This window comes from Tachyglossus aculeatus, unplaced genomic scaffold (genome assembly GCF_015852505.1).
Source record: "Tachyglossus aculeatus isolate mTacAcu1 unplaced genomic scaffold, mTacAcu1.pri scaffold_78_arrow_ctg1, whole genome shotgun sequence".
Taxonomy (NCBI): domain Eukaryota; kingdom Metazoa; phylum Chordata; class Mammalia; order Monotremata; family Tachyglossidae; genus Tachyglossus; species Tachyglossus aculeatus.
The window spans coordinates 1,799,704-1,861,930 of NW_024045093.1; the positions used below are offsets into that span (position 1 = coordinate 1,799,704).

Genomic DNA, 62,227 nt, shown 5'->3' on the forward strand with positions numbered 1-62,227 from the left:
CATCACCTCGACTTGCTCTCTTTGCTCTTCCTCCCCAATCCCTGCTCCAAAGCACTTAAACAGATATGTAGATATGTATATATCTATAATTCTATTTATTTATGTTGATGCCTGTTTACTGGTTTTGATGCCTGTCTCCCCCCTTCTAGACCGTAAGCCCGTTGTTGGCAGGGATTGGCTCTCTTTACTGCTTAATTGTTCTTTCCAAGTGCTTAGTACAGTGCGTAGCATGACACGTCTTCTGAGTGACTTTGGGCAAACCATTTAATTTCTCTGTGCCTCAGTTACCTCATCTGTAAAATGGGGATTAGGACTGGGAGCCCCACATGGGAAAACCCGATTACCTTATATTTACCCCGGCGCTTAGAACAGTGCTTGGTCCTAGTAAGTGCTTAATACCATAATTATCATTATTATTATAGTAAGCACTTAATAAATACAATTGAACGAATGAATAAATTAATCATCTTGCTATTTAGAAGAGGATTTCCTAGAGGGAAGGAAGTTGGTTCCTTCCTTGGAGATATCTCAGATTCCCAATCCAAGCACTGCCATAACAATGGCAAGTGACATGGTAATGGCAGCCCTAGAGGGAGATGAGCTCAACCACTTTGTCCTTTTTGGAGGTCAAGTCTGCATAGTGATCCAAGGTCCACACTGATTTTGTATTTCAAATCCCCCCAAAATGCTCCGGTCGTTCATTCCCAGTCTATGTTGCAGGCTCCTCCTCCCCCTCCCATCCTCTTACTGTGGGAGTTCCCCAAGATTCAGTGCTTGGTCCCCTTCTGTTCTCTATCTACACGCACTCCCTTAGTGACCTCATTCGTTCCCATGGCTTCAACTATCATCTCTACGCTGATGACACCCAGATCTACATCTCTGCCCCTGCTCTCTCCCCCTCTCTCCAGGATCGCATCTCCTCCTGCCTTCAGGACATCTCCATCTGGATGTCTGCCCACCACATGAAGCTCAACATGTCGAAGACTGAACTCCTTGTCTTCCCTCCCAAACCTTGCCCTCTCCCTGACTTTCCCATCTCTGTTGACGGCACTACCATCCTTCCCGTCTCACAAGCCCGCAACCTTGGTGTCATCCTCAACTCCGCTCTCTCATTCACCCCTCACATCCAAGCCGTCACCAAAACCTGCCGGTCTAAGCTCCGCAACATTGCCAAGATCCGCCCTTTCCTCTCCATCCATACCGCTACCCTGATCATTCAAGCTCTCATCCTATCCCGTCTGGACTACTGCATCAGCCTTCTCTCTGATCTCCCATCCTCGTGTCTCTCTCCACTTCAATCCATACTTCATGCTGCTGCCCGGATTATCTTTGTCCAGAAATGCTCTGGGCATGTTACTCCCCTCCTCAAAAATCTCCAGTGGCTACCAATCAATCTGCGCATCAGGCAGAAACTCCTAACCTTGGGCTTCAAGGCTCTCCATCACCTCACCCCCTCCTACCTCACTTCCCTTCTCTCCTTCTACAGCCCACCCCGCACCCTCCACTCCTCCGCCGCTAATCTCCTCAACGTACCTCGTTCTCGCCTGTCCCACCATCGACCCCCGGCCCACGTCATCCCCCTGGCCTGGAATGCCCTCCCTCTGCCCATCCGCCAAGCTAGCTCTCTTCCTCCCTTCAAGGCCCTACTGAGAGCTCACCTCCTCCAGGGGGCCTTCCCAGACTGAGCCCCTTCCTTCCTCTCCCCCTCGTCCCCCTCTCCATCCCCCCCATCTTACCTCCTTCCCTTCCCCACAGCACCTGTATATATGTATATATGTTTGTACATATTTATTACTCTATTTATTTATTTATTTTACTTGTACATATCTATTCTATTTATTTTATTTTGTTAATATGTTTGGTTTTGCTCTCTGTTTCCCCCTTTTAGACTGTGAACACACTGTTGGGTAGGGGCTGTCTCTATATGTTGCCAATTTGTACTTCCCAAGCGCTTAGTACAGTGCTCTGCACACAGTAAGCGCTCAATAATTATGATTGATGATGATGATGATGATGATAATTGCTGCTCTGACTGGGTCCCACCAGAACAGAAAGGCCAAGTCTTTTTCTGTACAGCATCGCATGTTGGATGAATAAACATGCTTAGGTGAGTGTGTCATTAAGTGTCAGGTTCTGTGCAGCATGGAAAGGAGAGGGAGAATAAGAGGGTGAGTGCAGCCTGGAAGCAGGGATAAGGGGGGCCTGGGGCAGCGATGATGTATCAGGAGGTTCTTCAGTGTAGTATGCGAGTCACCACGCTCTCTCCATCTCTCCGTTACCTGCTCTCTTCCAGGGGTTGGCTTAATTAGTGGTGACTTCCTAGGGGTCGGAATTTCAGATAAAGGATATTTGAGTCCAAATCCTTCCACTGTAACCTAATTTCTGACCCAGTGTACCAGGCATTAAAAATGAATATTCTCTCTCTTACCTATGCTCCAGGTCCTCAGGGAACGTGTCTACCAAGTACTTAGTAAAATGTTCTGCTTAAAGTAGATGTTAAGTAAATACCATTAATTGATTGAAAGATTAATCTCTACTCGGCATTCCCTCAACACTTTTCCCACAGTCTATGCTGCGAGCAGTGTACATTAACTGTCATGGGGAAGTGGAGATATGCTGAGGAGGAAGTGAGAAGAAATTTAAGGAAAATTGTAGTACCATTTTAGAGTTCCCGAGAGCTATGCTATACTTTCTGGGGAAGAGGAGAGTCCAGAAATTTACTAGGTCAGACACACCAGTGTTCCCTACTCTGGCAATCAGAACTCTCCCCTCCTTTCTCACATTTTCCCATCTCCTCCCCTCTTCCCCGACCAGCCCCCTTCCCCCAATATGGCCTAAACCCTTCTTCCTGAAACGATTTTCAGTGATTCTCATTCCCAGAAAATAAGATTTATTAATTTCTACCCTCTAATGCTACCCATAGGCCCCACTTAAAACTTAGAGATCTACCCAGAGATCTTCTACATGTTCCTGCCGCCGTTTTGGCAATTAAAATTCCAAATCCTGGGTTTCCTACTTGTATAGAAACTTCCTCATTCAATACTTTCACTTAAACGTCACGTTTTAGTCAATAATACCAGCATCATCCTGTCCCTTTAGCCCTCAGTAATGGTGTTGCCATTAACTTATGACTGCCTCTTTCTATTCTCCCACCTCCTAACCCTTGCTCACACCCTTCTTCCTTTCTATAATACCCTTCCCCTTCAAATATCCAAGCTTTTACCTCTTCTCATTTTCAAAACCCTCCTGAAATTCCACCTCCTCCAAAAGGCATTTCCTAATTGATTTCTTCCTTCCCATATTGCTTCATTCCACTGTCACCTTAAAACATTTACATTTACATGACTTAGCACTTTCAGTATCACCTGCATCTGTGACCTTTGGATATTTGATATTCCCCCTATCCTCAACCCCTAGCACCTATACAGCTTCTTTAAATTATGTATTATTAATTATTCATTTATGCTTATTTCTCTTTTCCCATTTATAATGTAAGGTTATTGTGGGCAGGGAACGTGACATGCCAACTCTGTTGTATGGCATTATCTGAGCCCTTAGTACAATGATCTGCACATAGTAAGAGTTCAATAAATTCCATCTATTGATTGATTAATGGATGGATAGGGAAAAAATGTAGTAGAAAACCTATGGAGAAACCCTTACCTGTACTCTGATGCAAATTTTTTCCACACATTTCAGAGGGTGGAGGGATGTTTGTCTTTTCCTTTTCTATCCACACTGCCTACTATTCAGGCTTAGGGGACACTTGCATATTATATACTCTAGCATGTCCATTCCAAGGAGTCTATTGCTATGCAATACTCATATTTGACACTGCATGTCTGAATGGTATAGTAAGAGCAAAAGTTCACCTAACTGGTGGTCAGTTCCAACTACAGCCAAGCTAGGTGGCAACTCAATTTCCTATTAGTGCCAGTAAGCCTCTTTCAGTATTGTCTGGAGGTCTCAATAGTATTTTGCACTCAATCCTGCCATTTTCCTGGGGAACTAGTTCCCCTACAAATGGGAACCTTTCCGAACATGAGCAGTTCAACCCTTTCCTTTATGAGCAATTAGATTCTTCTTTTAATTTTTCTCTCAAGACAATAATGCCTTCTTTGACCAAGAAAATTGAAATCTAATATCTCTTAAATTTAGGTTTTTAGCTCGTCTATAGCTGTTTTATGCTATAAAATATGTATATTTTCACCATTTTCACTAGCTTACTCTGATAAATTGCATACTCGTGTAATTAATCCTCTAATTCCGCACTAATCTCTTTAGCAACAATACACTGGGCAATTTGCTCTTAGATTTATATTACCCTGTGGTATTAGCAGTAATGAATGAATGAAAGACCTCCTCCAGGAGGCCTTCCCAGACTGAGCCCCCTCCTTCATCTCCCCCTCCCCACCCCCCTGCCTTACTTCCTTCCCCTCACCACAGCACCTGTATATATGCATATATGTCTGTACGCATTTATTACTCTATTTATTTTACTTGTACATATTTATTGTATTTATTTTATTTGGCTTATATGTTCTGTTTTGTTGTCTGTCTCCCCCTTCTAGACTGTGAGCCCGCTGTTGGGTAGGGACTGTCTCTAGATGTTGCCGACTTGGACTTCCCAAACGCTTAGTACAGTGCTCTGCACACAGTAAGCACTCAATAAATATGATTGAATGAATGAATGAGTGAATGTACATATTTATTACTCTACTTATTTGTTTTACTTGTACATATTTACTATTCTATTTATTTTATTTTGTTAATATGTTTACTTTGTTGTCTATCTCCCCCTTCTAGACTGTGGGCCCACTGTTGGGTAGGGACCATCTCTATATGTTGCTAGCTTGTACTTCCCAAGCGCTTAGTACAGTGCTCTGCACACAGTAAACGTTCAATAAGTACGATTGAATGAAAGAATGAAAGAATGAATGAATGAAAGAAAGACCTCCTCCAGGAGGCCTTCGCAGCCTGAGCACCCTCTTTCCTCTCCCCCTCCCCGCCTTGCCTCCCTCCCCTCCCCACAGCACCTGCATGTATGTATATATGTCTGTACGTGTTTATTACTCTATTTATTTTATTTGTACATGTTTATTCTGTTTATTTTATTTTGTTAATATGTTTTGTTTTGTTGTCTGTCTCCCTCTTCTAGACTGTGAGACTGCTGTTGGGTAGGGACCGTCACTCGATGTTGCCAACTTGTACTTCCCAAGCGCTTAGTCCAGTGCTCTGCACACAGTAAGCACTCAATAAATATGATTGAATGAATGAATGAATACCCGCAACTGGAATATTCTTTTTGGTTTTTGAAATAGGTACAAGATTTGTATATGTATAAAATTTTAACTTCACTTTAAAGAGGTTCTAAATGAATCTGGTAAAACTGATTGGCACCTAATGTCAAAACAGACCATGGGAAGCAGTGTAGCCAACTGGATAAAGCATGAGCCTGAGAACCAGAAGACGTGATTTCAAATCCTGGCTCTGTCACTCGTGTGCTGTGTGACCTAGGTCGAGTCACTTAGCTTCTCTGTGTTTTAGTTTCCTCAACTGCAAAATGGAGATTCAATATCTGTTCTCCCTCCTACTTATACTGTGACCTCATAAGGAAAGCGACTGTGTAAAGCTGATTAACTTATGTCTTCCCCGGAGTTTAGAACAGTGCTTGACATATAGTAAGCACTCAAAAAATACTATAAAAAAGAACTTTGTTCAGCTCCATTCAGGATTATCTTTATTCTCCAGTCTGGTCTGTTTTCATTAAATCTTATGTCTTTTTACCACAGGGAGGTGGTGTGATTCGGGCCAAAGGTCATAGTTTGGGAGACAGAGGACCTGGGTTCTAATCCCAGCTCTGCCACTTACCTGTCATGTGACCTTCAGCAAGTCACTTAACTTGTCTGGCTCTCAGTTCCTCATCTTTAAAATGATGGTTCAATACCTATTCTCCTTCCTCCTTAGACTGTGAACCCAGTGAAGAATAGGCATGTGTCTGACCTGATTATCTTATACCTACTCCAGTACTTAGTACAGTCCTTGGAATATAATAAGTACTTAAAAAATACCCTTATTATTGTCAGAGGAGAGGCAGTATGCTCTGGTGAAAAGAGCAAGAAGTTTGGAGTCAGGAGATCTAGCTTCTAGTCCGAGCTCTGTCTCTGGCCTGCTTTGTGACCTTGGGCAAGTTGTTTGCCTTCCCTAAATCTCGGTTTCTTCAACGGTAAAATGGAGATGGTAATAATATCTGTCTCTTCCTACTCTCCAGGAATATTGTGAGGATAAAATGAGATTGTTGATCTAAAAATATTTTGGAAAAAATAAAACCGCTATACAAAAGCAAGGTTCCATCACAACAACGATAGAAATCCACAGTTGTTTTCTTCCTTGTGCATTTTACTACGTTTGAATGTGATGCTATCATTTTTAATTGATATTACCACTTCCTATTTTTAGTTCTTGGTATTCTATTTCATAAGGAAATATTTCAAATTCTCACTCCATCACTTAGGGTCTTGACTGATCTAAATAAATCTTTTTCTGATAACGATTGGCCACATAACCTATTATAGTTCTTTTGCATCAACTAAAATTAAGTTGATATTTTAATAGTTTCTTTAATTCTATCAATCAATCGTATTTACTGAGCACTTACTTTGTGTAGAGCACAGTACTAAGAACTTGGGAGAGTTTAATGTAACAGACTTGGTAGATACTTTCCTTGCCTGCAAAGAGCTTACAGTCTAGAGAGGAGGGAGACATTAATGAATAAATGAATGAATTGTGGATTTGTACTGTAAGTAAACCCCTTCTAGTCTGTAAGATTGTTGTGGGCAGGGAATGTGTCTGTTAATATTGTTATGTTGTACTCTCCCAAATGCTTAGTACAATGCCCTACAGGAAGTGTTCAGTAAATATGATTCATTCATTCATTCAATCGTATTTATTGAGTGCTTACTGTGTACAGAGCACTGTACTAAGCATTTTGTAAGTACAAGTTGGCAACAGTGATATTTGATTTACATAGTTGCTGTGGGACTGAGGGAGGGGTGAATAAACGGTGCAAATCCAAGTACAAGGGCAACACAGATGGCAGAAGGAGAAGAGGAATCTGGGAAGGCCTCCTGGAGGAGGTGAGCTCTCAGCAGGGCCTTGAAGGGAGGAAGAGAGCTAGCTTGGCGGATGGGCAGAGGGAGGGCATTCCAGGCCCGGGGGATGACGTGGGCCGGGGGTCGATGGCGGGACAGGCGAGAGCGAGGTACAGTGAGGAGATTAGTGGTGGAGGAGCGGAGGGTGCGGGCTGGGCAGTAGAAGGAGAGAAGGGAGGTGAGGTAGGAGGGGGCGAGGTGATGGAGAGCCTTGAAGCCCAGGGTGAGGAGTTTCTGCCTGATGCGCAGATTGATCGGTAGCCATTGGAGGTTTTTGAGGAGGGGAGTGATATGTCCAGAGCGTTTCTGGACAAAGATAATCCGGGCAGCAGCATGAAGTATGGATTGAAGTGGAGAGAGACACGAGGATGGGAGATCAGAGAGAAGGCTAGTGCAGTAGTCCAGACGGGATAGGATGAGAGCTTGAATTAGCAGGGTAGCGGTTTGGATGGAGAGGAAAGGGCGGATCTTGGCAATGTTGCGGAGCTGAGACCGGCAGGTTTTGGTGACGGCTTGGATGTGAGGGGTGAATGAGAGAGCGGAGTCGAGGATGACACCAAGGTTGCGGGCTTGTGAGACGGGAAGGATGGTAGTGCCGTCAACAGAGATGGGAAAGTCAGGGAGAGGACAAGGTTTGGGAGGGAAGACAAGGAGCTCAGTCTTCGACATGTTGAGCTTTAGGTGGCGGGCGGACATCCAGATGGAGATGTCCTGAAGGCAGGAGGAGATGCGAGCCTGGAGGGAGGGGGAGAGAGCAGGGGCAGAGATGTAGATCTGGGTGTCATCAGCGTAGAGGTGATAGTTGAAGCCGTGGGAGCGAATGAGGTCACCAAGGGAGTGAGTGTAGATTGAGAACAGAAGGGGACCAAGCACTGAACCTTGGGGAACTCCCACAGTAAGAGGATGGGAGGGGGAGGAGGAGCCTGCAAAAGAGACTGAGAAAGAACGACCGGAGAGATAAGAGGAGAACCAGGAGAGGACGGAGTCTGTGAAGCCAAGGTCAGATAACGTGTTGAGGAGAAGGGGGTGGTCCACAGTGTCAAAGGCAGCTGAGAGGTCGAGGAGGATTAGGACAGAGTATGAGCCGTTGGATTTGGCAAGCAGGAGGTCATTGGTGACCTTTGAGAGCGCAGTTTCCGTGGAATGAAGGGGACGGAAGCCAGACTGGAGGGGGTCGAGGAGAGAGTTGTTGTTGAGGAATTCTAGGCAGCGCGTGTAGACAACTCGTTCAAGGAGTTTGGAAAGGAATGGTAGGAGGGATATGGGACGATAACTAGAAGGTGAGGTGGGGTCAAGAGAGGGTTTTTTTAGGATGGGAGAGACATGGGCATGTTTGAAGGCAGAGGGGAAGGAACCAGTGGAGAGTGAGCGGTTGAAGATGGAAGTTAAGGAGGGGAGAAGGGATGGAGCGAGAGATTTCATAAGATGAGAGGGAATGGGGTCAGAAGCACAGGTGGCCGGAGTAGCACTTGAGAGGAGGGAGGAGAGTTCCTCTGAGGATACCACTGGGAAGGATGGGAGAGTAGCAGAGAATGTTGAGAGCCGGGGGGTTGGAGAAAGGGGGGAAGAGACTTTGGGGAGGTCGGACCTGATGGATTTAATTTTGTTAATGAAGTAGGAGGCCAGATCGTTGGGGGTGAGGGAAGGAGGAGGGGGAGGAACCGGGGGCCTGAGAAGGGAGTTGAATGTATGGAAGAGCTGGCGGGGGTGATGGGCATGGGTGTCAATAAGGGAGGAGAAATAGTTTTGTCTGGCAGAAGAGAGGGCTGAGTTAAGGCAGGAAAGGATAAACTTGAAGTGAACGAGGTTGGCATGGTGTTTAGACTTTCGCCAGCAGCGTTCGGCAGCTCGAGCATAAGAGCGAAGGAGGCGGACAGTGGCAGTGATCCAGGGCTGTGGGTTAGTGGTGCGAGAGCGGCGAAGGGAAAGGGGAGCGAGCGAGTCTAGCTGAGTAGAAAGGGATGAGGGCAGAGTCATAGAAGACCTCTTGAAGAAGGTGTGGAGAGTGATTGCCTGTTAGATATGAAGTGGGAGGGTATTAATTACATTCATCTGCATCTAGTGGTTATCATCATGCATCCATAATTTTTGTTTCAGATGCTATTTTATTTCTGAGAGAATTTTTGTATATTTCAAAATGTCACTTTTCAATTTGATTTTTGAAGGGCTATGTTGTTAAGTAGGTTGGAAAAGTTGTATAAAGGATCTGAAGAATCACTTTCCTGGTAAGTCATAGAAGAATTTAAAATGTCTTATGTTAAAAATAATCATCTAAAAATCATAATAAATGCCAAACCATTTACCATCAATGGCACTATGCTAAATCCATTTGGGTCAACAGGATCCTTGGATGAACTGTTTGCTATTGTTTTCTTTGACATTTGTACTATTTTATAAAGATGCACAATTTGATATTCTTAGTGTTCCCTTCTAACATCCTAACTTTCCCTCTACTAGCTCATTTTGGAAGTCTTATCCTCTCCTTTATTTACTCAAAAGTCTAAACCCATTGCTACTCTAGGTTGTACAAAAAAAAAGTATGTCCTAGTGGAAAAAGCACAGGCCATGGAGTCAGAGGACCTGGGTTCTAATCCCAGATCCACAGAGCCTTCTGTAAGATCTTGGACAAGTCACGTAACTTCTACATGCTTGTTTCCTCAGTTATAAAATGGAGATTCAATACCTCTTCTCCCTCCTACTTAAACTGTAGGACCCATGTGGGAATGGGACTATTTCAGATCAGATAGCCTGGTACCTACCCCAGTGATTGGCCAAATTCAAAACTTAACAAATGTCATAATTATTATTATTATCTGTTTAGAGAAATGAGTCTTTTTGGTTTTGGAATATCGCTTTTCCTTCTCTTACTATGCCTCACTGCTCACACTGTTTCCCCAAATTGAAACTCCCTTCCCCACATATCCAAAAGACCACAGCTCTCTCCTATGTTTTAATCTGTCCTTAAATCTCACCTCCTCCAGTAAATCTTGGAAAATCAGTCTTGTGCCTCTATAGGATTTTTCCAAGTCTTTCCAAGGTCCTTCTGTACACTGACAGCTCTTTCTGTGCAGAGAACATGTCTGTCAATTCTATTCACTTATTCAATCGTATTTGAGTGATTACTGTGTGCAGAGCACTGTACTAAGCGCTTGGAAAGTACAAATTGGGAGCATATAGTGACAATGCCTACCCAACAACGGGCTCACAGGCTAGAAGGGGGAGACAAACAAAACAAAACAGAACAAGTCGACAGGTATCAATACCATCAGAATTAATAGAATTATAGCTATATACACATCATTAATAAACTAAATACAGTAATAAGTGTGTATAAATATACACAAGTGCTTTGGGGAGGGGAAGAGGTAGGGCAGAGGGAGGGGGGTGATGGGGAGCGGAGGAGCAGAGGAAAAAGGGGGCTTAGTTTGGGAAGGCCTCCTGGAGGAGGTGAGCTCTCAGTAGGGCTTTGAAGGGAGGAAGAGAGCTAGCTTTGTGGGTGTGTGGGGGGAGGACATTCCAGGTGAGGGGAAGGACGTGGGCTGGGGGTTGACGGCGGGACAGGCAAGAAGGAGACACAGTGAGGAGGCTAGCAGCAGAGGAGTGGAGGGTGTGAGCTGGGCTGTAGAAAAGGAGAGAAGGGAGTTGAGGTAGGAGGGGGCGAGGTGATGGAGAGCCTTGAAGCCGAGCGTGCAGAGTTTTTGCATGATGCATAGGTTGACTGGCAGCCACTGGAGATTTTTGAGGAGGGGAGTAACATACCCGTTCTATTGTATTGTAGGTCAACTTTTTTTATTGTATTCTTCAAGGGCTTAGTCGCATGTTTTGCACATAGTAGGTGCTCAATTAATGCCATTATTTGATTGATTTGTTGCATCCAGTGGGTACTCAATAAATACTATTGCCAAATATGAATACCACCACCACTACAACCACATCCAAACATCATTAAGGTTCATTTTTCTATTTGTGTGCAATTAGATGAACAATTAGATGCTTCCTTAAATAGAGATCAGAAATTCTCCAGCATCATGGGATTTTATAATGGCAAACTCTGCCTTTAGATTTATTGCCCAACCTCTTCCTGATGATTGTGCTCAGAGTTTAGAATAGTGCTTGGCACACAGTAAACACTTAACAAATACCATTGCTATTATTATTATTATCATTATTATTATTATTATTAGTCCCAATATTTATTTTGGACTCTTTGACTTCCACAGCCAATGAAGACTTAGCAATCTCAATAACAAGCTGTGATGCGGGAACTCGGGGCCAACCATTCCTTAGTTATAGCTTGGATTATTTTTCCATAGATACATTCCTTAGCATTTGTCCATACTGAAGATCATTTAATTTTTACTCCATTTTCCGGACCAACATGAATATGTGCACATAAAAATGGCATTCACCAAGTGTAAAAGTTCAGTGTCACTTACAAACTTGGTGAATGCCTTGCACACTGTCTCTCCCAGAACACTCATGGAAATTTTAAACAATACCTCCCATGGTCTCTTTGGCTTCCAGATAGTTTAAGAGCAAACGCAAGTTTTATTTTTGTTTGGAAAGGTTGAATTCACCTTTCTGCCCCTCCCCATTTGGACATCATCCACCTCTGGAAGTTGTTATCCTAGAACATTACTTCGGACTGGAATAGATAATTTAGTCATCATGATGAACAGAACATTTCAGATCATCCTAATTGAGTGTTTCCAATTCTATCTAGCACAGATGAGCCATTTTGGGTTTCTCTTTAAGGTATTCCGAATTTTGCAATTCTGAAGAAGTCAAGAAAATGCTTTTGAGTGACCTGATTTTCACAATTCTCTTCATCGCTCAGACTGCGGTTGGGCTTCTGGGGAATTCAATTCTGCTCATGCTGTATGTCACTATCTTCATTTCCCATCACCGACAGAAGATCACTGACCTGATCCTAACTCACCTGATTGTGGCAAACACAGTGACTCTTCTCACCCAGACTACTACAGGGATGGTTATTGCCTTCAGAAGGGAGAATTCTCTGGATATTATTGGGTGCCAGGTCAACTCATACATCAGGAGAGTGGCCAGGGGCCTTTGTATCTGTACCAACTGTCTACGGAACGGTTTCCAGGCTGCCACCATCAGCCCCAGCAACTCTGGCTGGGCCCATGTTAAACACCATGTCCCCAAGTTGATTTTGCCTGCATTTATCATATTCTGGATCTTCAATCTTTTAGTGGAAATGAATGTTCCAAAACCAATTGTCAACAGCAAAAATGTCACCATCCCAATCAGTGGCGATAATAGGAAGAGATGGGTGACATGACACTTTATGATCCTTTATCATTTCTGGGTTCATGCTATGCTTTTCTTTGCCCCTGGGTACTGATCAGCAGTGATCCCCGTATTTCCAGACTCAAATCATTCTTTTAAGGAGCTGAGATACCATTCTCTGTCTACGCACTTTGAAAAAAGAAATACAGGTAGCTATTGTTTTCATTCATGGCCTAAAGAAAGTCTGAAAAGTCTCTAGTCAATCTAGTCAATCTAGTCAATCGAGTCAGGAGATCTAGCTTTTAGGCCGATCTCTGTCTCTGGCCTTCTTTGTGACCTTGGGCAAGTTGTTTGCCTACCCCAAAATCTCGGTTTCTTCAACTGTAAAATAGAGATGATAATAATATCTGTTTCTTCATACCTTCCAGGGATATTTTGAGGATTAAATGAGATTGTCGATCTAAAAATATTTTGGGAAAAAAATTGCTATACAAAAACAAGGTTTCATCGTAACACTGATGGAAATCCACAGTTGCTTTCTTCCTTGTGCATTTTACTACGTTTGGCTAACAATAATGATGGCATTTATTAAGTGCTTACTATTTGCAAAGCACTGTTCTTAGCGCTTGCGAGGTTACAAGGTGATCAGGTTGTCCCACAGGGGGCTCACAGTCTTAATCCCCATTTTACAGATGAGGTATCTGAGGGCCAGAGTAATAAAGTGAGTGACCCAAAGTCACACAACTGACAATTGGTGGAGCCGGGATTTGAACCCATGACCCCTGACTCCAAAGCCCATGCTCTTTCCACTGAGCCATGCTACTTCTCTGAATGTGATGCTATCATTTTTAATTTATATTACCACTTTCTATTTTTGGTTCTTGGTATTCTACTTCATAAGGAAATATTTCAAATTCTCACTCCTTCACTTAGGGTCTTGACTGATCTAATTCAATATATTTAAGATAATGTTTGGCCACATAACCTATTATGGTTCTTTTGCATGAACTATAATTAAGTTCGAAGACTTGATATCTTAATGGTTTCTTTAAGTCAATCAATAAATCAATCATATTTATTGAGCAGTTATTGTGCATAGTGCACAGTACTAAGGACTTGGGAGTGTTAAATGTAACGGAGTTGATAGATATGTTCCTTGTCTGTCTAGAGAGGGAGAGAGACATTAATGTATAAATGAATAAATTGTCGATTTGTATTGTAGCCCCTTCTAGACTATAAAATTGTTGTGGTGTGGGAATGTGTCTATTAATATTGTTATGTTATACTCTCCCAAATGCTTAATACAGTGCCCAGCAGGAAGTGTTCAATAAATATAATTGGATTGATTGATTAACATAGTTGCTGTTGGGAAGGGTGAATAAAGAGTGCAAATCCAGTACAAGGGCAACACAGATGACAGTAGGAGAAGAGGAAATGAGGACTGAGTCAGGGAAGGCTCAGGTGAAGGTGCAGAAAGCGATTGTCTGTCAGATATGAACAGGTAGGGCATTAATTCCAATTCATTCACTTCTAGTGATTATCATGTGCCCATTATTCTTGTTGCAGATGTTATTTTATTTCTAATGAGAGAAGTTTTGAATATTTCAAAATATCATTTTAAATTTTATTTTTGAAGAGCTATTATACTGTTGGAAAAGTTGTGTAAAGGATCGGGAAAAATCACTTTCTTGTTAAGTCATAGAAGAGTTTAAAATGGATTATGTAAAAATCAGTCACCTAAAAATCACAATAAATGTTTAACAATTTTCCATCAGTGGCACTATCCCAAATTCATCCACAACTCCCTGACTGACCATACATCCATTTCGTTCCTGGGCTCTGCTACCCAGGTTTTCCGTTGGTTCTGTTTACTGGTTCAAAGGTGTTCCTCCTCACGGTGATGTTCTACGACTGCTTCACCACCATCTGCCTCCCCCTGGGCTACAAGATCCTGTTGGACCAAAGGGCTGCGGGAAGATGGCCACTACCTCATGTCTCAGCGGGGGGCTGTTTGCAATGATGTCATCCTCAGGAACATTCTCCCTATCCTGCTGCGGGTCGTTCCTGATCGGACAGTTCTGTGATATCTGTTTCCCGACTCTCCTGCTCTGAAGTGCATGTACGAGACAATGATGGAGACAAAGCAGAAGATGCCCAAGAGGGCGCCAGTGATTATGATCACATTGATGATGAGGTGCGTTTTACTTCATCCTCAATGTGATCGTAGTCACTGGCGCCCTCTTGGGCGTCTTCTGCTTTGTCTCCATCGTTGTCTCGTACGTGCACATCTTCTGGGACATGCTGAGGATGCCAGCTGCCGGGGCCCTGGCCAAAACCTTCTATACCTGCCTGCCCCACCTCGTCGTTGCCACCATTTTTTCTCCACAATCGCCATTGCCCACTTAAAACCGAATTCCAGATCCTCCTTCCAGCTGGACCTGCTGGTGTCCGTGTTGTACACTGTGGTACCTTCCGCCCTGAACCCCCTCACCTACAGCCTGTGGAACCACGACATGAGGGACGCCATGGGCAGGATCCTAAAAGGGTCACTCACCCAGGCTCAACTCTGGGACAAAATGAGTCCTTCCTTAAACAAATAATCCCACACTACCACTTAACCAAGGAATTGCTCTTGGACCTAGGCTGTCCTACAAGATTCACAGAAAACCCTGGACGTTGATGAATTGTCAAAGTCTGGGACGGAGGCAGCTAAGACTGAAGTATGACTGACAATCCAATTTTGGGGAGGCATCATGGCCTAAAGGAAGGGGAGTCCCTGTGAACTGTATGCTCATTGTGAGGAGGGAATGTGTTTAACAACTCTGTTAAACTGAACTCTCCCAAGTGCTTAGTACAGTAAATTCATTTTGGGGGCAGTTCTAATACCTGCTTTCCCACTTGTCTTCTGTCTGACCTTGGGTGAGCCCCTTAAATTGTCTGTAACTCAGTTACCTCATCTGTAAAATGGGGATTAAGACAGTGAACCCCACGTGGGACAACCCGATTACCTTGTATCAACCCCAGTTTAGAATGGTGTTTGCACATTCATTCATTCATTCATTCAATTGTATTCATTGAGTGCTTACTGTATGCAGCACACTGTACTAAGAGCTTGGGAAGTACACGTCGGCAACATATAGAGACAGTCCCTACCCAACAACGGGCTCACAATCTAGAAGGCACATAGCAAGTGCTTAACAAATACCATATTTCTTTTTATTTTATCATGGCCTAAAGGAATGTGAATCACTCTAGACTGCAAGCTCATTGTGGGCAGGGAATATGTCTAACAACTCTGTTATATTGAATTTTCCCAAGTGTTTAATACAGTGCTGGGCCCAAAGTAAGTGCTCAATAAATAGGATTGATTGATTGATTGATTGAGACATGAGTTCTGATGCCAGCTCTGCTACTGGCTTGCTTTGTGACCTAGGGGCAGTGACTTAACATCCCTAGGAATTCTCTTCCTCTTACACTCTGAACACCTTTGGGACAGGAATTGTGTCTGAACTGATTCTTTTGTTTGTACTCCAGCAAGTGGAACGTTTTAGGCACCCAACCTTTTAATAAATACAATAATGATATCATTATTAGTAATGACTTTGAAAATATAATGATATGCTCCTTAGCAAAACTCTGGGGGTGGGAATTAAATTTAGAATATGGGAAGAGGTATGGGAGAAGGGAAGAAAGGATGACTGCAGCTCCATCTGTCTTGTCCAATCCATTATCTCTCGTCAATTCATCTTTCCTTCCTTCCATCCACCCATGTTTCCATCCATCCATCCATCCAGAGCACGGGCTTGGGAGTGAGTGGTTGTGGGTTCTAATCCCGGTTCCACAACCTGTCTGAAATGAGACCTTGGGCAAGTCACTTCACTTCTGCGTGCCTCAGTTACCTCATCTATAAAATGGGCATTGTGACTGTGAACCCCAAGTACGACGGGGACTATGTCCAGCCTGATTACCTTGCATCTACTCCAGGACGTAGAAGAGTGCTTGGCACACAGTAAATGCTTAACAAAGACCATAATTATTACTATTATTATTATCATTAGTATTTATTGACCACATCCTAGGTGCAAAGCACTGTACTAATCTCTCAGGAGAGTTGAAAACAGATGTGAATGCATCGTTCCTGCTTTCCAGGAGATTATGATCAAATGGGGAAGATAGACATAGAATAAATTACATATAGGAGGAAGGAGAGAAGGGAAAGATGAGAAAGTGGACGAACATTTGATTCAAGAGTACAGTTTACATAGTCAGTATGAACATAGCTTCAACGGATTTGTGATCAGGACAAGTCAGAAGAAGCAGCATAGCCTAGTGGGTAGAGCGTGGGCCTGGAATTCAAGTGGACATGGGTTCTTATCTCGGTTCCACCATATGTTTGCTGTGTGCCCTTGGGCTGCTTCTCTTAACTTCTCTGTGCCTCAGTCCCCTCATCTGTAAAACGGGGATTGGGATGTGAACCCCACGGTGGACGGGGACTCTGTCCAATCTGATTAGCTTGTATCTACTCCAGCACTTAGTAGAGTTCCCGATATATAGTAAGTGCTTCACAAAAATCATAAGAAAACGTTCCAATTGGCTCTTTGATGGACATCTTGAGTGTATTAGGCTGTGAATTAGGCAAAGATGAAACAATTCACAGGGGCTACAGACTGTTGTATTAAACAGGAACCATTGGGAAGCTGGGATGCAGATGCTGCTGTTTTCAAGGGAGCCCCAGGGTCCAGCACCATCGCTGATGCCGCAGGAACTGGGCATCCCAGGAGCCTCAGGAAGCAGGTGAATAGAGGATGCTTAGCTTGTCTAAGCCACGAAGTCCCTCGGCAGGGCCCCGAACCATCCTCCAGGGATCCCCCTTGGATCGGCTTTATCTACAGGGGCGGTGCCCCATCTGGATAGCTTCTCAGAATCTCAGGGAGAGCAGAGAGGGATGGAGGGCTCCTCTATGTTCCTTCCTGGCTGACCGAACCCAGGAGTCTGAGGGGAAAGAGGGGAACAGAACAGCCCTACAGAGGTCAGCGACCCACAGCCTCATGCTGCCCCTGTGCGAGTGACTGGGGGTGAGTGGGATAGAGGGGCGGGAAGGGATAAGGAGGAGTATGGACGAGATGGAGCCAGTCTAGGGCCTAAGTTGGGGTTCGGACCAGGGTTATGGCCCCGAGTGTGGCAGGGGTCTTAGCAGAAGGGGAGGTGTTTTCCAGTTCAGTAACCCCCAGCCTTCCCACACCACTCGTTATTCCTCCTCAAACCTTGCTACCATGCCGGGCTATGGTGCTCCAGCACAGTGTCAGCACTACGGACAGTCACTTCGGCCTTCAATGGGTCCCAGAATTCCTTGCAGAGACTAAATGACAGGTAGGGAGGAGAAAGCTTTGGACAGCCACTGGCACTCTCAGAAATTTCTCCTTGTAAGAGTTATTTCCAAATGCTGGGAGAAGATATATAGTGGGATAGGTTGTAATCCCTGCCCTCAAGAACTTTCTAGTCTACTGGGTTGGTTGTCACAGTATAATTTACAATTTGTCAGTCAACCTCGTATAATATTTATTGAGCACTTACTGTGTGCACTAAGCCCTTGGGAGTGTAAGTGCTCAGTAAATACCGTTGATGATGATAAAGTTCTGGGTTTAATGAAAAAGTTATAACGCCTGTAAGCTTGTTATGGGCAGAGAAACTGATGGCTCATTCTGTTGTATTGTACTCTCCCAACCACTGTGTTCAGGGCCCTGCACAAAGTAAGCCCTCAGTAGACACCATTGATTTGTTTGATTAATATTTAAATTTTCTAGATGCTTCCTCTAAACAGCAAGTAGTGATCGTTGCTCCAGAAAGGCAGGTTATCCATTTTTTAATCTGATAGCAAAGGAAGGTCTTTTCTTTACAAAGGAAGAAGATGATGTGGCACAGAAAAAGGAGAATTCTCTTTCTCCAGAGAGCAGACACACTTCCAACAAATGGCATCTGGAGGTAGTTCAGGGAAAGCATAGAGGAAAGGAAAAGATGTTTTTTATGGACAGAACTGGAGGGGAGGTAAGGCCTGGCACTACTCATCATAGCCAGGGACCTAGAGAACTGCCCTCTGCCCCAGTCATAGGTGTTCTAGCATTCTGGACAGTGGGAGAGCCACGGGCGACTGGCATGAGAATGGGCCGACAAGTGGTTAGCTCCTGGCACTGTCACCCCTCGCTCTCTCCAGTGGTATCTCTTAGGCAGTTTCAGCAATCAGCAGTGGACAAACTGAGGCAGAGGTGGGAGGTTTGGCGAAGGGGGAAACTGCAGAGAATGGCAGTCAAAAGTCTGGCCTAAGTGATGGGGGAGTGCCTGGAAGACAGGAGACCTGAGTTCTAAGCCTGACTCCGTCACGTGCCTGCCCTGTGAGCGTGGGCAAGGCACTTAGGGTCTCAGTTTCCTTGTCTGTAAAATGGGGATTAAAGACCTCTCTCCTCCCCCACCCACCAATTCCCATCCCATAGAAGCTGCGTGGTGTAGTGGATAGAACAAGGGCCTGGGAGTCACAAGGTCATGGGTTCTAATCCCGGCTCCACCTCCTGTCTGCTGTGTGACCTTGGGTAAGCCACTTCACTTCTCTGGGCCTCCTTCTCTGGGCCTCAGTTACCTCATCTGGAAAATGGGGATTGAGACTGTGAGCCCCATGTGGGACAGGGACAGCGTCCAGCCTGATCTGCTTGTATCCACTCCAGCACTTAGTGCAATGCCTGGCATATAGTTAAGCTCTTAAAAAATGCCATAATTATTATAATTATTATTATTACCATTGGTAAGGTGGGATAGAGATTGACCCATGTGGTTATCTTGCATCTGCCTCAGCATTTAGGGCAGCAGTTGGCACATGGTAAGTATTTTTTAAATAGTATTTCTTAAGCATTTACTATGTGCCAGGCCTGTACTAAGCGCTGCAGAAGATGCAAGCTAATCAGGTTCGACACAGTCCATTTTACAGATGAGCTAACAGGCCCAGAGCGGTGAAATAACTTGCCCTGGGTCACACAGTGGATGGGCAGCAGAATGAGGACAAGAATCCATGTCTCCCTGATTCCCAGGCCCATGCTCTATCCTCGGGCCCAAGCTGCTTCTCCAAAGCTGTTCTTTTCTCGATCGAGACTGATTAGTCCTCTAGATTGTAAGCTCGTTGTGGGCAGCAATCATGTCTGTTGTACTCTCCAAAAAGTTTAGTACAGTGTCCTGCACCCACCAAGTGCTCAGCAAATGCAATAGATTCATTACATTGAGTTGGGCTGATAGATCTGCTGCAGCTGTCTTCCAGCTTTCCACGTGATGCACTTTTCCTGTGCTCTGCTGCATGGGAGTCAGAAGGACCCGATTTCTAATCCCGGCCCTGGCACTTGTCTGCTGTGCGAGCTTGGTCAATTCATTTCATTTCATTTCATTTAAGCACTTAGTACAGCGTTCTGCACACAGTAAGCACTCAATAAATATGATTGAATGAATGAATTAATTTCTCTGGGCCTCAGTTCCCTCATCTGTGAAATGAGGAGTAAGACTGTGGGACAGTGGGACAGGGGCTGGGTGAGAGTTTACCCAGCTCTTAAGACCGTGCTTGACACATAGTAAGAGCTTAACAAATACCATCATTATTACCATTATTGTTGTTATTATTGTTATTAGTTACCCCATCACAGCTCACTTTTAACCAGCTAAGTTTGAAGCTTGTTGCAGGCAGGGAACATATCTACAACTCTGTTTTACTGGATTCTCCTAAACAATTGGTACAGTGTTCTAACACGCATCAAGCCCTCAATAGAAGGATGCCCCCCTTCTAGACTGTGAGCCCACTGTTGGGTAGGGACCGTCTCTATATATTGCCAACTTGTACTTCCCAAGCGCTTAGTACAGTGCTCTGCACATAGTAAGCGCTCGATACATACGATTGAATGAATGAATGAATGAATGAATGAATAGAAGTGCTTGAGAGAGCAGGGGCCTGGGAGTCAGAAGGACCTGGTTTCTAACCACAGCATGCCACATGTTGCCCTAGACCGTGAACTCGTTGTGGACTGGGATGTATCCCTTTATTGTTATAGTCTGCTCGCCCAAGAGTTTAATACAGTGCTCTGCACACAGTAAGCGCTCAATAAATGTGACTGGCATGATGATCGATTGACTATCCAATGGCCCTCCTTTCTCCCTACGTATCCCATTCAGGAAAGTTGTTTTTAGGTAAGCAGACTTTCAGAGCTTTTAGAATGACAGCATTCTAAGAATTCCTGTTTTGTGATCCAGTCTTGCCACTTGATGTCGAAGGGGTAATTGAAAGACAAGAGACTTTATAGAAGCTCGATGACTGTTCCAGTAAAAAAAAGTGTAATGGTTGAGTCCAGGTAACACGGGTGCTGAATAGCAAAAGCAATGTTGTCTGTCTCCCCCTCCTAGACTGTGAGCCCGTTGTTGGGTAGGGACTGTCTCTATTTGTTGCTGAATTGAACTTTCCAAATGCTTAGTACAGTGTTCTGCACACAGTAAGCACTCAGTAAATATGATTGAATGAATGAGTAATAAAAAAATAGTAGCAGTTAAGCTGTTACTATGTCCCAAGCATTTTCCTAAGCACTGGGAGAGATGCAAGTTAAGCAGGTTGGATACAGTTCTTGTTTCACATGGGGCTCACAGTCTTAACCCCCATTTTACAGATGAGGTAACAGAGTCTCAGAGAAGTTAAATGACGTGCCCATGGTCACACAGTAGACATGAGGCAGAGTTGGGACTAGAACCCATGTCCTTCTGACTCGTGACTCCCAAGCCTCTGCTCCATCCACTTTATAACACCGTGACAGACGGTGCCCTGCCCCATTATAAGACAAAAAGAATTCATTCATTCATTCAATCGTATTTATCGAGCACTTACTGTGTGCAGAACACTGTACTAAGCGCTTGGGAAGTACAAGTTGGCAACATATAGAGACGGTCCCTACCGAACAGCGGGCTCACAGTCTAGAAGGGGGAGACAGATAACAAAACAAAACATATTAACAAAATAAAATAAATAGAATAGTAGGTATGTACAAGTAAACTAAATAGAGTAATAAATATATACAAACATATATACAGGTGCTGTGGGGAGGAGGTAAGGCGGGAGGATGGGGAGGGGGCGGAGAGGAAGAGGAAGGAGGGGGCTCAATCTGGGAAGCTCTCCTGGAGGAGGTGAGCTCTCAATAGGGCTTTGAAGGGAAGAAGAGAGCTAGCTTGGCGGATGTGTGGAGGGAGGGGCTTCCAGGCCAGGGGGAGGACGTGGGCTGGGGGTCTACGGTGGACAGGCGAGAGCGACGCACAGTGAGGAGGTTAGCGGCAGAGGAGCAGAGGAGCCGGGATGTAGAAGGAAAGAAGGGAGGTGTGGTAGGAGGGGGCGAGGTGATGGAGAGCCTGAAAGCCGACAGAGAGGAGTTTTTGCCTGATGCGTAGGTTGATTGGTAGCCACTGGAGATTTTTGAGGAGCGGAGTAACATGCCCAGAGCGTTTATGCACAAAGATTATCCGGACAGCAGCGTGAAGTATAGACTAAAATGGAGAGAGACAGGAGGATGGGAGATCAGAGAGGATGTTGATGCAGTAATCCAGTAGGGATAGGATGAGAGATTGAGCCAGCAAGGTAGTGGTTTGGATGGAGAGGAAAGGGCGGATATTGGCGATGTTGTGGAGGTGAGACCTTCAGGTTTTGGTGACGGATTGGATGGGTGGGGTGAACGAGAGAGCAGAGTCGATGATAACACCAAGGTTGCGGGTTTTTGAGACGGGAAGGATGGTAGTGTCGTCAACAGTGATGGGAAATTCAGGGCGAGGGCAGGGTTTGGGAGGGAAGATAAGGAGTTCAGTCTCGAACATATTGAGTTTTAGATGGCGGGCAGACAACCAGATGGAGATGTCCTGAAGGTTGGAGGAGACACGAGCCTGAAGGGAGGGAGAGAGAGCAGGGGCAGAGATGTAGATTTGGGTGTCATCAGCGTAGAGATGATAGTCGAAGCCGTGGGAATGAATGAGTTCACCAAGGGAGTGAATGTAGGTAGAGAACAGAAGGGGACCAAGAACTGACCCTTGAGGAAATGTAAAGATGAATATGCAATTATTGCGTGTCATTTTACAGATGACGAAACTGAGGCCCAGAGAAGTGAAACGAGTTGCCTAATGTCCTACAGCTGCCAAGAGACAGAGGCATGATTAGGACCCGAGTCCTCTGACTCCCACTAAGCTATGCTTGGAAGAGTACAATATAACAGAGCTGGGAGATATGAATGCTGCCCTCAAGGAGCTCACAGTCAAGAAGAGATCTTGACTAAATGAGGACAGAAATGAGTTGATTCCGGCTTGAGTTAGGTGAAGTGATTTTATAAGCCTGAGAAATGAATCTGGAATCTGTTTGGAGGAGAGGGGGATTTTAGCAATGTTCAGAATTGGAAAAGAACTCTGCTCTCTCTGATTTTGAGTGGGTAAGAGGGGGAGTTACAGACTAGGATGGAAAAGGGAGAGTTGATCGACAGTAACAACTAGAAAGTTGCTTTGAGAGCTGAAAAGACGAATTCAACGATGGAAAGGGGGTGAAGTGCCATCATAGGCTGGAGAGCTTTCAATCTGATTATGAGATCTTCTAGACTGTATGCTCATTGTGGGCAGGGATCCTGTGTGTCAATTTTGTTTTATTGTACTTTCTCAAACAGTACAGTGCTCTACATACTACTGAATGATACCATTCTGAAAATGCAACTGAGAGTACCCACTGCTAGAGAAATTCCTGAGCTCCAAGGATAACGACAGGGTAGGAACAAGATTATAACCTTGTCCCCTTTGCAGCTCCCTGCCTCTGGTCTACCAATACCGGAGGAAAGAGGATGGACAGGGATAGAATAGGGGAGGGCAGCTGCGGACAAGCCCTGTTGTCAGATGTTACTTATTTTTTATAATATTTATTAATGCCTTACCGTGTGTAAAGCACTGTTTTTTACAGTGTTCTTTACGTTCACCCCTCACATCCAATCTGTCACCAAAACCTGCCGGTCTCACCTCTGCAACATTACCAAGATCTTCCCTTTCCTCTCCAATTAAACCGCTACCCTGCTCGTTCAAGCTCTCATCCTATACCGACTGGATTATTGCATCAGCCTCCTCTCCGATCTCCCATCCTCCTGTCTCTCCGCACTTAAATCCATACTTCATGCCGCTGCCCAGATCGTCTTTGTGCAGAAACGCTCTGGGCATGTTACTCCCCTCCTCAAAAATCTCCAATGGCTACCAATCAACCTACGCATCAGACAAAAACTCCTCACCCTGGGCTTCAAGGCTCTCCATCACCTCACCTCTCTTCTCTCCTTCTACAGCCCAGTCTGCACCCTCCGCTCCTCTACCACTAATCTACTCACTGTGCCTCGTTCTCGCCTGTCTCGCCGTCGGCCCCCGGACCACGTCATCCCCCTGGCCTGGAATGCCCTCCCTCTGCACATCAGCCAAGCTAGCTCTCTTCCTCCTTTCAAAGCCTTACTGAGAGCTCACCTCCTCCAGGAGGCCTTTCCAGACTGAGCCTCCTCCTTCCCCTCCCTATCCCCCCCGCCTTACCACCTTCCCCTCCCCACAGCACCTATATATGTGTGTATATGTCTGTACGTATTCATTACTCTATTTATTTAGTTATTTTATTTGTACATATTTATTCTATTTCTTTTTATTTTATTTTGTTAATATGTTTTGTTTTGTTGTCTGTCTCACCCTTCTAGACTGTGAGCCCGCTGTTGGGAAGGGACTGTCTCTATATGTTGCCAACTTGTACTTCCCAAGCGCTTAGTACAATCCTCTGCACACAGTAAGCACTCAATAAACACGATTGAATGAATGAATGAATGTGCTAAGTGCTGGGGTAGATAGAAGTTAATGAGGGTCAGATACAGTTCTTCTCCCACATAGGACTCATAGGACTAAATGGAAGGAGGAGGATTCAATCCCCACTTCAGAGATGAGGAAAGTGAGGCACAGACAAATAAAGTCATTTGCCCAAGGTTACACAGCAAACGAGTAGTGGAGCCAGGATTAGAACACAGGTCCTCTGACTCCCAGCCTCGGGCCTTTTCCACAGCCATGCTGCTTCTCTCCCCATTTCTTGCCCACAGCCTGCCCCCACCCATCCTGTCCCTATCTTCTGTCTGTCTTGCCTGTGCTACCTGAGCCCTGATGACTGGGGTCATCTTGACCCTACCCTGCCTCTAGCCATGGCAGCCCCCTCCTACTCCTGGCCATGACTCCCAGGGATAGACTCTCTTCTAGCCAGTGAGAAGGGAGACCCTAGTGTTGCTGGATCTGGCTGAAGGTCAGTGATGCTGCCTGAGTGTGTGGATGGAGGGGAAGGATTGGACATCCATGAGGAAGAACCCATAGCCCGAAAGCTGCTCCACTATTGATCCTTCAGGACAAGAGCCTGGTACCCCCTCTTCATGAGAAGATATTATTGGTTCCTGTGTGCAGAGCACTGTACTAAGCGCTTGGAAAGTACAAGTTAGCAACATATAGAGACGGTCCCTACCCAATAACGGGATCACAGTCTAGAAGGAGGAGACAGACAACAAAACAAAACAAGACTAAATAAATAAATAAATAAATAAATAAATAAATAAATAAATAAGTAAATAAATAAATAAATAAATAAATAAATTACAGATAGATGCAGATACATACATATGTGCTGTGAGGAAAGGAGAGCAGATGAATGAAGAAGCAAGTATGAGTGGTGCAGAAGAGAGGGGAAGAAGAGGAGAGGAGGGCTCAGTCAGGGTAACTTCCTGGAGGAGATGTGCCTTCAGTAAGGCTTTGAAGTGGGGGAGAAAAATTATTTGCCTTTAACGAGGAGGGAAGGTGTTACAAACCAGAGGTTAGATGTGGGCAAGAGGTCGGTGGCAAGATAGGTGTAATTCCATGTGGGACTACAACTGTTTTTGAACTCATTATGTTGTATTTTACCCAATGCTTAACACAGTACCTGACATATAGTAAGCGCTTAGCAAATACCGCTATCACTCAATCATTCAATCATATTGTCATCGTAGAAAATAACAATGTAACCAACACATTCCCTGTCCACAACGAGCTTATAGTTTATTCCATTCATTCAATCAGTAGTATTTATTGAGCGCTTACTGTGTGCAGAGCACTGTACTAAGCGCTTGGGAAGTACAAGTTGGCAACATATAGAGACGGTTCCTACCCAAAAGTGGGTTCGCAATCTAGAAGTCTAAACTAAATCCTAGTTTAGAGGATTGAATAACAAAAAGCATATTTATGGAAATGTTTTAAACCATGTTACTTACACCATCATCTGGACTGTTTCATGGAGTTTTAGTAAGAACATAGTAGAACTGGAGGAAACAAAGCAGAGGGAAGCGGCAGCTACTTTAAAGGAAAGATCAGGACAGTCAGCTTGAAAAGACAGTAATAATAATAACAATAATAATAATAATACCATTTATTAAGCACTTACTATGTGCAGAGCACTCTTCTAAGTGCTGGGGAGGTTACAAGGTGATCAGGGTGTCCCACAGGCGGCTCACAGTCATAATCCCCATTTTAAAGATGAAGAAACTGAGGCACAGAGAAGTTAAGTGACTTGCCCAAAGTCACACAGCTGGCAATGGGCGGAGTCAGGATTTGAACCCATGACCTCTGAATCCAAAGCCCGGGCTCTTTCCACTAAGCCACGCTGCAGCCTGAGGCCTAAGAAATCAAGGAGGGTGTAAACTGGGCATATATAAAATGTTTTGAATAATCAAAACCCACATCACTCAGCGGAGGGGACAACCAGTGAATTCTGGACAATGAAAAAACAAAGGGTGCACAAGGATTCACTTTTCTATATGGTAGAAGTGGGCAAATGGTAAATGCTTGCCTCTGCAGGTTTCGCACTGGATACATATTAATTGATATACTTAAAAAGGGGTGAGCTCAATTTGGACCACAAAGAACATGGATGGTCAACTGAGGTTAATCATCTCTCTGATAGTGGTGACAGGATGTTCAGAGACGGATGTTGGTGGTTGCCATTTTTAATATCCATGCTAACCATTCTGAGGGAATTTCTACCATCCTGAAGTTTCCTTTCTATATTCCAAGATTATTCCTCTAATAAACCTTTGTGAACTCACCTTCTACTTTCTTCTCTGGCAGAGCAGGAATGGAAAGAAGAGACTCCCCAGGAGTGCTGGAGTTTAGCTGAGGGACTGGATTGTGTCCAATCAATCCATCAATCAGTGGTATTTACTGAGTGCTTACCATGTGCACAGCACTGTACTAAACACTTGGTAGAATATTAAACAACAACGTACAACAGAGTTGGTAGACGTAATCCTTAGCCATTAAGAGTTCATGGTTAACAGTGATGTGACTGAGCCTCTTGGGTTCTATCTCAAAGCAGACTTAGTCAACAAGAATGTCTGTTAAGCATTAGGGCCTGAAGGAAGGAAGGACCTTTTGTTGCGTAGGTTTTCTAATCTCTCTTCCCAGGTCGCTCTTGAAGAAAGCCCCTGGGGTCCTGGTGGAGCAAAAAAATAGAGACTGGATCTTGGTTATAAATAGTAATAATAATAATAATGGCATTTTTTAAGTGCTTACTATGTGCCAGATACTCTTCCAAGCGCTGGAGTAGATACAAGGTAATCAGCTTGTCCCACATGGGGTTCGCAGTATTAATCCCCATTTTACGGATGAGGTAACAGGCACAAGAAGTCAGGTGACTTGTCCAAGGCCACACAGCAGACAAGTGGTGGAGCGGGGATTAGAACTCACAACCTCTGACTCCCAAACCTGTGCTCTTACCACTAAGCCACACTGCTTCTCACCAAAGGAGGAATTTCAGAGTTCAGTGGATTTTTTAGTTCAAATTAGCTCAAATTGAGTTCAAATTTAGTCACAGTTGTGACTAAATCATCATTTGGAAGAGTGGAATTCTGTGAGACTTCAACAATTTTTTTCTTAAAGAACCAAGCACTATGTGTCAGGTTCTGTACCTAAGCACCATAGTAGGCTAAAGCTAATTGTGCTGAAAAGTCCATGTCCCACATGGGGCTCACAGTATTGATCTCCATTTTACAGATGAGGTACCTGAGGCATAGAGAAGTTAAGGGAATTGCCCAAGGCCATACAGCAGCCAAGTGGCAGAGTTGTGATTAGAATACAGATCCTCTGACTCCCAGGTCCATGTTCTCTCTACTAGGCCACATGGCTTCGCAAAAGAGTAAGTGTTCTCAAAAGTGTAAGTGTTCTCAGAAAAATAAGGCTATAATTATCTGTGCTTGCAGGAAACAGAACTGACTGTACCCTCTGAAAAAGTCTCCTTATGGGGGTTGTCTTACTGAACATGGAAATAAGAATTCAAAGGAATAGTCAATTACCTGGGGCTTCGACTGCAGAGTGGATACATCCCCTCCTCTTACCCTGGATGTTGGCCATGAACTCTCAATTACTCACAGCCTGTCCACTGAAAATATGTGGAGTTTAGGAACCAGTAATATCCTCCCCTAGACCTGGCTGTAATGCCATTTCCCTACATGCACTGTCCATCCTGCTCTCAGTCACTGAGTATGTGAACACAGAGAGAGGGGCTGAAACCCATTTAAGTCATTCAAAGGTCCAAAGCTATGGAAAATTGAGGATGGAATCATTCTAATGCTGGATTTGCTTAAATTTTAGAAATAAAAAAATACACAAATAAGGGTGAGTTTATTAGCAAATATATTAAGGATTGAGATGGGTCTTTAAAGGACATGGAATATCCCAGAAAGTTAGATGAAGCTGGGGACTCAAAGGGGTTTCAAGAGGGAACCAGCATAACCTAGTGGTAGAGCACGGGCCTAGGAGCCAGAAAGACCTGGGTTCTAATTCCAGCTCCACCACCTTTCTGCTGGGTGACCTTGGGCAAGTCTTTAAACTTATTTGTGCCTCAGTTACCACACCTGTAAAATGGGGATTACGACTGTGAGCCTTATGTGGGACAGGGACTGAATAATAATGATAATAATAATAATAATGACATTTATTAAGCACTTACTATGTTCTAAGCACTGGGGAGGTTACAAGGAGATCAGGGTGTCCCACGGGAGGCTCACAGCAGACAATTGGAAGAGCTGGGATTCGAACCCATGACCTCTGACTCCAAAGCCCGTGCTCTTTCCACTGAGACAGGCTGCTTCTCTTGTGTCTACCCAGCACTGAGTATAATTCCTGGTACAGAGTGAGTGCTTAACAAATACCATTAAAAAGGAAAAAAGGAAGTTCAAGGGGGTCGCAGGGTTTCCAATGGGTCACACCTCCACACTGGATAGAGGAGGTGGTCACGTTAAGTATTAAAGCACATTAGGGTAAAAACAAGGGGAGTTATATTACAGGCACTGCTGAAGTGGGTGAGGGAACCCTTTGGAGGAAAAGGAGATCCTGGCTCATTATACCAATATCCAACAGGTGATCACTAATCAGTCATTTCGTGATGGTCGTAGATCTAATTACTTTGCAGGTACAGGAAAAGATGGGGGCGATTCGGAGTTTCAATCAACAACTATGGGGAGCAGAGGAAAAAGTTAGGGATTCCAGGGGAACTCATTCTCAGCAAGGGGGAAGGCCCTCCAAGACCCAACCGTCAGTGAAGTTAGAGAAACAAGGGGTGGAGGTGAGGTCTAGATCTCAGTTGCTCTGAGCCTGGCACCACTCCCGTCCTGGGAGTGCCAAATGATTGCCTTCACCGAGCAGGGTAGGATAAAGGCTGACTCCCACCCTCCATGAACCAGCCAGAGAGTGTCTTGTGACTTTTCAGACATAGGCATATGGTTTGTGAACAATCCCTGAGCCCCTGGATTCAGGTCCCGGAGGCATGGGCCTGCAGCAGAGTCTCCTGGACAGGGGCCTAGCATCGTGACCAGAGAAACAATCACATTCCGCTTTCTGACCTGAGGAGTGATGTGAGCTCAGGGACAGGCTCAGCTCCTAGCCCTGGCATCTGGGAGGTCAATCCAGGAAAAGTTGGTAAAGAAGTCGCTGGGAGCTTGGGGACCAAACCAGTTGGTCCAGAAATAATCAAACTCGGGGAGGGACAAGGTTTGCTTAAGATGACTGGGGCCCCTTCTCTGTCTCTATGGGAGTTGCTTTGCAAGAGTCCAGCAAGAGGAAGAGAAATAATTCCTCAGATGAGGAGGAAAAGCTGTAGGATAGAATCCTGGGGACTGCTAGGAGTTCTGGTGCATTGGGAGTTCAGGATTTAGAAATTGGCTACTTCTCCAAGATAGACCACCACAGGAACTATAACCTGCATTGAAATAGGCATTTACCAAGGGTGTTAAATTGCAGTCCCCAAAAGCAGCTGTTCATGACAGGTCAGCCAGTTTCAGCCAGGTGAGACCTGTGGAACCCATGCTCCATCATGGGGAAACTTCCCTTCATCCTTGACCTGTTCCTGACTCAGCCATTCCTGCTTCTCGCTATCACTGAAACCTGGCTCTCCCCAGATGACACAGTCTCCCTTGCTGCTCTCTCCAGAGGGGATCTCATCTTCTCCCACTCACCCAGATTCACTGGGAAAGGAGAAGGTGTTGGCTTCCTTCTTATGCCTCAATGCCACTTTCGCACCACCCCACCTCCCCCATCACTTTCTTTCCCTTCCTTTGAAGTCCATATCATCTGCTTCTATCACCCACTACAGATTCTAGTAACTGGTATCTACCAGCCCGATCCCACCTCCAACTTCTTTTACCACTTTTATAATAATAATAATAATAATAATAATGACATTTATTAAGTGCTTACTATATGCGAAGCACTGTTCTAAGCGCTGGGGAGGTTACAAGGTGATATGGTTGCCCCACGGGTGGCTTACAGTCTTAATCCCCATTTTACAGGTGAGGTAACTGAGTCACAGAGAAATGAAGTGATTTGCCCAAAGTCACAGAGCTGACAATTGCCGGCCCCGGGATTTGAACCCATGACCTCTGATTCCAAAGCCTGTGCTCTTTCCACTAAGCCACGCATGATCCCTTTTTCATTTTCCTTTTCTCATTCTCCATGGCCCCACTGATCCTTGGGGCCTTCAATATCCACATAACTGTTCCTGATGACTCTTCTGCTGACTGCCTTTTAACACTCTGCAACTCCACTACGCTGACCACTAGCCCCACCCCACCTTGCCCACTCACCAACTTGGATACAACTCTATTTCATCACCTCTAACCACTGCACAGTCCTTACCCTCACTAACTTTGAAATCCCTCTTTGACCACAACCTTCTCACTTGCCTTCTCTTCCACACACACCCTCTCCATGAATGTCTTATTCCCTCCACAGAGACCTCCGATCCCTGAACCCCATCCAATTTTCTCAACTCATTGTGACCCGCTTAGCCTCTATACCCAATCTATCTCGCCTTGATAACCAAATAGACACTCTCAATACCACCCTCCCTACTGAACGCAACTCATTTGCTCCCCTATCGCTTTGACAATCTCGTACCATTAACCCACAGCCCTGGATCACCTGCACAGTTAACCTCCTTCATTCTTGTGCTTGAGCCGTAGGTCACTGCTGGTGGAAATCTATATATCTGGCTGACTTTATCCACTTCCATTCTTACAGCTTAGGAATGCAAATGGGGGAGGGATATAATTATAGTTATTATTAATAATAACTAATAATAATACTAAATCCCTAAGCAGCCTTGCTGCTCCCGGAAGGATCCTCTCCTCAGAGGGCTGCCATAGACGCCCGGACTCCGTTCCCGAGAGGCCCGCCCGCCATCACACCGCGCGGCCTTCCTGCTCCCGGGAGGATCCTCTCCTCTGAGCGCCGCCAGAGACGCCCGGGACTCCGTTCCCGAGAGGCCCGCCCGCTATCACACCGGGTGGCCCCCGCTGCTCCCCTCCCAAACCCTGCCCTCTCCCTGACTTTCCCATCTCTGTTGACGGCACTACCATCCTTCCCGTCTCACAAGCCCGCAACATTGGTGTCATCCTCGACTCCGCTCTCTCATTCACCCCTCACATCCAAGCCGTCACCAAAACTTGCCGGTCTCAGCTCCACAACATTGCCAAGATCCGCCCTTTCCTCTCCAACCATGCCGCTACCCTGCTCGTTCAAGCTCTCATCCTATCCTGTCTGGACTACTGCATCGGCCTTCTCTCTGTTCTCCCAACCTCGTGTCTCTCCCCACTTCCATCCATACTTCATGCTGCTGCCCGTATTGTCTTTGTCCAGAAACGCTCTGGGCATGTTACTCCCCTCCTCAAAAATCTCCAGTGGCTACCAATCAATCTGCACATCAGGCAGAAACTCCTCATCCTGGGCTTCAAGGCTCTCCATCACCTCGTCCCCTCCTACCTCCCCTCCCTTCTCTCCTTCTACAGCCCACCCCACACCCTCCACTCCTCTGCCACTAATCTCCTCACCGTACCTCGTTTTCGCTTGTCCCTCCATCGACCCCCGGCCCACGTCATCCCCCGGGCCTGGAATGCCCTCCCTCTGCCCATCCGCCAAGCTAGCTCTCTTCCTCCCTTCAAGGCCCTACTGAGAGCTCACCTCCTCCAGGAGGCCCTCCCAGACTGAGCCCCTTCCTTCCTCTCCCCCTCCTCGCCCTCTCCATCCCCCCTACTTAACCTCCTTCCCTTCCCCACAGCACCTGTATATATGTATATATGTTTGTACATATTTATTATTCTATTTATTTTACTTGTACATATTTATTCTATTTATTTGATTCTGTTAATATGTTTTGTTTTGTTCTCTGTCTCCGCCTTCTAGACTGTGAGCCCACTTTTGGGTAGGGACCGTCTCTATATGTTGCCGAATTGTACTTCCCAAGCGCTTAGTACAGTGTTCTGCACACAGTAAACGCTCAATAAATACGATTGAATGAATGAATGCTCCCGGAAGGCTCCCCTCCTCAGAGAGCCCCCATAAGCGCCCTCTGCTTCCACCCCCCCACACACACTTAAGCGACCTTCCTTAAATGTCCCCCAGTCCCCCCCTTCCCGGTCCGGTCCTGACTGACTCTCCCCCCACCCCCACCCCGGGAAAAAGGCCCTTTTTAACCTCATGCTGTACTGTCACTCGCCCTGCTGACCTCACCATGAACTTTCAATTCCCTTGCTCCCAACTGCCATTCCCATTCCTCACCTTCCCTTTCCCCTCTCCCACCCAGCTTTTTCCCTCCCTCTCCCCCACCAAGACGACTCCCCCTCAACCCCTACCAAGGATCCCTCTGTACCAGAGCCAGTCCTCCATTCCTCCCTCCCAGCCCCCTCACTCCCCTGCTCCCCCCCCCACCCCATCCCAGTTCTCCTTTCCCATTGCCACCCCTCTTCCCACTCTCCCCGCCTAGGCCCCCGCCAACTCATCCCAATCCAAACCCTCCCCACCCCTCGCACCCTTCCCCCTGCCTCCCCTCCCTCGACAGATGCTGTCAAGTGTGGCCTCTGGAACCCCCGCTTCGTTTTAAATAAGATCCCTTTCATCCTGGACCTATTCCTTTCCAGCTCTCTACTCCTCCTCGCCCTAACTGAAACATGGTTGTCTCCGGACGACACGGTCTCTTCTGCTGCTCTTTCCAGTGGAGGCCTCTTCTTCTCCCACTCCCCCAGACTCACCGGAAAAGGAAGAGGTGTCGGTTTCCTTCTTGCCCCCCAATATCGCTTTCGCACTATCCCTCCACCCCCTTCCCTTTCCTTCCCTTCCTTTGAAGCCCATATTATTCGCCTCTACCACCCCCTCCAGATTCTTAAAGCCGTCATCTACCGCCCTCCCGGCCCCACCTCCAACTTCTTTAACGATTCTGACACCTTCCTCACCTTCCTTCTCTCCTTTTCCATGCCCACTCTGATCCTCGGAGACTTCAACATCCACATGGATATCCCTGATGACTCCTCTGCCTCCCGCCTTCCATCTCTCTTCGACGCTGCCAACCTCTTGCTCCACCCCACCTCACCCACTCATCAACTTGGTCATACCCTCGACTTTATCATCTCCTACCGCTGCACTGTGTCCACCCTCACCAACTCTGAAATCCCTCTCTTTGATCATAATCTTCTCACCTGCCTCCTCACTCACACTCCTTTCCCCTATAAATCCATATTACTCCCTCACAGAGATCTCCACTCTCTTGACCCCATCCATCTTTCTGAGCGCCTCACACCCCATTACGCCCCCCTCTCCTTTCTACCCAGTCTTGATGATCAGATTACTGCTCTCAACTCTACCCTTTCAACTCAGCTAGACTCACTCACTCCCCTTTCCCTTCGCCGCTCTCGTACCAATAACCCACAGCCCTGGATCACTGCCACTGTCCGCCTCCTTCGCTCCTATGTTCGAGCTGCTGAACGCTGCTGGTGAAAGTCTAAACACCATGCCAACCTCGTTCACTTCCTGCCTTAACTCAGCCCTCTCCTTTGCCAGACAAAACTATTTCTCCTCCCTTATTGACACCCATGCCCATCACCCCCGCCAGCTCTTCCGTACATTCAACTCCCTTCTCAGGCCCGGGGTTCCTCCCCCTCCTCCTTCCATCACGCCCAACGATCTGGCCTCCTACTTAATTAACAAAATTAAATCCATCAGGTCCGACCTCCCCACAGTCACTCCCCCCGCTTCTCCAACCCCCCGACTCTCAACACTCTCTGCTAGTCTCCCATCCTTCCCAGCAGTATCCTCAGAGGAGCTCTCCTCCCTCCTCTCAAGTGCTACTCTGGCCACCTGTGCTTCTGACCCCATTCACTCTCATCTCATGAAATCTCTCCCTCCATCCATTCTCTCCTCCTTAACTTCCATCTTCAACCTATCACTCTCCACTGGTTCCTTCCCCTCTGCCTTCAAACATGCCCATGTGTCTCCCATCCTAAAAAAAACCCTCTCTTGACACCACCTCACCTTCTAGTTATTGCCCCATATCCCTCCTACCATTCCTTTCCAAACTCCTTGAAAGAGTTGTATACACGCGCTGCCTCGAATTCCTCAATGTCAACTCTCTCCTCGACCCCCTCCAGTCTGGCTTCCGTCTCCTACATTCCACGGAAACTGCCCTCTCAAAGGTCACCAACGACCTCCTGCTTGCCAAATCCAACGGCTCATAATCTATCCTAATCCTCCTCGACCTCTCAGCTGCCTTCGACACTGTGGACCACCCCCTTCTCCTCAACATGCTATCTGACCTTGGCTTCACAGACTCCATCCTCTCCTGGTTCTCCTCATCTCTCCGGTCGTTCATTCTCAGTCTCTTTTGCAGGCTCCACCTCCCCCTCCCATCCCCTTACTGTGGGCGTTCCCCAAGGTTCAGTGCTTGGTCCCCTTCTGTTCTCGACCTACACTCACTCCCTTGGTGACCTCATTCGCTCCCACGGCTTTAACTATCATCTCTACGCTGATGACACCCGGATTTACATCTCTGCCGCTGCTCTCTCCCCCTCTCTCCAGGCTCATATATCCTCCTGCCTTCAGGACATCTCCATCTGGATGTCTTCCAGCCACCTAAAACTCAACATGTCTAAGACTGAACTCCTTGTCTTCCCTCCCATACCCTGCCCTCTCCCTGACTTTCCCATCTCTGTTGACAGCACTACCATTAGAGAAGCAGCGTGGCTCACTGGAAAGAGCCCGGGCTTTGGAGTCAGAGGTCATGGGTTCAAATCCCGGCTCCACCAATTGTCAGCTGTGCAACTTTGGGCAAGTCACTTCACTTCTCTGGGCCTAAGTTACCTCATCTGGAAAATGGGGATTAAGTGTGTGAGCCCCACGTGGGACAACTTGATTACCTTGTATCAACCCCAGTGCTTAGAACAGTGCTTGGCACAAAGTAAGCGCTTAATAAATGCCATCATTATTATTATTACCATCCTTCCCGTCTCGCAAGCCCGCAACCTTGGTGTCATCCTCGACTCCGCTCTCTCATTCACCCCTCACATCCAAGTTGTCACCAAAACCTGCCGGTCTCAGCTCCGCAACATTGCCAAGATCCGCCCTTTCCTCTCCATCCAAACCGCTACCCTGCTTGTTCAAGCTCTCATCCTATCCCAACTGGACTACTGCATCAGCCTTCTCTCTGATCTCCCATCCTCGTGTCTCTCCCCACTTCAATCTATACTTCATGCTGCTGCCCGGATTATCTTTGTCCAGAAACGCCCTGGGCATGTTACTCCCCTCCTTAAAAATCTCCAGTGGCTACCACTCAATCTGCGCATTAGGCAGAAACTCCTCATCCTGGGCTTCAAGGCTCTCCATCACCTCGCCCCCTCCTACCTCACCTCCCTTCTCTCCTTCTACAGCCCACCCCTCACCCTCCTCTCCTCTGCCGCTAATCTCCTCACGGTGCCTCGTTCTCGCCTGTCCCGCCATCGACCCCCGGCCCACATCATCCCCCGGGCCTGGAATGCCCTCTCTCTGCCCATCCGCCAAGCTAACTCTCTTCCTCCCTTCAAGGCCCTACTGTGAGCTCACTTCCTCCAGAAGGCCTTCCCAGACTGAGCCCCTTCCTTCATCTCGCCCTCGTACCCCTCTCCGTCCCCCCATCTTACCTCCTTCCCTTCCCCACAGCACCTGTATATATGTATATATGTGTGTACATATTTACTACTCTATTTATTTATTTATTTATTTTAGTTGTACATCTCTATTCTAGTTATTTTATTTTGTTAGTATGTTTGGTTTTGTTCTCTGTCTCCCCCTTTTATACTGTAGGGACTGTCTCTATATGTTGCCATCTTGTACTTCCCAAGCGCTTAGTACGGTGCTCTGCACACAATAAGTGCTCAATGAATACGATTGATTGATTGATTAAATCCTAATATTTGTTAAGCAATTACTGTGCACCAAATTTTTTACTAAGCACTGCGGTGGATACAAGACGATCAGGTTCTAAACGAGACTCACACTTTATAAGTAGGAGGGAGAACAAGTATTGAATTCTCCCCCTTGTAGACTGTGAGCCCATTGTTGGGTAGGGACTGTCTCCATATGTTGCCAACTTGTACTTCCCAAGCGCTTAGTACAGTGCTCTGCACACAGCAAGCTCTCAATAAATGCGATTGATTGATTGATTGAATGAATTCCCATTATGCAAATCAGGGAACTTAGGCACAGAGAAGTGACATGTCACAGAGCAAGTAAATGGCAGAGCAGGGATTGGAACTCAGTTCATCTAACTCCCAAGCCCATATATCAATCAATCAATCGTATTTATTGAGCGCTTACTATGTGCGGAGCACTGTACTAAGCGCTTGGGAAGTACAAGTTGGCAACGTATAGAGACAGTCACTACCCAACAGTGGGCTCACAGTCTAAAAGGGGGAGACAGAGAACAAAACCAAACATACTAACAAAATAAAATAAATAGAATAGATATGTACAAGTAAAATAAATAAATAAATAGAGTAATAAATATGTACAAACATGTATACATATATACAGGTGCTGTGGGGAAGGGAAGGAGGTAAGATGGGGGGATGGAGAGGGGGACGAGGGGGAGAGGAAGGAAGGGGCTCAGTCTGGGAAGGCCTCCTGGAGGAGGTGAGCTCTCATATATAGTGATGGGAAAGTCAAGGTGAGTACAAGTTTTGGGTGCGAAGATAAGGAATTGTGTATTGGACATGCTCAGTTTGAGGTGATGGGAGGACATCTAAGAAAGATGTCCAGAAGGCAAGAAGAAATGTGAGGCTGCAGAAAGTTAGAGAGATCAGGGGAGGAGGTGTAGATTTTGATATCATCTGAGTAAAGGTGGTAGTTGAAGTCATGGGAGTGAATGGGTTCTCCAAGGGAGTGAGTGTAGATGAAAAATCTCTATACTCTGAAGAATCTGATCTCCCATCCTCCTGTCTCTCCCCACTTCAGTCTATACTTCATGCTGCTGCCTGGATCATCTCTGTGCAGAAATGCTCTGGGCATGTTACTAACCTCCTCAAACATCTCCATTGGCTGCCTGTCAACCTATGCATCAAGCAAAATCTTCTCACTCTAGGCTTCAAGGCTCTCCATCACCTATCCCCCTCCTACCTCACCTCCCTTCTCTCCTTCTACAGCCCAGCCTACACCCTCCGCTCCTCTGCCGCTAACCTCCTCACTGTACCTCGTTCTTGCCTGTCCCACCATCGACCCCCAGCCCACGTCTTCCCCCTGGCCTGGCATGCCCTCCCTCCACACATCCGCCAAGCTAGCTCTCTTCCTCCCTTCAAAGCCCTACTGAGAGTTCACCACCTCCAGGAGGCCTTCCCAAACTGAACCCCATTTTTCCTCTTCTCCTCCCTACCTCCTTCCCCTCCCCACAGCACCTGTATATATGTTTGTGCAGATTTATTACTCTATTTATTTTACTTGTACATATTTACTATTCTATTTATTTTGTTAATGATGTGCATTTAGTTTTAATTCCATTTATTCTGACGACTTGAAACCTGTCCACATGTTTTGTTTTTTTGTCTGTCTCCCCTTCTAGACCGTTAGCCCTTTTTTTGGTAGGGACCGTCTCTATATTTCACTAACTTGTACTTCCCAAGCGCTTAGTACAGTGCTCTGCACACAGTAAACGCTCAATAAATACGATTGAATGAATGAATGAATGAGTCTAAGGGGACCCAGAACTGAACGTTGAAGTACCCCCATAGTTGGGAGGTGGGAGGCAGAGGGGAAGCCTGCCAAAGAGACTGAGAATGAGTGGCCTGAGAGATAGGAGGTGAACCAGGGGTGGACAGTGTCAGTAAAGCTGAGGTTGGATAATATTACCAGGAGAAGGGGGTGGTAGACCGTATCGAAGGCAGCTGAGAGATTGAGGAGGATAAAGATGGAGTAGAGGCCATTAGATTTGGCAAGAAGGAGATCATTGGTGACCTTTGAGAGGGCAGTTTTTGTGGAGTGAAAGGGACAGAAGCCAGACTAGAAGGGATCAAGAAGCAATTGGAGGAGAGGAACGTGAGACAGCGGATGTAAACAGCTTGTTCTAGGAGTTTGGAGAGGATTGGTAGGAGGGAGGAGGGGCAATAAGAGGAGGGAGCCATAAGGTGAAGGGAGGTTTTTTTTTTTTTTAGGATAGAGGAGATATGGACATATTTGAAAGCAGTGGGGAAAAAGCCACTGGAGACAGAACAATTGAAGACAGCAGTTAGGAAGGGAAGAAGGGATGAGGCAAGTGTTTAGAAAGATGAAAAGTAATGGGGTCGGAAACGCAGGTGGTGGGTGTGGATTTTGAGAGAAGGCAGGAGATGTCCCATAGAGATACTGCTGGAAAAGTTGGGAGAGTTAAATAAGGGTCAGAAATGTGGAGGGACTGGACAGGGGCAGGGGAGATTTTAGTGATATCGCAACTGATATTGTCAATTTACTTAATGCCAGGTCACTGGAGGTAAGAGATAGGGGAGTTGGAGGAGAGGGGTTTGAGGAGGGAGTAATATGTCTGGATCAACTGGCGAGGGTTACAGGAAGGATTCATTCATTCATTCATTCACTCGTATTTATTGGGTGCTTACTGTGTGTAGAGCACTGTACTAAGTGCTTGGGAAGTACAAGTAGGCAACATATAGAGATGGTCCCTACCCAACAGCGGGCTCACAGTGTAGAAGGGGGAGACAGAGAACAAAACAAAACATATTAACAAAACAAAATAAACAGAATAAATATGTACAAATAAAATAAATAAATAAGGATGTTAATAAGGATGGAGAAATCATTTTGCTGGGCAGAAGAGAAGGCTGAGTTAAAGCACTCAAGGATAAACTTGAAGTGGACAAGGTCAGCCTGATATCTGGATTTTTGCTAGCAATGATCTTGTGGCTCATACACAAGAGCAAAGGAAGTGGGCTGCGAAGGTGCTCCAGGGCTGTAGGTCCGTGGTACAAGATCAATAAAGCGATAGGAGAGTGAGTGAGTTAAGTTCAGTAGAGAAGGTGGTGTTGAGAGTGTCAATTCGATCAACAAGGGAAGGAATTTTGGGTATGGAGAGGAAATGGGAAGGATGAGTTGATAAAAGTGGTTGGGATCAAAAGATCAGACATCTCTGTGAGGGAACAGCACATATTTGTGAGGAGGAGGTGTGTGCGAAAGAAGTCAGGTCATTAGGTTGCGATCAGTTAGAGGGATTTCAGAGTTGGTGAGGGTAGAGATGTGCACTGGCTAGAGATGATGAGATCGAGTATTTGTCCAAATTAGCAAGTGGGTTAGGTGGGGTGGAACAGGAAGTCAGTGGAGTTGAGGAGTGATATAATGCATGCAACGAAAATGTCATCAGGAACATCTATGTGAATATTGAAGTCCCCATGTATCAATGCGGACATGGAGAAAGGGTGAAGGAATGTGAGAAAGGGATCAAAATCTTTCTTATCAAATCCAATGGCCGTTACACCATCCTAATCTTCCTTAACCTCTTGGCTGCCTTTGACATGGTCGACCACCTCCTTTTCCTGGAAACATTATCCAACATCAGCTTCACTGATACTTTCCTCTCCTGTCTCTTCTCCTGTTTCTCCTCTCTCTCATTCTGAGTCTCTTTCATAGACTCCTCCTCTGCCTCCCACACCAAGGTTTAGTTCTGGATCCCCTTCTAGTGTCCATCTACACCCACTCCATTGGAGGAATCACTCACTCACATGGATTCAACTACCACCTCTATGCAGAAGATTCCCAAATTTACATCTCCAATCATAATCTCTCTCCCTCTCTCCAGTCTCACATTCCCTCCTGTCTTCAAGACAGCTCTACTTGGATGTCCCGTCATCACCTCAAATTTCACATGCCAAAAACAGAACTCCTTATCTTCCCACCCAAACCCTGCCCTTCCCCTGATTTTCCCATCACTGTAGATTGCACCACCTTCCTTCCTGTCTCACAAACCCATAACCCTGACATTTTCCTTAGACTCCTCCTTATCATTCAATCCACATATTCAATCCATCTCTAAACCCTACCCGTTTGACCTTCACAACATTACTAAAATCCACCATTTCCTCATTCCTCCTCCAAGCCCCACAGCATTTTTGTACATGTCTGTAATTTTATTTATTTATAATAAAATCTGTCTTCTCTTCTAGACTGTAAGCTCACGGTGAGCAGGGAATGTGTCAGTTATATTGCCATATTGCAGTCTTCCAAGCATTTAGTATAGTGCTCTGAACACAGTAACCATTCAGCAAATACGATTGACTGACTGTGAGGGTGAGAGTTCTCTGAGGCAGGAGTGTAAATAGAGCAGAACTAATGCTTGAGGGACCCCCAGAGTTAGAGGTAGGCAGAGGAAGTGATAGAGAATGAGAAGAAGAATCAAGAATGATAAGAGGATAGCCCAGAGAAAACAATGTCACTGAAACCAGAGTTAGTAATTCCAGGAAATGGGAGCAATGAAAGCAGAGATTGTGGAGGATTAGTATGGAGTAGAGGCCATTGTATGTGGAAAGAAGGAGGTCTTTGGTGACCTTAGAAAAGGAAGTTTCCATGGGGTGGAGCAGAATCCAGGCTGGAGGAATTGAAGGAGAAAATTGGAGGAGAGGAAGTGGAGGTAGTGGGTGCAAACAACTCACTTGAGGAATTCAGGAAGGATGAGGTAATAACTGGAGGGTGATGTGAAGGCAGTGGAGGGTATTTTAGAATAGGGGATTCATGAACTTGGTTGAAGGCATTGGCTTGTTAAAGATGCCATCATAATGCATAGCAAGTGAGTGCTCTGAGTGTACCACTGTGATTGGCTGGCGGGGAAATGTCATCACGATACCCAGGTAGAAGAGGGTGGGGCAGGGAGATTCTGTGGAATGGTGTCTCTCCGGTCTGCAGTCTGAGGCTGCAGTGTGGGAGGGAAATTGTCCCTGAGACTCCATACTCCCTCCAACTCCCGCTTCCATCCCAATCACAAGCTCATCTTCCTTCCATCCTCAGAACTCCCATCTAGGTTCAGTTTCAGCCCCATTCCAGCTCCACCACATATGTTTTATTGTACACATAAAATAATGATGATGATAATAATTATAATAATAATAATGGTATTTGTTTAGCATGTACCACATCTCAAGCACTGTTCTAAGCGCTGGAATAATAACGATGGTATTCGTTAAGTGCTTACTATGTGTCAAGCACTGTTCTAAGCTCTGGGGTAGTTACAAGGTAATCAGGCTGTTCCACGTGGGGCTCACCATCTTAATCCCCATTTTACAGATTAACTGAGGCACAATAAATTAAGTGACTTGACCAAAGGTACACAGCGAATACTGCTCCCATTGCCAAACAGTCTGACCAGTGTCTGAGTTCCAGTTCTCAGTCCTGGCACCTAGTTTGGGAATGATCTGTTATCCGTCAGTTGTTGCCTCTCTTCCTTGAGCCTATACCTGGCCTCAAGAGAAATCTGGGCTCCTTCAGTGCCCAGGATGATGCAAGCTCTCACTGCTAACTCATGCCCATATCCCTTTCCCTTCTACCTTCTGTTCATAATTTATAGTACCCCCCTAGATTTGGGGTCTTTGGATTGCAAGTCACTGTGGGAAGTAGGTGCATTATGCATTTCCGTTGTTATCTGAGATACCTGGCCAAAACAGTAAAATGAGTCTTGTCAGTTATGGTCTGATCTGAAAAGAAATCTGATTGCATTGGGTAAAAATCAAACACGGACCTCCACCTGGTCCAGGCATGAATTCTACCACTGAACCTCCGCTCCTCCTAGCTGCAAATCGTTATGTTCACCTCCAATTACCCTGTGTGAAACACAGGTTCTAGGAATGACAGAGAGGGATGAATTGCATTTTAATTCTCTCCACTTGGCAGCCAATTGAAACAGAGGAATGATCTTGGTCATGCTCTGGGGAACTTGTCCACAGTTGGAGTGATGGCAAAGGGTGGAAGCAGCACCTATACGTAGCCCCAAGCAACCTCACCATCTTTACTGATGGTCCCTGCAAAAGCCAGAGTGACCTGAAACCTTCTTGCCAAGGATGAAAACTTAGTTTCTCTTTAATCAAAGGTAGGCTGAAGGGTAGAGCTGTGCAAATTGAAACTCCTACCTCCAGGGGAATGCCCAGAAAGTTTGTAAGGTGTCTGTCATGGCAGTCATCGTAGTGGAGGAGGAAGAGGATCCTGGGGAAGGAGCGCTGTAAAGAGCCAGGCAATTCTCTCTCACAGAAGCTTAATAAAAGCCCTGGGCACAGTAGGTACTCAATACGTACCTTTAACTGATTGAATCACAAGGTGAAGGCAGCAATCAGTCTTACTAAGCTAGCTGAGAGGAGGTAGAGATCTCTGTACATCAGAAGGACTCACCGTACACCAGACAGCAAGACTGGAAGTCCCTGGGTGGCCAGTGGCAAGGGGTCACTTGTGGGACACAGGTCTACATTAGCTGGGGCTCATTTAAGAGTCTCAAAGATGGAATTTTCTCCTCCTAACATGGGGCTTTTGGTCTACAAGCTCATGAAGGGAAAGAGGTGGTGAAGAAGAAATTATGGACTGTGGACACTAAGTCCCTATGGAGCAGGCTTCCAAACATTTCCTACAGAAGAGAAGCCTTATCCAGCTGGCCCCGACCTCCCCCTGCCCACTACACAGCAGAGACTGAGGATAAACCTGACAGGAATGAGGCTTCTTACTAGTATCGAGGTCCACCCAGAACTGGACTGGGCCACTGAAACACTTCCTCCCTTGGGCCAGGGAACAGGTTGGCCAGGGGCTCTGGGCTCGAGCTAAAAAGACCTGAACTCCAAGTCTGTTCTTTTCAAAACAGAGAGACAGGGAGCAGGGCTGTGGATGAGGAAAGAGAGGGCCAGCTGTGTGGAGAAAGAAAAGTCTTTAGAGAATGTCCTCTGGGTCAGACACTTATAAAGATACTGAGACACAGACTGAAGCAATATACTCTCCCAAGAGCTTAGTATAGTGCTTGATCGATTAATTAATTAATTTATGTCTTATTGGCTAGATTCTAAAATTTGGGTGGGTAGAGATCATGTTAACTAATCCTGTTGTATTCTACCAAGCACCTAGAATAATGTTCTGTGTGCATAAGAGGTTCTTAAACAAGGGAGTCAGAGGACCTGCGTTCCAATTCCAACTTCACCACTTGCGCACACTGTGGCCAAGCCACTTAATTTCTCTGTAACACAGTTTTCTCAACTGCAAAATAGGGATTCAATGTATATTCACCCTCCCACTTGGACTATGAGACCTATGTGGTACAGGGGCTGTAACCAACCGGAATAACTTGTATATACCCGAAGCAGTTTGAACCGTGTACCTCAGTTTCCTCATCTGTAAAATGGGGATTAAGACTCTAATCTGAACGTGGGACAACCTGATTACCTTGTATCCCCTTACGCCCTGTGCTTAGAACAGTGCTTGGCACATAGTAAGCACTTAACAAATCACCATCATCATTATCAAATATCATAAGAAAATGAACAAACAAATAATATGATGGATTCATTGATTTATTGCATTCTGCTCAGCTCAGGGCTATGTGATGAAGACATTTCCTGCTTACCGAATATCTTGTCTGCCTCCCCTCTCTAGTCCTCAGAGTTCCAAACCCTCCTATGACTGCGATACAAATAGTTCTGCCAGCATTGCATTGGTGTTCATTCAGTAGGAGAATTTTCATCTGTCATGCGTGAGTGCCTGTTCGGTGCTTCCACCCAATTATCCCACTAGTCCAAGTCCTGTTGGAATACAGATTTTGCTCCTTTTTTGGTGATGCCGAGTACACAATCCTGAGGAGCCCCATTGCTAGTGTCTAGTCTGGCAGTGTCCCTGTTGGTAGTAGAGATCACACAGCAAAAAAATGGTGAGACAGGGATTAGAACCCAGGTCCTTCCCGTTCCCTGGCCCGTGTTCTTTCTAGCAAGCTACACTGCTTATCTCCTCCTGACCTCCATAGCAAACACTCAGAATATGAGGTGCTGGTGGTGGTTGTTGAAATACCTGCAATGGGAAGGACAGGAGACAGCGCAGATCACTAACTAAGAGCAACAGTGGCACAGGAGCAGAGAGGAGAAAGCCCCCAGTGACTGTTGAGGAAGTGAAAAATGAGGAAAAGTCTTCTCTGCATCTCTGGCAAGAAACTGCAGAGACCAGAACTGACTTAGGTCCTCATGGGAGATGTTGCATTCCCAGTATTGGCATTCCAAAAGAGAGATATGGTCAGAGGATAAAAGTAGGGAGAATTTACAAAACTAAGCACTATTCTATTCTTTTGTCTGGAACCACTATCCATGAATGAAGCTTTAACTGGTAATGGTAAGAAATCACTGACCCATGTAAAAATACCAGAAAAGTTTAGATCAAGATTATGGGATTTACCCCCCCATTTTTTGAGCAATGCCCCAAATCAGAGGAGAGAGGTTAAATAGGGAGAAAATGTTGAGGGAGAGTGAGAAGAAGAGATAGAGAATTAGACAGAGACACAGAGAGACAGAGACACAGAAAGTCTTATTGTTTTGGCTGATCCAGACCAGGTCAGAAAAGTCTTCCAATATATTACTGTCAAGGTGAAGTTTTATCTACAAAATCCAGTAATTCATAATTACACTGCATTTACGTTTTGCATGCTTTATGTTTTACTGGAGGAGAAATATATGAGATACTTTATCCCATGATTTGTATTAGACATCTCCTATTACCACCAATAAATGTTTTCCATTAATTCTTCTTAGCCATAGTGGACAGAAGACAGAAGACCTGGGTTCTAACCCCAGCCCCGATATTTACCTGCCACTTGATTTCTCTATCCCTCAGTTTCATCATCTTTAAAATGGGGATTAAATGCCTGTTCTCCCTTCCTCTTAGAATATGAACCCCAGGTGGACAGGGACTGTGTGTGATATGATTGTATTGTCTAGCCCAGCACTTAGCACTACATGCATAGTAAGCACTTAAAAATACCACAAGTGCTCTTATTGTCATTTTTACTATTTTGTTTTCCCATTTTTATCATATCAATCTCCAGAATTAATGCCATATTGTAATTACTGTACGTTCTGCCTCCTACAATTGTTACAAGAATCGATCCACCACATGAATTGTGCAATTTCTGCCTATCCTTGAGAAATTTTTCTTCTGCCACTGAAGCTTTCCATATTCAGATCTTGGTGTAAGGGCATATTTTGATTTGTAAATGAGAAGATGGGAACTCCGGTTTAACGCCAATTTTGCTAGCATTTGGCATGGCCTACTGGAACTAACATGGGCCTAGGAGTTAGGAGACCATGGTCCTAGCTCCATCTTCACCACTCAGTTTCCTCATCTGCAAAATGAGGAGAATATGAAGATTATGAGACCCTGTGTGAGGCAGATACTGTCTCTGACCTGTTAACTTTGTATCTACTCCAATGCTTAGTACATAGTAAGCATTTAATAAATATCCCAATTATTATATGAGCTGACACTTGGCATAAGAAAGCACAAAATAGTATCCCTAAGAGGCTTGCCTGCTTGTTCCACTCCCATAGCCACAAACCTAGCTAGGCAAAAGCTTATTCACTTTTCCCCCAGTGCTTAGGCCCATGCTTCACATAGCTTAAGTGCATAATAAGTACCATTATCATAACTGCTACTACTACTACTATTACTACTACTATTACTACTACTACTACTACTACCACTACTATTACTACTACTACTACTACTTCTACTCTAGCTTCTCCTGACCTCTCGAAATGGTGGCTCAGTTCCCATTCCCTGGGACCCATTTCTATGGCAACCCTACATGCCATAAAGATTCCCTTCTCTGTACCCCACTGGGGAGACCAGACTCCAACCTAAATTTCCTGACGTTTTCATTTTTCAATGAGACTGAAGGAAAGATTCACCTGTAAAGTCCAGACCTTATAAAACTCCAAACTTCAAATGTGCTCCATTTCTACTCTTACAAAATGGAGCACCATGACTGGGAGCAGTGAAGGAGGGGAAGGTTGGGCATGTAGTGGACGGGGATCACTTGAAATAGGATGCTGCGAGGGTTGGTGGTGGGGTTAGGGCAATAGTGCCTTTTTACTGAGAGACGTTTATGCCTTCCATCACCCAGCCTAAGTACTCAGTGGCCTGAGTAGCCCCATTTGGCAGTCTCTAACCTCAGTCACCTTATCCTGATTCCTTCCACCTTCTGTTTCCCCTGTCTTACCATTTCCCAAATTTCACAATATCGACAAAGAGTCACCAATTGAAACTCAATTGGGGTAGGTATATATAGATAAAGCAAAATGAATCGAGAATAAATTGTAAAATTATGGAATTCATTCCAAATGAAAACTGGATAGGCATGAAATATTACCAGGTTCTGGAAGGAACTGGATAGTTCCAGAGCAGAGTGAGCGATCCAGATTAGATCACTCGTGGGAAGAGTTATAATAATGATAGCATTTATTAAGTGCTCACTATGTGCAAAGCACTGTTCTAAGTGCTGATTTAGTATGGCCCCTCTTTATCTATAGTTCCCAGTCCACCTGGCCCTGGTACCTTTACTGGAAACTGAGGCTTAGGCTGGGGAACATTGATTCTGTTGCAATTTCTTTTTCACCTTTCCCCAGATAATTTTTTTTTATAGTATTTGTTGAGCACTTAATCTATGCCAGGCCCTGGGATTCTCTTGACAACTGTGATGGGCAAGGTAGCTGGAAATAAAGAATTGGGAGGGAAGATGAGAAATTTGGTTTCAGACATTTGGAGCTTGAGATGTGGAAGGGAAATCCATGCAGACGTATCCTGATGCCAAGAGGAAATCTATGATTGCAGTGAAGGTAGTGAAGATATGAGCAGTAAGGCAGATTTAGGAGTCATTTAGATGGAAGTGGTGGTAAAAGCAACGTGTGACTGAGCCTCACCAAGGAAGTGAGTATAAAGTACAAAGTGAGTGGGGATACAGGATGGAGCCCTGAAGGGCCCCTACAGTTAGGGAGTGAAAAAGGAAGGAAGAAGAGGTAAATGGGGCTGGGAAGGAGTAGTCAGAGAGGTAATAGAATATACATAGGATAGGTAAGGTTTCCAGGAGCAGAGAATGGTCCATAGAATCAAAGGCAGCCACAAGGTCAAAGAGTCCAAGAGTCCATTAGACTGACAAGGAAAAAGCAAGGTCAAGGTCATTTGTTGCTTTGGATAAAGTGGTTTCAGAGGAGTGGAAAGGGTGGAAACTAGATTTTAGAGGGTCAAAAATGGAATTGGAAGAGAGGAAGTGTCCAATGCATACATCTTCTTTGAGGAGTTTGGAGAGGAAACATAATGATCAAGTGGGATGGTAGGTGGGAAGTAGAGTGAGATTCAAAATTTTGAGTATTTTTTTTTTTTGTAAAGGGCAGAGCAGGAGAGAATGAATCTCTTGTGAGACAGCTGGGAAGAATGAGAGAGTAGGTGACAGAGTAGAAGGAGAAGGATTTATGAAGGTCATGATTGATGATTTCAACTTTGTCTCATAGTATTTGGCAAGGTCAAGGGTGAACGTGGTGGGGAGATGATAGGGAAACCGGGGTTTTCAGTTGTGAATTTGAGGTCTGGAGTAATTCTTGAGCTGAAGGGTATATACCTAGACTTCTACAGCTGGGCGGAGTCTCCGGGCTGCCATGGCTGTACTCCCACAACCCACCCCTTCTCCTCCCCCGCCCAAACAGCAGGCTGGGTTGAGCTATGCGATGTAGGGAGGGAGATTCAAACCAAGGTGTAGCCAAGGGGGCTCCGACTTGCTGATGACATCTTCCCCCTCACCCCACCTTTTAGCTGTCTCCACTAGACGGCAGGGCACTTTCCTCACTCCAGTTCATACTTCACTCTGCTGCCTTGATCATTCTTCTATAAAAAAAGTTTAGTCCATGTTTCCACCATCCCTCAAGAGCCTCTAGTGGTTGCCCATCTACTTCATGATCAAACAAAGACTTCTCACCATTGGATTTAAGGTAGTCGATCACCTTGCCCCCTACTACCTTAACCTGACTACTCTCCTACTACAACCCAGCCCGCACACCTTTCTCCTCTATTGCCAACCTGTACCTTGATCTCATCTATCTCATTGTCAACTCTCACTCATGCCCTTCCACTAGCCCAGAGCACCCTCTCTTCTTGACATCCAGCAGATGATCACTCTCCCCACCTTCAAAACCTTATTAAAAGCATACCTCCTCCAAGAGGACGTCCTCGACTAAGCCTTCATTTCATTTTCTTCTTGTTTCTTCTTTGTCACCCCTACAACTTGGATTTGTACCCTCCATCAGCCACACAGCATTTATGTACTTATTCATAATTTATTTATTTATATTAATGTATTTCTTCCCATCCAGACTTGTAAGCTTATTGTGGACAGAGAATGTAACTATAAATTCTTTCACATTTTACTCCATGTACGTTATACATGAGGTAGTGGATAGAAACATCCCTGTGAGTCAAAAGGTTAAGGGGTCTAATCCTGGCTCTGCCACTAGTCAACTGTGTGATCTTGGACAAGTCACTTTACTTCTCTGTACCTCAGTTACCTCATCTGTAAAATGTGGATTGAGACGGAGAGGCCCCTTTGGGACAGGGACTGTATCCAAACTGATTTGCTTGTATCCACCCCAAAGCTTAGTACAGTGCCTGATACATAGTAAGCACTTAAAAAATACCGCAAATATTATTATTATAATTACTCTCTCAATTTTTAGTGCAGTACTCTGCACACACTAAATGCTCAATAGTTAGAATTTGATCGACTGATTGATATTGTTATTGTATTTGCAAAGTGCTTCCATGTGTCAAGCACTGTTCTAGATTCTGTAATAGATACAAGTTACTCTGGTCAGACACAGTCTCTATACCACATGGGACTCACAGTCTAAGTAGGAGGAAGAACAGACAATAAATCCTCATTTTACAGAGGGAGAAATTTAGGCACATGGAAGTTAAGTGACTTGCCCAAGGTCACACAACAGGTAAGTGGCAGTGGTGAGATTAAAACTGACTACTTTCTCCTGCTCCTTCCATTAAGTCATGCTGCTCAGATCCTGACCAGGAAGAGTCTCCAGAGTGAACAAGGGCTATTTGGCAACGGGACATACAACCTGAGTAGATGTAGGGGTTTTGTGTTGAAAGAGATGCCTGGACTTTTCCCAAGCCTTGGTCCTACTGAGGTCACTGATTCCTAGGATTTCTCTGGAGATTCTAATGTGATTTCTGGCTCTTGTTTCTACAGTGCCTGTGGGTACCCAGGTGCAGAGTACAAGGCAGTGTTCCTCGGTGACTATGATTACTCCCTGTCTGGGAGTGGGGTGGGCTGCAGTAGAGCAAGAAGGAAGACTGGAGGCTGTGATCACTTAGATCACTGAGAACAAAGACAATCAGGTGGAACTGGCAACTCTTGCATCACTCAAACGTATTCCTATAAATATTCCCCCAAGCCCACTCCCTCCAACGTGCTGGAGTGAGATATGTCCCCAGTTAGGCAATGCATCAGTGTATCCAGAGAACCCTCCGGGGAGTCTGCAATTTCTAAAGACTTGCTCATCTGAACATCTCTGAGTCTGAGTTAACCTATCCCTTCAGAGAGAAGAGGTTGATAGTTTTCTCTTTGAGATTTAGAGCCATCATCATGAGGATTAGTCTTCTCTGGATGATTCAATTTACCCAGATTCATGGTTCCCATTTTAGGATGACCAAATATCCATGCACGTTGAAGAGAAATTCTTCTAGCAGCTATTACCAAGATGGAGATTTGGTTATTGGAGGACTCCTCTCCCTGGATTTGATTCAGAGTCATTTAAGTGCTGACAATAACTTCACGATACAACCACTTATCTTCCCTGAGCCTACACAGTAAGAATTTGTGTTTCCTATAGTCCAGAATGGGCAGTAAAAGAGTGGGAATGTGGGGACGGGCAGAAGGTATTAGTGATGGGTCACTGCCTTTATCAAATTCAGAGGGGAATGGTGTCGGGGTAGAACCAGAGATGAAATATCTGTTCAAATGTTGTTGTTCAGGAAACTCAAAGAGCTTAGAGAATTTGCTGGGGTCAGAAGAACATCTCATAACTATTCATCCTCTCCCTTCACTTTCAGTGCTCCATGAGTCCGGGCATACTGCTGTTTTGTATTCTATACGCCTTTCTCCTGATTTCTTCCCTGGCTGCATTTCCTCCCAAGGTCATTTTGCATCAGTCACATCCTGGATCGCACCCCACACCCCAAAAGGACCCATCTAGGTCAGATCCTGGTCACATTATGGTTTTCCAATCAGAGGTACAGGGAAGGTTTTTACTCACTTTCCGCTTAGCCTCCACAGCTACCAAGGACTTTCTCTTCTCTGCACATGTTCCACAGCTGTTCTACAATTTAACATCCAATGACCTGTGCTGCCTCTCCTGTCCTTTCCATTGCAGGTATTTCACCAAACACTACCAGCATCTCCTGGCCCTAGTGTTTGCTGTGGAGGAGATCAACAAGGATCCCATCCTCATACCCAACAGTTCTCTGGGCTTCCACATTTTCAACGTCCACTTCCTTAACCATATTGCCACAGAGAGTTCCATGGCTTTGCTCTCTGGAAAAACTGCTGCAGTGGTCCCCAACTACAGCTGTGAGCAGGAGCGGCAGGACAAGCTGGTGGCTGTCATAGGGGGGATGTCGTTAGAAATATCCATGACCAACTCCTTGGTGCTGGGTCTCTACAAGTTCCCACAGGTAAGGGATCCCGACTCAATCCTATTCCCATGGCAACAGAACAGCATTAGGGCACCAGAGCAAAGTTCAGTTTGTTGTGAGGGCTCTTGTCCATATATCAGTTCAATCTTCCTTTGTACACTACCAGCTGAGTCTCTGATTTCATTGGGTTGGAATATATTTCTTCCATTTGTGTCTACCCTGTGCAGAACTGTGCATGACAGTCAGTCTGTCCATAGAAATGTGCTGCTGTCTCATAATTCTGCAGACCACATCACTACTTTTGCATCAGTGACTATTGATTACTGTGCGCATTAATCCATAACACTAATGTACATATCTTCAAACTCTGTTGTGACACATATCTGTAATTTACATTAGTGCCAGTTTCCTCCACTAGATTACAAGGTCTTTGAGGGCGCCGATAATGTCAAACTTTATCATATTCATCCAAGCCCGCAATACGAGGGTCTGCACATAGTAGGTGCACATAAACACTAGTAGTAAGAATATTTATTGTGCTCTTACTGTATGCAGTACAATGTACTGGGAAACATCATATGGATGTTGTCCCTTAAGGAACTCAAATTCTATGGCTAATAAGTGTGATATTTTTTAAGTGCTTTCTTTGTGCCAAGGACTGTATTAAGCCCTGAGCTAGATACAAGATCAACAGATATAACATACAGCTCAGTCTAAGTAGAAGGGAGAACAAGTATTGAATCTCCATTTTGTAAATGAGAGAACTGAAGCAGAGAGAAGTGAAATGACTTGCCCAAGATCACATACCATGTAAGTGGCAGAACTAGGATAAGAACCCAGGTCATCTGACTTTCAGGCCTGTTCTCTTTCCACTGGGTCACACAGATTCTAATTGATTGATGTGAGCTAGGTGAATATTCATTTCGATTTCACTGGGAAGGTTACAGATATATGTCTCACAACATTTCTGTGGGATTGCTGATCAGCATCAGAAAATCCCTACTCCATGTGCTTCAGATATGGGACTATCACATCCTGCAGATGGGAAGTTCATTCATTCATTCATTCAATCGTATTTATTGAGCACTTACTGTGTGCAGAGCACTGTACTAAGTGCTTGGGAAGTATAAGTTGGCAACATATAGAGACGGTCCCTACCAAACAGTGGGCTTACAGTCTAGAAGGGGGAGACAGAGAATAAAACAAAACATATTAACAAAATAAAATGAAGAGAATAAATATGTACAAATAAAATGAATGAATGAATGAATGAATGAATGAATGAATAAATAAATAAATAAATGCATAAATAAATAAATAAATAAATAAATAAATAAATAAATAAATAAATAAATAAATAAAAGTTGAGTGGCGGAGAAAGGTCAGCAGGACCAGTAGTGGGAAGAAAACCTGGGGTTTAAAATCAAAGATCGTCAGGGACTCTGAGTCTGTCAGAGGGTGTTGTGCAATCCAAGAAAATGACAGAAATGGATGGGACATGAGACGAGGGTGAGTTGTCTTGGTGGCATAATGTAGTGGATTCCCAGAATAAGTTATTGATACAATAAAATTGGACGGTGGGTAGTTGAGTGTGGAGAAGCTCATGGAAACTACAAACTGAGTCTATGGGGTGACAGTCGACTGGGATCCCAAGTGTGGGACAAATAGACAGTAAAAAAGTTCACAATGGTGGTCCAGCCCCTCATGCCCCAACTTGGAACTCCTCCCCTTCACATCAGACAAACCACAGTTCTTCTCACATTCAAAACCATCCTAATATTCTACGTCCTTCAACAATCCTTCCCCCATTGCTTTTCCAGTACCCTGAGCCATATCATCCTTTCAGCCAACTCTAGTACTTACGAATGTATTTATTACCAAGCTCAGCACTGATGTGTATATATGCCCTAGTCATTTTTTGAACCATTTGGGTTGTAAATACTTTCAAATTTGTTTCCCCCATTAGAACGTAAGGGTAGGACATTATCACTTCATCATTCTATATTTCCCAAGTGCATAGTACAATGAATAGCTCCATGTAGGTGCTCAATAAATATTGTTACTACTACTATTATCATTACCAACCGTGGTGGAAAACTGGAGGATGGAGGGAATTCAGGGATTGGCCGTGAAGATAATCCAAAATTGCCCTTCACAACTCCAGTTACCAGGATGCCTATTTCTACCCAACACCATTTCCCCATACTACCCTCTTAGTTGTACCAATCCCTCCAGAATCCTCCATCACGCCACTCCTCCCCAAAATCTGAAGTCCCATAGTGGAAAGTTAAATGAAGAGGGGAAATAGGGCACAGCTAGGTGAAGTGGATTTTCTCTCAGTCCACCCCAAGACTTATTTCCCAAACTAAGCCTCCCGCATCCTCACCCTGCAAACGCTAAGACTTTCCTTGTTTCCAGGTTGAATGCTTCCAGAGGCTTAAATGTCATTGCGTAGTTCAGCACTTCTATGACTACCCCACTTCATTTCCTCTCTCTCTTCCAACCTAGCCCTCCCCAGCACTTCTCAGCTGCTGCTCTGTTTCCGGTAGGCTGGAATTAGAATGGACTGACTTTTAAGGTCTTTAGTTTATAGAATGAGCCTGAGTTTCAGGTAAACATCATTGCCTGCCTCCAGTGAATGCTAAAATCCTGGACATGCAAAGTGACATCGTGGTCCAAGCATAACGTCCCAGGAAGTCTATTTCTGAAGCACAGGCATGCTTAACAGTAACTAAGAGGAGTCTAAGAAGTCCTAGGGTAGCTCTAGGTAGCTCTACGAAGCCATCTGTCTCAGGGCCAGGGAGCTGCCTCTGAGGAGTGGGTCATCCTGATGAAGAGGATAAATGTGTTCAGTTCTGTTTCTGCCTTGGAGAAATGCCAAAACTCCCGCCGAAGGGATTTCCTAAGAGCAGAAATCGCAAAGGAGAGGATGCTATCTGATTCACCTCGTTTTTTGCTTTCCCAAATCATATGGGACATTCCTAATCAGGGAATTGTTTTGAGGGAGCGAACGTAAATGCAATGAACTTCTCCAGTCTTTGATCAGAATTGGAGGGGAAGTCCTTGGAAAATGGAACATCATTGTATGCCTGTGTATATGTGTCAGTCTTTTCCCTGGTCCACCCCACCTCTTAACCCACTCTGTCTCCATGTAGATCTGTTATGGTCCAGTGGATCCCATTCTCAAGGATAAAGCTCAGTTCCCATCTCTCTATCAAATCTCTATGATGTCTCCAGATCTGCACTGGGGAATGATCCGTCTCATGAAACATTTTCACTGGGTCTGGATCGGCCTCCTTGTCACCAATGACATTAAAGGAGACACGTTCACCAAGACCATGACAGAGGAAATGGCTACGAATGGAATCTGTGTGGCTTACACTAAGAGAATCCAGGAATACTTTACTGAAAGAACATATCCATTTGAGTCTTATTACACAAAAATTATTAAACCATCAGCCAATGTGGTTATAGTCTATGGGGATACATTCTCTTTATTGATTTTTGTACTTAATATGAATACTGATCCTGTTTTTGGTAAAGTTTGGGTCACCACCTCTGATTGGGATTTTACCACAAATTCCTATGACAAACGTTACAACTTTTTCCAAGGTGCCTTGTTATTTTCAGGCCACAGGAATGACATTCTGGGTTTCAGGAAGTTTGAGCGGATCCTGAACCCTGGGAAATATCCACAGGATGTGTTTCTACAGTCGTTCTGGGGATGGGCATTTGACTGTCCACATGTAGAAGAACAGGAAGGATTGTCAGTGCCAGGACTGTGTAATGAAAATGGTACTTTGGAGAGCCGGCCCATGGCCTTCTGGGACATGAATCTGTCTCCTCAGAGTTACAGTGTGTACAGTGCTGTGTATGCCATAGCTCATGCCCTCCATCAAAAACTCTTGGCTGGAAAGGAGATGGAAACGCTTGGGGATGGACCAAGTCAGGTTCCTCGTCCATAGCAGGTAATCCTTTCATCCTTACCTGAAGTCCAGCTTTCTAAGGAGGCTACTGTGAGCCTGTAGCCATTGGCAATATGAACCCAGTTACTCTAGGTCTTGAGTGTCTTTTACTTAAGTCCTGGCTGGCGTGGCCATCACTGGGTCAGAGGATCATTTACTGAGGTGGCAGAGATGTATAGAGATACTAAAATCCACCTCCTCCCTGGAATCAGTTCCTGAATATACCAGTTAACACCTACCTTGTCTTTAAAGATCTCCAGCTGTTCTGTACAGTCCCCTCAGCTCCTTGAGCTCGGGTTATAATGGGAACATCGAGGTGTGAGCAGATGGTAATGGGCTGGACTCCAGTCACTCATGTTAATCTTTCCCTCCAGCTCGACTCACTCCTAAAGAATACTCGATTCCACACCAAGGCTGGTGACCAGATCGATTTGGATGACCACAACAGAGTGACGAGAAGATTTGAAATCTTAAACTATCAGATCTTTCAGAATGGCACCAGAGCCCATGTCAAAGTGGGAGAATCTATCCCCCTGGCCCCAGCTGGAAAAGATTTCAAGATCAGTGAAGAGAGGATAACATGGTTCCAGCTATTTTCTCAGGTAATGTAGTAGTAGTCCAAGTAGTAGTCCTGGTAGCAGTCCTAGTAGTAGTAATATGATTAGCAGGAGTAAGAAAAATAAAAGTATTATTATTAATAGTGGGAAGAGGAGGAGAAGGAGTTGGAGGATGTGGCTGTGGGGAGGCAAGGAGGAGGATTGATTGAGGATCCACTTGGTGCAGTGCACTGCATTAGGTACTTGGGAAGTACAGAAGCATGAAGAGACAGGTTTTCTGCCCACAAGAATCTTACATTCTATCGAGGAGGTAAAAGTCAATTCCACTGTCTGTCAGGACACAGAAGGGAAATTATTTTCCTCTGGCAGCAACACTGGGCTTTGGTTTCCACTGATGGTTGCACACAAACTGAAATAACCAACTCCAGCAGAAAGAAAATAACAAAAAACCAAGAATTAGCTTGTTGAATGTTGTATATTGAATGTTAATGATTTTGCAGCCTCAGATTTTCTTTATCATTACACTTGCTTTTTTCACTCTATTATTAGTCTTGATCTGAAGATGAAAATTACCATGATAACTCAGCCTGCATATATACTCATGTCTCAGTAACGTAGAGGATAGAGGTCAGGGTGTCCACATGATGGCACAATATCTGTCAACAAATAGGAGCAGGCAAGGTGATTGAGTGCTTTGAAACCTATGGTAAGGAATTTTGATTTGATGCATAGGTGGATGGGCAACCACTGGAAGTTCTTGATGTGGGGAAACATGGACTGAAGGTATTTGTATAACAATTTACCTGGGCAGCAGAATGAAGAATGGACTGGAGTGGGGAGAGAAAGGAGCCAGCGAGGTCAGCAAGGAGGCTTGTACAGTAATCAAGGTGGGATAAGATAAGTGCTTGGATACTTCACTCTGCTGTCCGGATCATTTTTATACAAACACCTTTAGTCCATGTCTCCCCACTCCTCAAGAACCTCCAAAGGTTGCCCATCCACCTAGACATCAAACAGAAATTCCTTACCATTTGCTTCAATCACCTTGCCCCCTGCTACCTCACTTCACTATCCTCCTACTACAACTCAGCCAGCAAACCTTGCTCCTCTAATGCTAACCTTCTCACTGTTTCTCAGTCCCATCTATCTCACCGCCGGCCACTCATCCACATCCTGCCTTTGGCCTGGAAACCTCTTCCTCCTCCAATCCAACAGGCAATTACTCTCTCCCTGTTTAAAGCCTTATTGAAGGTACATCTCTTCCAAGAGGTCTTCCATGACTAAGCCCTCCTTTCCTCTTCTCCCATTCTCTTCTGTATTCCCCTGACTTGCTCCCTTTATTCACCCCCCCAGCCCCACAGCACTTATATACATATGTGTAATGTAATTTATATACTTTCATTAATGTCAGTCTCCCCCTCTAGACTGTAAGCGCATTATGTGCAGGGGATGAATCTATTTAATGCTTCATTTTGCTCTCCCAGGTGCTAAATACAATGTTCTGCATATAGTAAGTGCTCAATAACTGCAACTGAATGAATTAGGGAATGAATGAATGGTGAGTGGGTGAGATGGGGTGGAGCACGAGGTCAGTGGAGCTGAGGAGTGATAGAGATTGCCGCAGGAAGGGTCACCATGAACATTTATGTGGATATTGAAGTCCCTAAGGATCAATGCAGGGATGGAGAAAGACAGAAGGAATGTGAGGAAGGGATCAAAATGGTTCAAAAAGCTGGAGGTGGGGTCTCGTGGGGTGGAGATTACTGTGACTAGCATCTGGAGTGGGTGTTATTATCAAGTAACCATCTAATGGGAGAGATAGACATTAAAATAAATTACCGAGCGAGGAATTAAAAATATAAGAATATGTACCTACCATATTGATAGAAGAGCCTGTTTCTGCACTGAGGGAGACAGAATAATAATAACTAAGCTACCCAAAGAGATTTATAGATAAAAGTATATAACCATCCAAAGATATCCCTGAAAGACAAGAGCAGCCATGTGCTCTGCCTTCCCTGAAGTGATAGGAATGGAGGCAGGGGAATCCAGTTAATTCGACATTTTGAGGGATGAATAAGTGAGAGTCTCTGATTTGGGTCGGTTCTGTTGTTCACTGCCTACTGTGTATCTTCCATCTCCTCTTACCTGGTAAAACTTCATAACTTTCAAAGTCCATCCCAGGACTTGTACAACTCGGCTGGGAGGGGGAATTACTGAATGAGATCCAAGATTTTCATTCTGATCCAGAAGGCAGAAGGACTGTGGAAAATGACAAAAGAATGATATCATATCTGTCCATGATTGGAACTGACCATCTCATGCCCCTTTATAAGGAGTGTAGAGTTGCCCTGAGATCACCATAGACATTCTTTTCATCCTCCATTCCCCTAAGTCTTACAAAGTAAAGCCAATTCCCTTTACCCTGTCCCTTTACCTCTTCCCTGTCCTTGATCAGATCCCTTGCTCCTTGTGCTGTGAGAGCTGTGGGCCGGGATTCAGGAAAACAGCTCGGGAAGGAGAAGCTGCCTGCTGCTATGACTGTGTCCCCTGTTCCAAAGGAGAGATCACCAATCAGACAGGTAGGTGTCTGCAGAGACGGTTCTTCCTGGTGAAAGAGCGGTGGTCAGATCAAAGCTTTCTGGGAAAGCTTTCTGAGAACAGGAAAACAATTGGGTTTAGGAGTTGACACTTTGGGATGCCTAGAGTGTGGAACACTTCCACAATCAACTAAGCACTGGCTTCTCAATCCCCATCCGTCTTCCCCTGCTCCTTGTTACACTTAAATCTTTCAACTGTATTGCTTTCTCCTTACCAGTATTTCTTTTAGTGTCTGTCTTCCCTGCTGGACTGGAAACTACTTGAGGGAAGGGGCCAGGTCTAGTGATACAATTGTACTTTTCCAAGTCCTTAGTAGAGTGTTTTGCACAGAGTAAGCATTCAATGAATACCACTCTTTGATTGATTGACTGATTGATTGCTTGATAATGGAATGATGACTGATCGGAAGCTTTCACCCGTGCCACCTATTGCAGCCACCCTGTTCATCTAACCTGGGATTCAGTCTTTTACAGAGGCACCCGAATATTTGGAGGTTGTGTGTGTGTGTGTTAATTGTCCTCCTGGACACCCATTCTCCTATGTGCCCTCATGCCATATTGGTGTTGAATTGCGGAACAACATTTCTGGTTCTACCTAGTCCATTCTTTGCGATTTGGGAAATTTCAAACAGCTCCCCTTGCAGCCTTTGACTCTTCACACTAAGCAGAACCCATCATTCAGATTGTCCTCTTCATGAAGCTCCTCCCTCCACCTGATCATCCTTGTTTCACCTCCCTTTTCCCCTATCCACCACTATTATTAACTTCTCACATTCAACAACCGGACCTACCCACCTCATCCCAGCCATGGCGTGAAATCCCATTTATTCCTTTCAGATATGGATCAGTGTATAATGTGTCCTGAAGATCAGTATCCAAATTATCGAAGAGATCACTGTAATCCGAAAATAATGGCCGTCCTGTCCTATGAAGAAGCTTTGGAAATGGCTCTGGTGTTCATAACTCTTGGTTTATCACTCCTCACTGCTCTGGTTTTGAGGATATTTATATGCCACCGGGACACACCCAGAGTGAAAGCTAATAAATGCACTCTCAGAGCCCACTGTTGGGTAGGGACTGTCTCTATATGTTGCCAATTTGTACTTCCCAAGCGCTTAGTACAGGGCTCTGCACATAGTAAGCGCTCAATAAATACGATTGATTGATTGATTGATTGATCCTCCTGCTGTGTTTCCTGTCCTCCTTGACCTTCATTGGCTATCCTGGCCTGGTGACCTGTGTCTTGCGACAGTTGTCTTTGGTATTGTCTTTTCTGTGGCTATTTCTTCCGTGTTGGCAAAGACCATCACTGTGGTCTTGGTCTTCAGGGCCACCAAGCCAGGAAGCAGAATGAGGACTTGGTTGGGCACCAGGATACCCACTTCCATCGTCCTCATCTGCTCCCTCGTTCAGGTGGGCATCTGCGTGATCTGGCTGGGAACTTCCCCACCGTTCCCCGACGTGGACATGGCATCAGAGCCTGGTCTCATCACTGTCCAGTTCAATGAGGGCTCCACAATTGCCTTTTACTGCGTCCTTGGCTACATGGGGTTCCTGGCACTAGTCAGTTTCATTGTTGCCTTCCTGTCCAGGAGGCTACCCGGCAGTTTCAACGAGGCCAGGCTCATCACGTTCAGCATGCTGGTGTTCTACAGCGTCTGGGTTTCCTTCCTGCCCACGTACCTGAGCACTAAGGGCAAGGGCATGGTGATAGTTGAGATCTTCTCCATCCTGGTTTCCAGTGCTGGGCTCCTGGACTGCATCTTTGGGCCCAAGGTCTACATCATCCTGCTGAGGCCGGACAGAAACACCAAAGGACAGTTACTGGAGCGACGGGGGAATACTGAAACAGGACAGTAGAAGCTGAGATCACCAGGGCCATTTTCAGGGTATAACGTACCTTGAGATAAGAGTTCAACGGTTAGCCAATTCCCACAAACATGTGATGCAGTATACTTCACCAAAGGATGCTCTTTCATCATATGGTGATTTCCAGCATCAGCTCCCAGATCTATAATGTGCCACCCTTCCCTTCATCTCTCAACCTCCCTTTCATGGATGACCATGATGGCCTGAGGTAAGCTGAGCCAAGCTCCAATTTCTGTCCCCAGAAGGTTAAGGACAGCATCTCCCAAAGGCAGAAGGAGAAAGAGGCAGATTTTTTCATATCTGCCCTATTTCTCCAGGAGAATCCTCGTGGAGTCGGATTAGGAAGAGCAAATCTGAATCAGGCCCTACTCTGGGACTCTGATCCTGTCCTTTCAGGCTCTGCCCTTTTCCCATTTCCCTCAGCACTCTCTTCAGCTCATCCCACACAATAGCCCACATCCCTCTCCTCTCTGCTGCTTCCTTGGGTTCCCCACTGCCCACTGGCTCAGCCCTTGGTCTTCGTTTCCCACACCTCCTGGCAAGAGTCTGAAAGTAGAGTTCAATCAGCACAGGAAGTTGACTCTGGACTCAGCTCCCTGAAGTAGAGGTTGGGGTCTTCACTATTCCTCCCCACCATGGGAGCCTGTAATTAATTTCTAGAGCTGGCAGATCCACAGTCCACCTCAGCTCCACTCCCACCCCATAAATGACCCTAATCTCTCACTGGACACTCTGCCAGCCTCCCCCATTCATTCATTAATCGTATTTATTGAGTGCTTACTGTGCCTTGAGCACTGTATTGAGCCCTTGGGAAGTACCAATAGGCAACGTATAGAGATTGTCCCTACCCAACAAGAAGCTCACAGTCCAGAAGTCTCGAATTGGGTCTCCCAGGTCAGGCCCAGATGCTAAACTGTTTATCTGTTGAGTGTTTTCCTTTGCTGGCTATTCTGCTGTTTCTATGATGGTGGGAAATGTATAGCTTTGGATATTCTTTGGACCCAGAGATGCCACCCTAGGCACCCTCAGTCCATCCAGTCCACCATACTATTGCCTTCCCCAGGTGATGAGAGTCACCCTTGGACCCACAACCCTGAAGAGTGTAGGACAGGGGATGAATGTAGTGAAATATATGAGAATTGCAGCCTCACCTCCCTGCATCATACCCTCAGCCCCCCAACATTACCATGACTGAAGAACTCTCTGCCTGATCCCACAAACTCTTCACAAGCTGGGCCTCGTGTAAACGTTGTTGCTGTTCCTTTTCACGTCCCTTTCACCGCCAACCAAGTAAAATACCAGGTAATTGCAGTCTTGTTTCCCCGTGTACTTTCAGCCCCCTCCTATCCCAACTGAGGAACACTCAGCCTGCTCCCAGCATGCTTTGTGCTCCAGCCATGCTGCCTCCCAGGGAATTGACACTAACTCCACTCCGCACCACTGCGAGACCCCAGAATCCCATCCTGCTTTCAACCACCATGGCAAGAAAAGAATACATCATGAGTCTCCTAAAAACCTCGGGAAAATTAATGACCTAAGTAGCCATCTTTGTGGCTTCGAGTTTGCTGTGGACTCAGTAACCCAAAAGTCCTGAAATTCTGCTCCTTTAGTCACAGCTCCCTACTGACCTTTGTTTTCATTCTGGGTATTGTGTATTTTCCCTTGTCTCTTATGCTCTTTTAATGTTTAATTGTTCATTTGCTACTGAAGTGTTTGTTTCAAGTCCTCTTCCTCACCTTTATTCATAAATTATGAGCCCCTCAAAGGACAGTGTCCATGCCTATTTCTTGGTTTTTAAAAAATATGGTATTTGTAAAGTGCTTACACAGTGCCAGACACTACTGTAAGTGCTGGAAGAACAGCAAGATAATTGGTTTGGGCACAGTCTCTGTCCCACATTGGGCTCACAGTCTTAATCTCCATTTTACAGATAAGATAACGGAGACACAGGGAAGTTAAGTGACTTGCCCAAGGTTACACAGCAGACAACTGAAGTAGTGTAGCCTAATGAAATAACGATGGACCAGGCTGTCAGAGGACTTGGGTTCTAATCCCATCTTCACCACTTGTCCTCTGTACGACCTTGCACAAGTCACTTAATATCCCTGGGCCTCAGTTATCCCATCTGAAAAACGAGGATTAAGACTGTGAGAGTTATGTAGGTCATGTACTGTTCCCAACCTGATTAGCTTGTATCTATACCAGCACCTAGTACAGTGCCTGGGACAATAAGTGCTTAACAAATATCA

General features: G+C 45.3%; 1 protein-coding gene and 1 pseudogene across 1 annotated transcript; both read left to right on the top strand.

The window, feature by feature from the left end:
* The first annotated feature begins 39,191 nt into the window (after positions 1–39,191).
* LOC119924047 (vomeronasal type-2 receptor 26-like) lies at positions 39,192–54,461 on the top strand. The gene is given in 8 exon segments (XM_038743132.1): positions 39,192–39,289; positions 43,908–43,979; positions 49,339–49,421; positions 49,543–49,618; positions 49,998–50,162; positions 50,726–51,026; positions 54,143–54,369; positions 54,371–54,461. Coding segments are annotated over 8 exon segments (1,113 nt in total).
* A 41-nt stretch (positions 54,462–54,502) lies between these two features.
* Positions 54,503–59,969, top strand: LOC119924048 (annotated as a pseudogene).
* Positions 59,970–62,227: the final 2,258 nt, after the last annotated feature.